At 38.8% G+C, this 72089-nt stretch overlaps 1 protein-coding gene across 1 annotated transcript; it reads left to right on the top strand.

Moving 5' to 3' along the window:
- Positions 1–14704: 14704 nt before the first annotated feature.
- HPGD (15-hydroxyprostaglandin dehydrogenase) lies at positions 14705–62856 on the top strand. Its single transcript, XM_043969476.1, has 7 exons — positions 14705–15094; positions 15705–15828; positions 20718–20824; positions 38409–38505; positions 54755–54831; positions 58833–58996; positions 59746–62856. The coding sequence occupies exons 1-7, from the start codon at positions 15002–15004 to the stop codon at positions 59882–59884; spliced, it is 801 nt and encodes a 266-aa protein (XP_043825411.1). The 5' UTR covers positions 14705–15001; the 3' UTR covers positions 59885–62856.
- The last annotated feature ends 9233 nt before the right edge of the window (positions 62857–72089 follow it).

Below are 72089 nucleotides of genomic sequence, written 5' to 3'. Positions count from 1 at the left end.
ACTAAGCAGGAATCATTTTTACATATCTTCAATTTCCCAGTTCTGCCATTCAGATTTACATTGGGGGTCTGTCATTTCCTGTTATAACAAGAGCACAAATCCAATTAAATAGCCTGTTTCCATGCCTGCTTACAAATAGTTGAACCATTTGCTTCACTTCACAACATTTTTCAGCCTTCCAGTTGACCTTTTATGCTCCCTTAGTATCTAGTCTGTTCATTGGCAGTTTATCTATACTGACATTTCTGCTCTGTAACCTACCCAGCATCTTTTGCCATGATAGAATGTCTTGAACACATTTTACTTTGATAAACTGTGGGTTTTTTCATTTCTAACATTGTCTCAATGAGAGATTTTGCACATAATTCTTTGTACTGCAACCTTCCATGCTATACTTTGGAAGAAGATACAAGGGAAAAGGCAAAAAGTACACAGAAACCAAGAGCCCCAGAGAACTGGGCTAGTTTACTATTTATAGACCATGAGGAAGAGCAACTGAGCCTTGATCAGTCAATCATTAGGTCTGATCAACTGTCTTCAAACAGAGGCCTACAAAGTATTCTCATCAGGTTGTTTGGGAAACTCCTCATTGGGATAAGGAACCTTAATCCACTATTCTACTCACCAATACATAAGAAAATCAAGGTAGGCCCAGAGAAGTTAAACAAATAGGTCATACAAGTAACTGGTGACAGAGATGAGATTGAGCCCAGGCTACTAACTCCAAATATATTATATGCCATTGACCACCATCTTGTTACTCTTTCCACCCTGTATTCTAAGGCTAGAGCGATGCAATTTTCTTGACATTTTTCTTTGAGTTTCTAGGTTACTTGGTCATGCTTGATAGTTGAAACCTACAGGAAAATATTTCAGTTATTTTTTAGTCATCTCCAACTCCTCATGACCCCATTTGAGGTTTTCTTGGCAAAGATATTAGAGTGGTTTGGAGTCCTTCTCCAGTTCATTTTACAGATGAAGAAACTGAGGCACTTGGGATTAAATGACTTGACCAGGGTCACACAGTAGTAAGTGTCTGAGGTCACATTTGAACTCAAGTCCTCCTGACTCCAGAGCTAGCAGTCTATCCACTGTGCCACCTAGTTGCCCCTACAGGAAAATATTACATCTCACAATTGGTAGAATTCTCTACATCCATTTGGGGAAATGATTTCTGTGAATAGCTTGTGGACTGATAGAAGGAGATAAATACTGAGATTTTCCAGGTAGTCTTTGGGGAAAAAATAGGAAAATTTAGTAATATCTTCTAAATCTAAGAGACCCAGTCATTTAATAGGTAAGAAATATTCTCTCCTAGTACTGATAATATACATCCATGCATTCTCCTCACAGGATCCATTTGAGCCTACACAAAAGGAAAAGAACCCACTATCAGAATAGGTTGAGTATTGGGAGAAGAGGTTTTCTATACCCACCTACCTATTTTTCTATTTATTGCCCCCTGGCCATTTGCAGTATATAGGATCACCTATTCTTCTTAGTCTCTCTATTTTTCTAACTACCAGGACCTAAAGTGAAATTCCCACTGTCAACATGGAGAGGAAGTATGTCAAAATGAATGAAGTGGGGCAGGTAGGTGGTACAGTGGATAAAGCAGCATCCCTGGATTCAGGAAGACCTGAGTTCAAAGCTGGCCTCAGACACTTGACACTTACTAGTTGTGTGACCCTGGACAAGTCACTTAACCCTCATTGCCCTGAAAAAAAAGAATGGAGCACTGGACTTGGAGTATGGAAGATGTGGATTCAAATCCCACCTTGGACACATACTAGCCATATGACTCTGGCAAGTTCTTTAACTTCCCTGGACATGTTTATCATATATAAAATGAGGATAAGAGAAACTACAGTACTTCACGGGATTATTGTGCAGTTCAAATGAGATATGTAAAATGTTTTACATCAGGCAACTATGGAATGCTGGGCCTGGAGTCTGGAAGACTCAAATTCCTCATCAGACTTCAGACACTTAGTAGTTGAATGACCCTGGAAAAAATCACTTACCCCTGTTTGCTTCAGTTCCACATCTGTAAAATGAACTGGAGAAGGAAATAGCAAACCACTCCAACCTCTTTGCCAAGAAAACCCCAAATGGGGTCACAAAGAGTCAGATATAACTGAAACTACAGAACAACAACAAAATTGTTTTATAAACGTTAACACATTGTGAAAGAAAAGGGAGTTGGACTTGACCTCTAAAGTTCGTTCCTTCTAGATCTAAATCTACGAATACCAGTGGGGAAAGGGGGAAAAAACACCAACACCACCTGAGGTTCTGAAACCCATGAAAGAATTTTACGATCTAGGAATTCAAGTACAACAGGAATTTCTTTATAAGAGCTTGTCCAAAGTCTGAAAGAGGTGACGCCTGGCCGAAGGTCAGAGTGCTTTTGTTGAGACTTTCCTGACACATATTAGCATATGTTTCTACACCTTGTCTTAAGTAATAGAGATCAGAGGGCTATCCTGCAATGACATCAGCAGCAGACAGGCACAGCAGGTTTCAGTATCAGTCATTAGCTCAAAGAAATTTTTAAGAGCAACAGTGACACATTAGCCACATGCAAATGACAAACATTTAAATATCTCAACCTCAGCAGACATTTCTATATAAACACACACCTGAGTAAAAACTCTGGATGGATGAGCCTGGCTTGACCCAATTCCAGAAGGCACCCCTTGTGAACCAAATAAATATGAATGGCATTTGAAAACCTGTGATCTGCATTTTGTTCAGTCAGAATGGCATGTGGGAGCATATAAATTTAAGGAAGCTTGGGTTGCACTTTCCCAATTACCACCTGTACTTTGACAAGAATTCTCCAACCTTTCTATTTTGGCAAGAACTACAGCTTTCCTTGTGCTATTTTTTCCCCTTGTTGGGGGAGTGGGAGGCTTATCCTGTGATTTCATTGGTGTAACCAATTCCCAGTCTGAAAACTCACTCACTTGTCTATGGTTCAGCAATTTATCTGCTTCTTGGGGTCTTAAAGAGTTGTACAAGGTGTTAAAAGTTTAATTGACTTAAGTAAGAATGTACTCATACTTGTCCAGGGCCATATAGCCAGACACAAAAAAGAGACACAATACTGTTGCAAAAAGATTGTTCAGGCAAAAATACTTAAACACCAGCAAATTACCTTTAAAATGGAGCAATGGAAAAAAAAATTTTAATGGGGCAACGGAACAATGTTACATATGTCTCATACTAAGAATTCCATTTTAAAAACCAAACCGATCAATCCTTACAGCCAGCTGTTTATTTCACTCATTATAAAGTACTTCATTGTTTAAATAAATAAATAAATAGATAGATAGATAGATAGATAGATAGATAAATAAATTGTATAAGCTAGAAACAAGTATATTTTATAAAAAGCACACTAAGGGGAAGGTCATATTTCAATTTTCCAGTGGGGGTGTTGGTTCCTCAATACTCAAATGGTTGTGTAACTTTGGTAGTTTCCTCCAAGAAGTCCATGCACAAATCACAACCCATTCATGCTGGTTCATCCGGGGAGATTCCTATCAAAGTTCTCCCACAAGTTGAGAAGGAAGCCTTCCGTTTTCTCTGAGGTATGGGTGGGTCACACTGTCTTCCTCCCCATGTGACAAGACCTATCATAGCTTCCTAATGACACAGTTTACCCCTGTTCTTTTTGTTCCTGAATATCCTGATTTGTTGGCTAACTATAACATAGGCATGCAGGACCAATGTGGCACTTGGCAAAGGAGAGTTTTACTGAAAATGGAAATAGAAAAGCTTATGTCTTTCAATCTCAAGACTGAGTTGATCATAGGGAGGATGTGCTCTAGAATCTAGCTTCTTAAATTGTGGAGTCTGTAAGTGAATGTGGGGGTCAAGAAAAATTTGCCACCAGTAAAAGATTTATAGCTATTTTACATACCTATAGACCTGGGGTCACATAAAAATTTCTTGGGTGAAAAGAGGTCTTGAGGGGAAAAAGTTGAAGAAGCCTTGCTTTAGACTTAGAAAATTTCAATATGGGCATCCCAGTTAAATATTTTGTCCTGACCCTCAAAAACTCTTCAGCATCACTAGATAAAGCATGAACTGAGGATTTTTAAGTGCCAGGCACCATGCTAAACACTGGGAATACAAATACAAGCAGAAAGAACAAAATGGACCTGAAGTGTGTGTGTATGTGTGTGTGTGTGTGTGTGTGTGTGTGTGTGTGTGTGTGTGTGTGTGTGTGTACTTGTGGGAAGGTGGGAGAGTGGGGCTGGGAGAGGAGGGGCAATGAGGAGCTGGAGCTGAGCCAGCTTTAGGAAGGTTTTATTTCTGTGCAATTGTGTCTGCCTCTTCATGACCCCATTTGTGGTTTTCTTGGCAAAGATACTAGAGTGATTTGCCCTTTCCTTCTCCAGTTCATTTTACAGATGAGGAAACTGAGGTAAACAGGGTCCAAGGTCACATAGCTAAGAAGAGTCCAAGGCCAAATTTTAAATCCAGGCAGAGCACTCTATCCACTGTGCCACCTAGCTGCCCCTCAAAAGGTTAGTGTGGGTATTTGCTCAAATGGTGATTCCAGTGATGAACTTTCAAACCAAAAGAAGCAGCAGAGATGGAGGCAGTGTGAGTGGTGAAAATGTAGTCCAGGGTGAACCAGATCTTAAGTAAATATGACTGCCATAGGGACTTCCTCAAATTGAGGGTCCCAGGGAGCATTTCTATTCAATAATTAAAGAGGCCATGGGCAGAGGCATTACTAGCAAGAGAAAACCATTTGCTGAAAGAGTTGATTTTGAAGTGTTAATTAATCCCTATTGCCAAGGAACAGGAAAGATTGTCTCAGCTAGGCCTAACAGAAAGCACCATAAGACCTGATGTCATCCTTCCTTCGATACTAGCCCTCTCTCACCTTTCTTCTACACTCCCCCAACTCTCCCATATTCCTCTAGAGGACAAATTAAACTGTACCTATTTCCTTCTCAAGCTACCTTACTAACTAGGATCCCACTTCACATTTCTCTAGTCTGTTTCTATTTTTTCAATAGCCTTGTCTGAGCAACAAATTTTAGATAATTGTAATTGATATTGATAATTTCAGTAAGCAATCAGATATGGGTTATACATGTATGATTATGTAAAACATTACCATTTTAGTAATTTTCTACAAGAGAACTTGAATAAAAGAAAAAAATGAAAGAAAGAGAAAAACAGCATGCTTCAATTTGTGTTCAATCAATACCAGTTCTTTCTTTGGAGGTAGATAGTATGTTTCATAAATTGTCCTTTGGGATCATCTTGGATCATTGCATTGTTGAGAATAGTCAAGTCATTCACAGTTCTTCATCAAACAATATCACTATCTCTGTGCACAATATTCTCTTGGTTCTGCACACTTCACTATACATCAGTTCATACAAGTCTTTCCAGGCCTTTCTGCAATCATCCTGCTTGTCATTTCTTATAGCACAATAATATTCTTTCAACATCATATATCACACCTTGTTTAGTCATTCCCCAACTGTTGGGCATTCCTTTGATTTCCAATTCTTAACCACCACAAAAAGAGCTGCTATAAATATTTTTGTACAAATAGGTCTCTTCTTCTTTTGGGGGATGTCTTTGGGATATAACCATAGCAGTGGTATTGTTGGATCAAAGGTTATTCACAGTTCTATAGCCCTTTGGGCATAGTTCCAAATTGCTCTGGCAGAATGGTTGGATCTTTTCACAACTCCACCAACAGTGGATTAGCATCCCAGCTTTCCCACATTTCCTCCAACATTCAATGTTTTCCAGTTTTGTTATATAGCAATTTACAATCTTAAGAGAATTACCTAGAGCAGGACTTCTTAAACTTTTTCCACTGGCAACCCCTTTGTGCCAGAGAATCTTTTATGGAACCCTGGTACATAAAATAGGTATACCATGGCATACATAACATCTTACTGTTGCCAAATTGTTCACAACCCCCAATTGTTATTCACCCCCATATGGGGTTGCAACTCACAGTCCAAGAAGCTAGGTCCTAGAGCAATGAGAGGTTAAGTGACTTGCCTGGGGTAACACGGCCAGTTTGTGCCAGAGTGGAAGCTTGAAACCAGACCTTCCTAGCTCTATCCACTAAGCTGTTGCCTCTCAATTCATATGTAATATTTAAGAGCATTTAAAATATGTAATATTTTAAAATATTTTACAAAAATGTTTTTTAAATTTAAATTGATATTTATCAAATATATACTCAAAAATTTCAATTTATTTGTGATTCCAATGATTTAAGCATTCCTTTCCTGAGTGAAGAAGACAACCATCCCATTCTTCCTCATCCCCTTAAATTTTTACCTGGGTTTTACCAAAAATCCTCTATAGAAGAAATAACCAACCCACTGTTGTTGGGTTTTTTAAATAATTTTGTCAGGATCAACACCCCTTTTGATGTCACTGCAGTGTAGTTAATAGTGAGTCACTATGAAGGAAAGACCTGCAGTTAAATGCAAAATAAATCTTTGCAAGTAGAAACAGTGAGATATGTATTCAAAGCATCTGGGTAGTAGATGGGTATATTTTTACTGGATGAGTAAGTTCTAACTTTTATTACTTTAGGCTACACAACATGTAAACCCCTATAGATATGTAACAAAAGTCAAATACTTTAGATTTTATTACCATAGAAGTGATATGAAAGAAGGATAGCATACTTTGGAGAGGAAAACACTTTAATATACCAATACTGAATTTCCCCAACTCTTATTGATTAAACAACTGGGCAACAATTGGAAACTATTCATTTGTAAAGGCAGCAAGGTAGAGAGGAAATAACATTGGACTTCAAAACAATAGAAATCAAAGTGTCATGCCCTCTACGACACTTGTGACCCCAAAGCACTGTAGGACCACAGATTTAGAGCCAGAATCACAATCTCTGTGAACCTCAGATTTCTCGCCTCTAAAATGCAAATAATCATATATGTACTTCCCTATTATACAAAACTGTGGTAAGAAGGGGGGGAAAAGCATTGTAAACCTTAAAACATTGGGGGTGGGGGGCGGCGGGGTAGAAGGTGGAGAGTTAGGTGTCACAGTGGCCATAGCACAGACATAGGTTCAAATCTGGCCTTAAATACTTACTAGTTATGTGACCATAGACAAATCACTTAACTCTTTTTGCCTCCTAAAAAATTATTTTTTTTTCTTTTTTAAAAGCCACTATGGTACTATGAACTGTCAATATCATTATTTTTTTAAAAATCATCCAAAATAAGGAATATCTCTCTTTGAATCTATCTGAGAAACTTCAGCAGTGAGAATAAATTCTCTACAGTCCCTGCCTCTCTGTGATCCTCCAGGCTTGGAGGAAAACATATCCTTTACTAGTTCTAGATTGCATTTATGAAAAAGCATCTTCTGACATCTTTGATGTTCAGTCACCATTTGTCTTTAATTGGTTTTATAAGTGGTCTTCTCTGTCTGAGAGAATAAACTAGAGAGGCTGTATTGTATAATGGGCAGAGGGAACCTCCGTTCAAAACCTTTTTTTTTCTTTTTTATCATAAAAGTATTGTAATATTTTCCAATTACATGTAAATATAGTTTTCAACATTTGTTCTTATAAGATTTGGGGTTCCAAATTTTTCTCCCTCTCTCCCTTCCCCCCCTCCCCAAGACAGAAAGCAATCTGACATAGGTTATATATGTACAATCACATTAAACATATTTCTGCATTAGTCATGTTGTGAAAGAAGAATCAGAACAAAAGGGAAAAAAAAAAAAAGAAAAAAAAGTAGAAACAGTATAGTTCAATCTGCATCCAGATTCCATAGTTCTTTTTTTCTGGATGTGGAGAGCATTTTCCATCATGAGTCCTTTGGAATTTTCTTGGATCATTGCACTTCTGAGAAGAGCTAAGTCTATCACAGTTGATCATCACACAAGGTTGTTGATACTGTGTACAATGTTCTCTTGGTTCTGCTCACTTCACTCAGCATCAGTCCACTTAAGTCTTTCCAGGTTTTTCTGAAATCTGCCTGCTCATCATTTCTAATAGAATAATAGTATTCCATTACATTCATATAACACAACTTGTCGAGCCATTCCCCAATTGATGGGCACTCCCTTGATTTCCAATTCTTTCCTACCACAAAGAGAGCTGCTATAAATACTTTTGTACCTGTGGGTCCTTTTCCCTTTTCTAGGATCTCTTTGGGATACAGACATAATAGTGGTATTATTGGGCCAAAGGGTATGCACAATCCCATAGCCCTTTAGGCATCCAAATTGCTTTCCAGAATAATTGGTTCCATTCACACCTCAGTTCAAATCTTACCACACACTCTTGCTGCCTTGGGCAAGTCACAACCTCTCAATGCTCTAGGCAATTTTTATTATCTCTAGTTGAAGAGGAAGATGCTGACCAGATTCAGTAGAGGCAGTTTCCTCATTTAGAAGTTCTTATAGCAATAAAACCTCAGATTTAGTCTGTACCTCTATCTTAAAATAACATTTCATCAACTACACATACTCTTATCAGTCCTTTACCCAAGTGGTCTATAGTCACAACTACCATTTTCATTTCATTATGAAAGACTCTGACTGGATAGAGTACTGGCCTTGGAATCAGAAAGACCCGAATAAGAATTCTACCTCAGGCACTCACTTGTTATATCACCCTCAGCAACACATTTAATCCCTCTAAATTTGAGTTTCCTCATCTTGTAAAAAGAATGAATTGGAATTGTTGACCTCTAAAGGTCAACAACAAGGTCTAGCCCTAAAGCAATGATTTTATAATTTTATAATTTTCTTTTTATTCTATCCTCAGTATTCTATAAAGGCTGCTCTCAAAAGTCACCAATAATTTAGCCATATCAGTGATGTTTTCTCTAAACTAATGCCCCTTGAACTCTGTGGTATCTGATATCATGGACCAGCCATACATTCTTTTTTTTTTTTTTTTGCGGGGCAATGGGGGTTGTGACTTGCCCAAGGTCACACAGCTAGTAAGTGTCAAGTGTCTGAGGCCGGATTTGAACTCAGGAACTCCTGAATCCAGGGCCAGTGCTTTATCCACTGCACCACCTAGCTGCCCCCTCAGCCATACATTCTTGAAACTGTCATCTCCTGTACCTCTCTTTGAGACTTTCCAGATAAGGGAGGGACTTCCCTAACTATTACATAGACTTAAAAGTACATATAAAATTTTTGCAAAACAGTTATTAACTCAGAGTGTGTTGGGCTAGGTGTTGTTACGAGTTATTGTTCTTGGAATTTTCTTACCCCAAGATTCTGGATGACTGACTTCTTTTCCTCGGCAGGTAGCGGTAAAGGGTTTTCTAGCAAGGCGTCACCAGTTTTCCCAAGAAGAAACCTTTAAGAGTTTTTTGGTGGTTCCCTGATAACACAAAACTCTTCTCTTGTTACTGGCACAGTGCCCAAAGAAAACTACCTTATTTTCTAGCTTTAAAAATGTGTGATTAGATTTTTCAGGGTTGGGGAAGGGATTTGAAGGAAGACAAGAAATCTTTAGGATTCACAATTAGAGATTTTACTCTACATTCATTTTTTTCACTAGTCTGCAAGGTATCATCAGATTGGAAAGATTCCTTCCTAGTTTAGGAGTGTGATGGAATCTTATCAATTACAAACAATCAAATAAACTTTCCTTCTAGACTCTGTGCATACAATTATAACTTTCAATAAGAAACTTAAACACACATAAGAGACAAACTGGACAGAGAGATAAGAGACACAGACAAATGAACTATGAGATAGGGCTACCAATATTAAAGGTTACTTCTTCCTGTCTACCTTACCAGAAATCTTCAGAGGGGCCATTCTGTTTAGCCGGCACAAATATACACAAATACATATAACCTGAGAGATTATTTTTTTCTTTTATCAGTCATATCCTAAATAATCTTTGCTTTCTAACCTATGATATTAGTGGGCAAATGCCATTTCAAAGTTTTTCTGAACAACACTGAAAGTTCTCATATTTGCCTAGGCTATAGATGCTAAAAATCCAGGCGTTTAATCATATTGCTGGCATTATCAAGGCACTTAACCCTTTTTCACAATAATGACAGCTATTACCCAAGGTCTACAGAACTTGGACCTTTTTTCCAAAATCAAGGAAGACAACCAGAGGGAAAGGTCCCTATGGGACCAGTTCCTCTTTCTCTTCACCCCCAAAGAAAAAGGGGGGAAGATAACCAGAGACCTACCACAAGGGGAAAAAATAATTTACCTGTCCTTCCTTACTAAAAGAAGGATGCCTAAGGCCTTATAACCAGTTCCTTGCTCAATAAAGGAGGGCTCAACTGAAAGAGACAAGAGTCAAGCTTGAAGTTGGGGTCCCAGCAGACCACCCTGCCAAGGCCATGCTGGAGATGGGATCAAGTTAGCTCCATTAGGTACCATGCTCTCCTCCATGCCTGAGACCATTGGGCACCTGGGCCTACAATCAAAACCCCATGGGTTTGGGTACCAAAATGTAAACTGAGGCAAACCCCTCTTAAATGGAATTTAGATCTCTCATTCCCCAAAGGGGAAGACCAGAGAACACAAAGGTCAGTTCTCGAGATTTAAATCCCCTGCTTCCCCAAAGGGAAGGAAAACCAGAGAAAGACAATACCTGTAAAATTAAAGAAAGGTTTTTATTAAGCAGGGTAAAAAATCTAACATAATCATGGGTGCTATTTAGCCTATTGCCAAATAGGACACCATGCAGTAGATTGCTAGGGTTTTATACAGTTTATTTTATTTTATTTATTTTACTTTTGCCCAGGGTCACACAGCTAGTAAATGTCAAGTGGTGGAGGCCAGATTTGAACTCAGGTCCTCCTGAATCCAGGGCCAGTGCTTTATCTTACTGCACCACCTAGCTGCCCCAGTTTTATACAGTTTAAACAAAAAAAGATTTTTTTGAAGGAAAGGTGGGCTTAGAAAGGTTCACTGCCAAAGGAAGTATAAGTGTATGAGGAATTCCAGGGCTGCAGGATATGGCCTTTGATACATAATCAGAAGTTCAATTCAAGGCTTGATTATGCAGACTTATTTATTTATTTATTTACTTACTTACTTACTTATTTACTTATTTGTTTGTTTATTTATTTATTTTTTCGGGGGCAATGAGGGTTAAGGCCTAGGGTCACACAGTTAGTAAGTGTCAAGTGTCTGAGGCTGGATTTGAACTCAGGTCCTCCTGAATCCAGGGCCAGTGCTTTATCCACTGTTCCACGTAGCTGCCCCATGCAGATTTCAATAAGAAAAGGATTATTCCAGAGTTAGACAACAGCTGAAGATAAGGTCACAAATCCTGCAATCTGATAAGTCTTTGATGAATATCCTGCAGTCAGATAAGTCTTTGATTGGTTTCAGGGTTACTGATTCCCTGCATGTCCAGCTAGGTTTACTCTTAGTCAGGCAAAGGGCAAAGGATTGTTAGTGAAGACAGTCATTCTGGTTACCTGTGTTATGGGTCCGGGGTACCTCAGAAGTTTTCTGGGGGTAAATCAAGGAACCTTCTCCTTGAGAAACTAAATCAAAGGACAGAAGCACCTAAAGAGATAAGCAGCACCAGATCAGGACTGAGATAACTCCAGCACCACCACCCTTCATTCCAGTCTCCCCCACCCCTTGAGGAAATAACCCTATTAGGTGTGGCTGCTGCCAAAGTGGCAAGAGGGGGACAGAAAAACCACTCCTCACCAGATGCTTCCAACCCACCACCCAACAAAGGAACTTTCCAGTCAGATGATCACCCTATCAGACCACCATCAGTCTTCCCTAAAAGTATCTGCCTGTCTCCTGTTCAGGGAGAAAGGTATCTCAGAGAGCCATGCCTCTGTGCCATGCCTTCTCTCCATGAGAAGTCCAAGGATTTCTCTCTTGGTTTCCTTTCCCTAGTGCCTAAATAAAATATTATTTCATTCTAATTGGATTTGTATGCAAGAGGGTATAATTCTTTAAAGAAGAATTCCTAGGAACCCCTACCCCAAACCCCCCATCAATTTCCCCCAAAACACATGGATAATTGGAGGGCTCAAGCAAATCAGGGTACCCATTTTCACACTGTTGAGGTAGAGGTCCTTTAATTTTTCTGGGTCTCAGTTTCCTTTTCTGTAAAAGAAGGTGATTAAAGTAAATGATCTCTATGTTCCATTTTGGCTCCAAATGTATTTCATCTTATCTATGGTCCCGTATTTCCAAAAGTTTTAATGTTCTGCTGCCATCTCAGATATGCCATCAACAGTTCCAAAATGAACTCCAACCTAAATCAACTACCCTTCCCAGTTTTGGACAACGGTTTCCAGTTACCCAGATCTGGAAACTGAAATCATCTTTCACTCTCTTACCTTCATTCCTGACATGGGGCTAAATTAGGATATTAGGATAAATTAGGACATTAGGATAACTCAGAAGTTTTCTTCCTGAGAAGCAAAACTAAAGAATGGACACAGAAGAAGTAAGGGGAGATAAATCCATTAGGCCTGACTACTGCTTGAGCAGCACCCAGGACAGAGATAACTCCAGAAGTCAGGAGCACCACTCCTCCTTCAAGTTTTTCCTCACTTCAGCCCCACTAAGGAACTTTCCATTGTCAGGTGGTCACCCTATCCATTCTCTATAAGAGTTTTTGCCTTCCTTCTGTTCTGAAGGAATATGTTTCTAGGCCATCTCTTCCCCTTGAGGCTGTCTTCCTCTTCCCTCTTGGTCACTTTCTCTAGTGCCAAATAAAAGACCATGACTGTGTGCAAGAGTTTAATTCTTTACAGAGGAATACCTAAGGACCTCCACCATCATTTTCCCCATAAAAGTTCCTACACTTAGTCAGTAATCAAATCCTGCCAGTCTTTCCTTCAATAAATCTTCCATTCCTCCCCTCCACACCACCATCATCCTAGGCCAGATTCCCACCACTTTATGAATGAACTACTGCACTAAGTTCCCAACTAACTTGCCTACATCCAGTCTTTTTCCTCTAATTCATTCTGTAGAAAACCACCAAATGAGCCTTCCTGGTAGAACTTACCTCATCTTCCTATTGTCAGCAGTTGTGACCAAATTCCTTAACCTAGTAATAAAGAGCTTCCTTAACCTGACTCCATCTTACCAACCCTGTCTTCCCCTAACAAAACTAACCTACCTACTCCAGTCAGTTCAATTATTTTACTGCCTGCTATGCTCTTTGAGGTTCAATGGAGCATCCTTTTTCCTCCAACTCAAGTGTCTGCATTGACTGAATCCTATTGACCTTTTAAAGAACAGTGTAAGCAAGCTCCTTGAGATCAGGTATTACTTAATTGCTTTGTTTTTGTAGCCCACAGAACCTTTCCTGACACACAGTAGGCAAGTGCCTGATGCACTCGTGTGTGTGTGTGTGTGTGTGTGTGTGTGTGTGTGTGTGTGTGTGTGTATTCCTAGCACTGTGCCTCCCAGATAACAGGTGCTTATTGAATTGAATGACTTCCCACTTCTTCCAATAAGCCAACGGTCCTTAATCTTTTTTGTATCATGAACCTCTCTGGTTGTCTAGAGAAATTTATGGACTTCTCAGAATAATGTTTTTAAATGCAGAAAATAAATACATAGGATTGCCAAGGAAACCAATTATATTAAAATACAGTTATCATGGGAGATACAGGGAGAAAGTTAGGGAATGTAAAAAACAAAGTATCAATATAGCTATTCAATATCAATATTGAAACTATCAATATAAAACTTTATTTTTTAAAATGGACAAAGGAAATAGTTATCAAAATATTAAACAAACAACAAAAAAAACCAGTTCAAAGGTCCGTTTCAGAATTCCTACAAAGCCATCCCAGTATGGGTGGGGAATAGTTTCAGCACCTAGTTAGTGCATAGCAGGTTCTTAATAAATGCCAGTGCACTAATTCATTGATTAAGCACACTATGTACTAATTGTTCCATTCATATCTTATCTCTCCAGCTGGAGGACAGGGACCTTGTCCAGTTCTTAATATTCCCTCCAGCTTAGGGAGGTTCAATAAATAAAAACTAAATTCCAAACAGCAACTTTTACAATTCTGGGTCCCTTCCAGGTGCTGTCCTTGTTTACAGATTGTATTCTCTCAGAGAGACCCCCTCAAGGTGGCACGCAACTGATAACATTTTGGATCGAGAATGACCACAGCCTTCCAACAGTGTTTTGGATCTAAGGGTTAGAGGAATGTGATTCCGAGTTACACAATTGGACCACACTTCACGCCTGGTTTTAAACCTCCGCAAAAGCATTGGCTAAAAGCAGAAACCCTTCCTTCTCAGTTAAAGGGAGCTATGTATGTACTTCACTGGCCAAGGAGTTGAAAAATGACCCAGTTAGTTGCCTAGTTCTACAAGAGAAGCATTGAAAGTGGAAATCCAACAAACGCGATCCCTTCTGGGAACAAGGAAACAGCAGGAGCACCCCAAAGATCCTTTTCTAGTGAATACTCCAAGTGCCCGGGGTTCCAGTTGGCCCTCCTTTTATTGGTGACGGTTATCAAGGTACAAAATGAAAAGCCTCTAGGCAGGCAGGCACGAGCGCGCGCGCACACACACACACACACACACACACACACACACACACACTCTCATTCCTCCTCCTCCTCCCCCTCCTCCTCCCCCTCCTCCTCCTCCTCTCCCCCTCCCTCTCTTTTTCTTCCCCCTCCTCCTCTTCTTCCTCCTCCCAGTCCAGCCTTCTCCTCTGTCAACCCTGCAGACAGCTGTGCACTTAGTCAGAGGCTAGACTGGCACACACACTAGCAAAGAACAAAGCAGGAAGAGGGGAGAGAATTCGCTGAAGTTACTTAGCCGTGTCCCAGCGCGCTCTAGGGCAGGTGACACTGATGCAGATTTCTCCAGGCATGGGGTTTGACAGTTTCATCCCCGCCCACTGGCTATAGAGCATAATAAAAAGCTCTGTAAACACAGAGAAGGGGAAGAAGATCCGGAGCTTGCCCACCGAGCGCAAACTCTCTCTGCCGCCTCTGCAGGGAAGCCAGGCACCATGCACGTGAATGGCAAAGTGGCGCTGGTGACGGGGGCAGCGCAGGGCATAGGGAAAGCTTTTGCTGAAGAGCTTCTGCACAAAGGCGCCAAGGTGAGCGGATCGAGAGGGGGCGAGGGGACTGTGATGGACAAGCTCAAAGAGGGGAGGGGAGTATGATGGGAAAAAAAATAAGGGGTCCGGCGAGGAGGCCACAGGGGAAACTGAAGATTTGGGGGCGGAGGGTGAGCTGTGGAAATTGATGGTGAAGGGGTACAGAGGAAGAAGGGGATCTGGGGAAACTGGAGGTCTGAGGTAGTGGAGAGATCCGGAGAGACAAGTCATATCCTTTTTTGGTGCTCATGGACAAGTACCGCCAAATCACACTGCCTCCCCTCATTCTTTGTCACATGGTTGTCCCAGGGTACAACTGAGAATGATTCTTTTCCAAAGCATTTTGCAAATTTAAAAGCGCTACCTTAATGATACCTATGAGTCTCAGGTAGGGGTTCCCTTGCTTTTGGCTGGAAGCTATAGTGTTTAGTCAGGGTAGAGAGCTTGCGAACACCTTCCAGAACTGAACTTCGAAGTTTGTGCCCCTGACGCCTTCCCTTCTACTGTTTATCTGTTTGCCTACACACACACACACACACACACACACACACACACACACACACACACACACACACACACACCCCTCATTGGCACTCTCGGTTGTCAACAGGTAGCCCTGGTGGATCTCAATCTGGAAGCAGGTGAAAAATGTAAAGCCTCCCTGGATGAGCTGTTCGAGCCCCAAAAAACGCTGTTTCTTCAGTGTGATGTAGCAGATCAGGAACAACTGAGAGGTAAAGGGAGGCTGGGGGCTGGGGGTGCGGTGCCGAGGGGAATGAATCTGTCAACAAGAAAGGCAATCATACTCAGCCAAAACCTGGAGCCAGCTAGGTGTTAGTGAGCCAACATGTGTGCAATTCAGCAGCCTCCTGGAGTTCAGCCCACTGCTGATCACCAGAAGATAAAGTTGCTTCGGAGCCTGTCTCTCCCACCAAGGAAGTTCTGATTGATAGCTGCATCACTTTGGAAAAGCAAAGAACATGGACGCGTCCTTTTTCTTTACTTTTAGGAACTTGTTGATTAAAGAATTTTGTGCGTGAGTCTCCAAGGACTAAAATCTCAGGTGGTGCTTCTTAAACTAGAGGAATCTAAAGGGGAAAATCATACTAATTTGTCAGGGAAAACTCCAAAACACAATGCAAATTAAGGCAGGGTGCGAGTGTTGTCCGCCCCCCTCCCCTTTATATGTTAAACCATGAGTTCAAGGATCATTGTCAGTTAGGTGTAATGTGCTTTAAACCAGATGTTCTCTGGCTCTTGTTGCATTTACATCATTTGTCTTTAGCTAATTAACTGCAAACTCGGTGCTGAAAAAAAAATTTTCTCTATCGGGCTTTCCTGTTTCCGCCAGCTCAACTTAAAATATGTCAATCTACTTATGAAAAGTCAATGGCAATATTGGATTGAAATACACCAAGCAGACATGAAGGCTTGGGAGGCCTGATAATTGGTGGCAAGTAAAACAATTATAAGGCAAGAGACAGAAATGATACTGTATAAATTTGCCACCATGCAAGGGGGAGAAGAGGGAAAGCATTGAAGGGACCCCAAAGCCTATCTACACCATTCTGCCCTACTCTATTTTACAGTTAAGGAATTCAGGGTCCCAGTCATTAAGTAACTTTCTCAAGGTCACACAGGTGTTGTCAGGCTACATTTGACACAAAAAATCCATCTCTGTGTGTGTGTGATTTCCCCCCACACACACACACCTTTTTTTTTTTTGCGGGGCAATGGGGGTTAAGTGACTTGCCCAGGGTCACACAGCTAGTAAGTGTCAAGTGTCTGAGGCCGCATTTGAACTCAGGTACTCCTGAATCCAGGGCCGGTGCTTTATCCACTGTGCCACCTAGCTGCCCGTGTGTGTGGTTTTTAAGAGAGCAGAATATGTAGATTATAACTTCTCCTACTGATTAAAAACCTGTGAAACATTTTGGAAATAACTTAGACAAACCTTTAAAAATAGAATTCAACTCATCATAAGTAGCTGGGAACAAATTTTGACTATGAAAGAGACTTTATGAAGATTCTTAAGGAGATGAGATCTGGAGGTGTAACCCTTTACACATTAGGGAGTCTGTACATCACACAATGGAAAGTAAGCACTTGTAGCTTGTTATCCCAAGAAGTTTTATGGGACACAGATAGAAACTTTGAGGATAACTTACATAAACCTCCAGCAGGGGTAGCCGTGTGCATCATTACTCTTAGCTGCTGACATTTTTATGGCACTTTACAATTCAAGGGAGGTACTCCTGTAAGCATGCTTTTAGGAGGTCCTTTACCTGCTTAAAAATCATCTCACCCACTGGCCAACCCACCATTCTATCTAAGCTAAAGCATTCTGTTATCCACAAGTAGGGATATGTTTAGCAAGCTAGGACATCAGCAAGGAGTTAGTCATCTATTTAAATAATCATCCAGGGGACTAAAAGGGATGAGGTGTAGAGATAAGGTTTTGTTTTTGTTTTTTTTGGGGTGGCAATGGGGGTTAAGTGACTTGCCCATGGTCACACAGTAAGTGTCAAGTGTCTGAGGCCAGATTTGAACTCAGATACTCCTGAATCCAGGGCCAGTGCTTTATCCACTGCACCACCTAGCCACCCCTTAGAGATAAGTTTTTAATGGAGGTGAGTTAAAGGCTCAGAACCAAATGCCTCATGGAGGGGACTGGGAGGAGGCCCCACAAGAGCCCAGGACTTGGTTAAGGAAAATAGATTGTATATGGAAAAGGAGTGGAGAGATTCCAAGATGAAAGATTTGAAAAACAAACTGTATTTGTCTTATGGTAGCATCAATTATAGTTCCATAATAGGTGGTGACAGAGAAGAAAGGGTTTTTTGGGGTGCTATTTGTCATGGAAGCAGCATGGTTCCTTTTCTTTGCTGTTGTCAAAATTCTGAGCTAGGCAGGTCAGTTGTCTGACAGTATAAAAATAGATGATATTCCATTCTATTATGAAAGGAGAAAAACTTGTGATAGAAATGAAAATGTCCACATGTTAAGGGGGAAGTGATTTTAAAGAAGTCCTGGAGTTGTATTCTGCAAATACTAAGAAGTTACACAATAAGGAACTAGGGATTGGATGAAGCACCAAGAAATTAGATGAATGCATAAGTCAAAAACAACACATTCATTTTAGGCATTGCATGATGCTGGTAGGCAATCGGCATCTCTGTATACTAGCATACAGTAAGTACAGTCATCATTGTGGTTAATCCAAAACCATTTGGCCTAACTTTAGAATGCATTACATTTTGACCTGACTTTCAAATACATATACAGTCTTGAACCTTTTCCTTGTATTTTGGTTTACCTGAGGCAATATTTAAAATTAGTTTACCAGTCCCAGGGCACAGGTTTTGGGTAGGGGAGGTAGAAGAAGGCAGTTATCCTGGGTGTGGGTAAGCTACATGTAAAATGTTTGAGAGTTGATGATACATCAACCTTTTATCTCTAAGGAAAACATTTCATGGAGTCTGCTTCTCCTCCCCCCCCCACTCCCTCCTCTCTAAAATGAACATTGGAAGAGCATAATATAAGGGGCTTTGTTTTGGTTTGGGGGGGGCAATGAGGGTTAAGTGATTTGCCCAGGGTCACATAGCTAGTAAGTGTCAAGTGACTGATTTGAATTCAGGTCCTCTTGAATCCAGGGCCAGTGCTTTATCCACTGCACCACCTAGCTGCACCTTTGTTTTGTTTTTAATGCTGCTCAGGACAGTTTATAAAGTGGCTACTTCCAACTTCATTGGAACCACAGGGCTTTAAAGCCAGACTTCGGAAATTATTTAGAAAAGTAATTTTATGTTACAAAGAAAGAAAACAAAACCCAAAGTTGTGATTTGTCCAAAGTCATGTAGCTAGTCAGTAGCCAAGAATCTGGCTCTGGAATCTCCCTCTCTTCCTTTCTTTCTCTGGGATTATAGACCTATAGATCCAGAATTAGAAGGAACCTCAGAGGTATTTAATCCAACCCCTTCATCTTACAGATGAGAAAACTGAGGCCCAAGGAATGTAAATAACTCACACAAGGTCACAGAGAATAAATGTCAGAGGCAGATTCAAACTTGGGTCCTGGATTATCTAAGTTCAGTATTTTTTCAATACCATTTTCATCCTTCTAAGGGATACCTCAGTTTCCGCATCTGTAAAATGAGGAAAATAATAGTGCCTACCGCCTAGAGTCATTGCGAAATTAAAATGAGATGATATTTGCAAAGTGCTTTGCAAGCCTAAGGTACTATATAAATGATAGCTATTGCTTGTGTTAAAACGAATGTATGAATCACCTGGATTTGATGGAGGTGCCTTATTATCCAAAAGTATTTTTATGAAACCCTAGATTAATAGGAGCAAAATGTCCTTCAGCTGAACTCCAAACTGAATGCGGGTAGCTAGCTGATAAAAATCCCTACCTGGTGACTTCTTTCCTCAGGATAGTAAGTCCCTATTTTATGGGGACATCTGAGCATCCTCATCTTTGCCAGACCCTTTTTTGGAATCCTGTAATCTTATCATGATGCTTCTGTATTTCCTTCATACTTGTTATAACTGAAATTGTTAAACTGCTTTTGTTTCTGGGTTGAATTTATCACACTATTGAAACTGTTAACACTTTGTAACCCGTGGACAAAAAATACCCTTATATACCCTAAGAAAGAGGAAGTCCCTGAGCTCCCTTCTTAGGAGGGGGTCTCTGGCATGGTCATGTTATATTTCTTCTTGGGACAAAAATAAATTGGTATTATGTTTTCCTGTCTGTCTCTGATCTGGTTTATCTTGTAGGAGATATTATGTTCTCTGATCTCCCACAGAACAAAACCAGATCAGATCCATTGGTTTTCTGTAAGAAAGGGAAGGTATTAGGATTTGAATGTCAGGTGACAAGAATAATTTTATTACTCTTCAAATTGCTTTCATAAATGAGGGCAGGGAGGGCAGTGTTGGAGTTCTTTTTGGTTACCTTGTTAAAATTTATAATGGTTATATTTGTCCCCTGTAAGATTAAGGAAGGCACAAAGGTCCCAGGTTTCAATCAATAATGTATTCACTAACACCTGTTAGGAATTGTTCCTTTGTTCCTATTAGCTGCCTCTCTCTCTCTTTCCTAAATATTTCTGATAGAGATCATTGACATCAGGTAGGAGAAAGGAAACATCAACTCTTAAGTTGACATAATCAAATTCTAGCATAGAAAACTGTCTGAGAATACCTGCTCTGACTTTGTTTACTAATATAGGTAGATATTATCAGAATGTCAATTTGAATGTGGCAGTTTTCCACCTGAATTACACAATAATTTTTTGGTTAATGTCATTCTTGATAAAGTGTTTTTTCAGCTGATAGTTAATAACATAATTACATAGTAATAGGTTCATGTTGTTCTAACCTAAGTTACAGGACCCTTGTAATTAATTCCTTGCTGATGTAGGAAGTTGTTGGAAAGCAGAAGCAGGCTAATGGTTATATTCTTCCTTTTTCTAGACTCTAGTATGTTGTGACAGAACCTGGAAAATAGCTTTTGCCAAAGTAATATAGGTCTGAAAATGTGTTTAACAACTATGTGTTTGGCATACAAGATAAGAAAATAGCTGAAATATATTCTTTTCCCCCTTATAATTAGATACATTTCGAAAAGTAGTTCAACATTTTGGAAGATTGGATATTTTGGTCAATAATGCTGGAGTGAATAATGAAAAACACTGGGAAAAAACTGTGCAGATTAATTTGGTAAGTATTATAAGAGTCTTCTACTTATCTCTCCAGTATGTTTAGCAAACTCTGTGGGGGAAGGGATGTGTTTGGTCTATTTTCTGCAAGAGCTTTCATTCAAATGAACACAAGAACTATGAATACAATATGTCTAGGAGGAAAAAAAGGAGGAAGTTACAGAATGCTAGAGAGAGGTATTTCTCTTTGAAAAACAGGAAGGCATTCTGGGCACTGAACAAGAGAGAAGACTGTCTTAAAATACCAAAAGGAAATATATATATATACACATATATATATATGTATATGTATGTATGTGCATATATATATATATATTTTTAAAGGTCATTTCACAGTAGGAAGCACAATTAAGCTGAAATTAGATGTTGGGATTTTGATATGAAGGTACTTTGTTATGAGTTATGCTTTTCCAATATGATTCTGTTACTCCCATTATGTAAATAAATTCTCCTTGGATTTGGAGTAAGAGTATCTGGGTTGAATTCTGACTCTGCCAGTTAATACCTTTGATCCTTTGAATAGGTAGGTTACTTAATCATTCTTGGCCTCATTTTCTTTACCTGTAAAAATGAGCGTATCTGACCAGATGACTTCAAAGTTTCCTTCCTCTCTAGATCAGTAAAGTATTATGATCCTTGAAGTTGTTCTCTTGACTTTTTATAGTTTTGCATGCCTATCATTTATAAATAGACTTATCAAAGGATATGAGATATTTCTGAAGTTGTGCCCAGACCTATGCTATGGAAGATATTATACTGCCTTGCTTTGGGCCACACCTTCTTGGGTGTGGTCACAGAGTTTGGCTAGAGACCCTCCCCCTGCTCCTGAGGCATTGCCTAGCTTAGCCAGCTCTAGAATGATGTCAATGAGGCCAGGTAAACAACACTGATTCATATAGAGACAAGTGAGCTTCAAACAGAAGAAAACTTCTTCTGTGTTCATTATTCTCTCTTTTGCCATCTGTCAGAATGGAAACCGGGTGAAAGAGTTTAGGTTAGGGGCAGCTAGGTGGCACAGTGGATAAAGCACCAGCCCTGGATTCAGGAGGACCTGAGTTCAGATCTAGCTCAAAAACTTGACTCTTACTAGCTGTGTGACCCTGAGCAAGTCACTTAGCCCTCATTGCCCCCCTCCCAAAAGAGTTTAGGTTAATCATCAGAATCAAGATACCACTGGATACTGTCCATGGACAAAGGGTCCATCCTTTCTTATCCCTATGAGAGATAAAGCTCAACACTGGATCATAAGAGGTTTTTTGTATTCCTTTTATTAACCCTTACTGTTTGGACTCCAGAGCTGCCACTTTTTCTGAGAATGTCACTGAGTGTTAAAATCAGTCATTCCTTTATTAAGAAACCAGATAGGGGTAAATGGAATGTATGACACCTGTAATTTCCCCTCTTTGTTTATGAAGGAATCCACAAACAAGCTCTGGCTCTGTAGTTCTCTTTTGGCATATAATCTTCCCCTCTCAATTAGCCCATTATAAACCCTACAAATGTAGTCTTGAAACACAAATCTCCCAAGCCCAGTTTTGAGTGATTCTCCTAAGTTTATATCCTTTGTCTATTTAATGCAATTACAAATCCTATAAGCCTTAAACCTTCTGGTCAGAGTTCAGCATTAGTTTTTGAACTCTGGCCCTGTGTTTATGCATCATAAAGAAATCTAGGTTTCACTTCCTAGTTCTCTAAATGTTGATAGTGTTGACTGGCCTCAATACCTATCAATGGACACGCTATGGGTGTTTCTATAACAGTTGATACCCAAGAATGATCTGGGCCCATCAAAAGATTTTTTTGTAAATTCTGTATTTAGTCTAATGGGTTTTTTTTTTTTAAAGGGTTTATTTAACTGGTACATATGGGCAGGATCAAAAGGTATTTAAGCTTCATACAGGGATTAGAGACAGGGATCTGTCATTTCATTGTTATGAAGAAATGCTATCTTAAAATGCTGGTCTTTACCTTATCCACAATTTATAGTCTTAGTATTGTCTAGAGCATTGAGAGGTTAAATGACTTGCCTAGTGTCACACAGTCCAGCATGTGTCTGAGGGAGGACCTGACCCAAATCTTTCTGGTTTTGAGGTCACCTCTCTATTTATTACACCATGCTGCCTCCAATTTAAGCTTTTTTTTTTTAATTTTAAACTTTTTATTTTTAGTGAGGCAATTGGGGTTAAGTGACTTGCCCAGGGTCACACAGCCAGTAAGTGTTAAGTGTCTGAGGTCGATTTTGAACTCAGGTACTCCTGACTCCAGGACCACTGTTCTATCCACTGCACCACCTAGCTGCCCCTTTTTTAATTTTTTTTTTCCATTTAAGCTTAACGGAGTGATACATTATGATTTTGTTAGGCTAATCACTCAAAGCTGGTATTGACAATAAGTAATTCTCATAATTTGCTGGGTGTATGTCATTATTAGAGACTTCAGCCAGTTGATGAATTTAGATAAACAATCCCTTTTAAAGAAGGAATAAGAATATTTCAAACTCCAAATATATGAGAGATTTGGTACTTCAGAGAAACTTCCATTACACTAAAGAATATGGTTTTACTTTCATCTTGTCTCTTATGGTTTAGGTTTTTAGTTTACTCTTTCTCTCATCTGTTTTCCCTAACTATGGCACCAAAGAACAGTTGGTTCAATGAGAAGTACAAACAGTTGGTACTGGGGAAGAACAGTCTAGCACAGGGCTTTGTACATTTATAGGCATTTAGGAGTATTTGAATGAAATGGTGCCTGTGCCTCAAAATGCTTTCCTTCTCAAAGATAACAGAAATATTTTAACTGGGCAAAGCTTTTTTTTTTTTTTGATTCCTAGTAGAAAATGAGAAGGGGAGAAAAGGTTTAAATTGGAACTACCCCTGGGGCAGCGGTAGGCAACATACTGAGCAGCTTCATCTTATAACATAAGTGAAAGATTCCTTATGCTTTCTGCTGAGTAAATTTTAATAGAGGAGATAGTGAAAAAATACAATGACATTTAAGAAGAGAGGGAATGGAAAAGTGAACATGGGAAGCCAATACAACCTTGATCCCAATTAGGATGTGCCACAACTCCAAATTAGCAGGAATCACATCATTTCTCAGAACCCTATTGGATTTTGATAATTTGGGTGGCTCTATTTTTATTTTCCTGACCTCCAACCAATGAATGATATCTTTTAGATTAAAAAAAAAAAACAAACCAAAACCAAAAACCAATCCCCCAAACAAGGGCCACTGCATAACATGGATGAGATTTCTGGACTGAACATTTTAGGCAAATATGTATATAACTAATAGTTCTACCCAGGACCAACCAGATCAAATAACTCATTTCTTTTTCTCCTTTCTGTTCTCAGAACCAACAAACCACCTGTATTTTTGCTTGGTTTGGTTTTTACCCCACAGAGTTGTGGAGATGACCACATAAGATAAGGGCAGAGAGTGATTTAAGGTGCTATAGAACAGGGCTTCTTAAACTTTTTCCACTCATGACCCCTTTTTGTCAGAGAAACTTTTACACAACCCCGAGGATATAGCTATATAAAATAGGTATACATAACCTGTTATAGTTATACTGTTGCCAAATTTTTCATGACCCCCACATTCAGTTACACGACCACATATGGGGTCAAGACCCACAGTTTAAGAAGCTTTGCTTTAGAAGAATCAGGCACTATTATCATGGCTTCTTCCCCCAAGCCCCCTCCCCATTATTAAAATCTAGTTTTAGGATTCCTCATTCACAGTAAGGCATAAATGGTAGATTCCATCTTAAAAGTATGGTTCTCTCCTAAGGATGTTGGTATTTTAACTGGGCTCAAAGCCTTAAGCTAGAAGGAAGAGAAGCTCTAGCATCAGAATTTTAGGCACTCACCAGCACCTGTGGAAACCCCTTAGAAGATGATGGCCTAGTTTCTTTGTTCTTCAAGCTACCCTGGTTCTTGCTTAGCTAAGTTAAAATGGTAGCGTATGGGCCAGAATGAATATGGAATGAAGAGAAATAGGTTCTAGTTCCAGTCTTGCCCTTAACTAGCTAGGGGACCTTGGGCAAGTCATTGAACCTCAAAAACAATCACAGAATGGAAACACTGGAAGGGATTCCAACAGCACTCATGCTATATAGCGTATGATTTCTTCTACAACACAACTAAGTGGTGGTGATGGTTGTTGATCAATCAACATATCTGACTCTTTACAACCCCATATAGGGTTTTCTTGGCAAAGAGACCAGAGTGGTTTGCCATTTCCTTCTCCAGCTTGCTTTACAGATGAGGAAACTGAAGCAAACAGAGTTCAGTAATTTTCCCAGGGTGCAACAAATACTGAGAATCTGAGGCCGAATTTGAATTCAGGTCTTGCTGACTCTAGGCCCAGTGCTCTAGCCAATGAGCTGCCTCCTGATAAGTGGTTGTACAATCTCTGTTTGAACACTTTTTTGTTTGTTTGTTTTAGTTTGGGTTTTGTTTTTTTTGGTGGGGCAATGAGGGTTAAGTGACTTGCCCAGGGTCACACAGCTAGTAAGTGTCAAGTGTCTGAGGTCAGATTTGAACTCAGGTCCTCCCAAATACAGGATCGGTGCTTTATCCACTGCGTCACCTAGCTGCCTCTGTTTGAACATTTTCAATCAAAGACAACACTAGCTCCTGGAGCAGTCCATTTTGCTTCTTGATAGCCCTCATTGTTAGGAAGCTTTTCTTGGCACCAAATCTAAAACCTCTCTGACCCTCGGTTTCCTCCTCTGTGAAATGAAAGGACTGGACTATATGACCTCTAAGATCTCTTCAAATTCTAATCTCCTGTAAGTACCTCTGTCAACCATGAGCAGAGAAGCTAGCAGGAAGTCTTAGAAAGTGTGTTGCTAAATATGCAGTTCTTTCCTGGACACCTTCTTTTAATTTTGTAGTAAACTTTAAGACTGTAACAAGTGCCAGGATATGGTGGTGACTAAAACAATAAAGCAATTAATGCCTGTTCTGTGTGGGTCTGGTTTTGCTTGTTTTGCCTATGTAATTATTTCTACGGTCAAGGTAAAACAGATTTTTTTTCACCAACCATAAAAACATGTCGTGTTTTCCCACATAGCATGAACAAATTACATAAACACCAGATGCTTAGTCTAGTAGACCACTGTGAATAAAGAGATTCAGGTGTACCTTTTTCACAAATGGAGTCCCTTTATACTGTAGGGCTTAGAAAACTAGGCTTAATATTAGTTCACAGAATCCTTGTGTGTAATCTCTCCCCTGATAAAGAGCACAGAAAGCTTTGTGATTTGCTATTGCCCAAAGCACATTTGTTGCCTGGTGGCCAACCTGCTGGTGATGAGTATCTCTGATGCTTGGCCAAGAGTCTGTCACCGGCTCTGTTCTTAGATTCTTTCCAACTTATTGGGGCTTGTCAGAGCTTGAGATTCACTCGTATAGCCTTGAAGAACTCAGGGTCATCACTAAGGTGAGGCACCAGAAGAACACCTCACCTCACTTGGTGGGGGAGGCTCAAAAACAGGACTGGAGCATGACTGATACTTTCATCTGACATTCCCCTCACTCCCCTCCCAGTGTTCTCATGAGCAGTCATTCACTGTATTGGGCTCTTTCCTCTCCCATCCTCTTTCCCTGGGTGTTGCCTGCTTCACTTGGTTGGATGGTCTAGGTGGGAGGGCTGAAAAGCATTTTCTACTCAAACTGAACTCACTGGCAGTTCATAGAGAATTATCTAAAGCAGTTGGTGGCCCTCAATTTCTAAATCTTCTGTGAGGGAGTAGCCAGGGAACAGCTGTGACCACAGAGACAGTCATGCTGCCAGCCAAGAGGAATAAGAAGTGGGGAGTTACACAGAGGAATAGTGCATCTAGCATAGTTGGCCATTCCAGCATAAAATAGTTCGTTACTGATAAGGAGGGCACCTACACGCATTTATGTGGCACAGTGAATGGAGTGCTGGGGAGGCCTAGAGTCAGGAAGACTCATCTTTCTGAATTAAAATCTGGCCTCAGACACTTACTAGTTAGTTGGGTGGCCCTGGGCAAGTAATTTAACCCTGTTTACCTCAGTTTCCTCATCTGTAAAATGAGCTGGAGAAGGAAATAGATTTGACTGAACAACAATAAAGAAGGAACCAGAGACCACTACTTTTAAGTAGTGGTAGCCAGCAGTATGCTGGGTCCTAAAAATCAAAGGAGATTCTTTATGTGGTTAACTTTCACTCTTAGCTGAAAGATTTACAAAGGTGTAGATGGAAATTAGATCATGATTTTCTGATTCTAATAAACTACCCACTCATTTTTTTGCTTGTTTGTTTGTTTTCCCTTGCTCAACATGAGATATTTCTCATGGGACTGAAAGCCTTCTATCCAGATTTCTTCTGCTTCTGTACTGAACTTATTCCCGATTCGAGTATTAAGTCATTTAAAGAAGCTGGTGGCCCTTGGTTTTAAATCACTCTGAGCCTGAAATGACAGAGTAGCAAGGCAAGAGCAGGGATAGAAGGGACAGTCATGCTGCCAGCTCAGCACTCTGTGGGAACTGTGCAAATGGGTTTCCATGGTCTTAAAGTGCTTCTTCATGGTGACACTGCAGCTCTTGGGAAGGGACTTTCCTCTACCCCCTTCCATAAGCTAGCAGAGGGAAGTTCAATGAAGATTACTGACAGTGATCCCTTTGGCAATATTTCTTTTCTCCCACAGAATAGAGAATTGGGTTTCCTTAGCCCATCTGGCTAAGCACACTGATGGTGTAAGATGTATGAGTGATGATGCCTCCAAGATGAATGAAGAACCAAATGCATTTATTTCTTGGTCAGTTAAATCTAGCCAATTCCATTTAAAAAATGTAGCCAAGTGAGCGTGGTAGGTCTGTACTTCTAAATTCTTGGATTCATTTTCTTTCCCTACTCTTACTACCTTAAAAAAATGACAGCATTGGAAATTCCAGCAGTCATAAAAGCCAGGAAAATATATTGCAAGGATTAACATTGAAAATGTAGAAGTCAGAATATCATTAACTACAGATGGTATGATAGTGTGTGTCTAGAAAATCCAAGTGCCTTAACCAAAAAGATGATGGTAGCTATGACTGGGGACAAGTCAAGTTAGAGGATTTGAGATTTACCCTTTGGACTCATTCTTCAATCACCTACAAAAGTGATTAACAGTGTAGGGAGTTTAGAAATCCACTTCTTAGTTGACATGGTCAAGAGCTCTGGTGGAAATTGCATGTTCTAAAAAATTTCATTGAGGGCAACAACTCAAGGCAGAATTGACTGGTAGCCAGAGCTGACCCAGGTGTAAATCCCACCTTTGCCAAAGAGTGGCAAGTCACTCAATTATTCCTCCCACCCTTCACAATTCTCTTAAAACTATAACCTGCAAAGCAGGAGTTGATTAATTGTAATAGAGTTTCTTCAGTGATGATTACCTGTAACAATAAAATCACAGGTCAGGACCAAATGATAACAATGACTTTGATTAGAAGGACCAGATCTTAAAGTTCTGTTCATGTTTAAAGCCTTATTATATGGGGCAGCTAGGTGGCGTAGTGGATAGAGAACTGGCACTGGATTCAGGAGGACCTGAGTTCAAATTTGACCACAGACACATGACACTGACTAGCTGTGTGACCGTAGGAAAGTCACTTAATCCTCATTGCCCTGCCCCCCCCAAAAAAAGCCTTATTTACTATGACACTGTTTTTATTTTAGTCTTTTTCTTTTTAATTTATTCTAATAAATATTTCCTGGTTACATCTAAAAAGCTTTTTTAACTTTCATCTTTTAAAATTTTGAGCTCCAAATTCAATCCTAACCTTCCAATCACCCCCCACCCATTGAGAAGGTTAGAAATATATCAGTTATACATGTGAAGTCATGCAAATAGTGAGACTGTTAATTTAAATTTTAAGATAGGCAAATGACTCTTTTGAAAATTTACCCATCTTCCTATGCTGTCTGACTATAAAACTTAAAATTTTCCTGCATAAAAAGCTAACAATTTGGCAGCATTGACTTGGATTTCTGATTCTTTTAAAACAGGGGATTCTTAACCTAGAATCTATAAACTTGTTTTAAAATTTTTGGACAACTATTTAATTTTTTTTGTATCGATGTATTTTGTTTTTACATTATAAACAACTACAGACTGCCTCTCCTCATCCCTTACTCTACTGAAAAAGAGAAAAAGAAAAATGAATTTCTGGAAACAAATATACATAGACAAGGAAAACAAATTCCCTTAATGGGTGTATGGAAAAATATCTCATTCTGAACCTTAATAACGCCATGTCTCTATAACTGGTTTCCTTTGTAATTCTATGCGTTTTCCTTTATAGATCATACCGAGAAAGGGGTCATAGGCTTTATCAGATTGCCAAAGGATTCTATGACACCAAACAGGTTCAAAAACCATCCCTTCCCACAGAGATTAGGAAAAACCCTGTGTATTTCGTTATTTTTTATTTATTTATTTTTTTTAGTGAGGCATTTGGGGTTAAGTGACTTGCCCAGGGTCACACAGCTAGTGTTAAGTGTCCGAGGCCAGATTTGAACTCAGGTCCTCCTGACTCCAGGGCCGGTGCTCTATCCAATGCGCCACCTAGCTGCCCCATATTTCGTTATTCTTAATACTTTTTTTTTTCAAATGCAAAAGTAAATAGGATTCTTCAGGCCCTTTCAGGAATAAGGTTTTATAAAGATAACAGCTTTCTCCTGAGCCACCTAAAATGAAGAGGATTTGAGTGAGGTTCACCAAGTAGAAGCACTGCTATCCAAAGAACCATAGGATTGTAGGAAGCCAGTCCCAGCCCCAGCCACATTTAAGATCTCTGATGCAATTCTTTGGAGGCTTCTCAGTTAATATCCACAGGTGCTTTTTAGATAGTTTAGTAACACAGAGGTTCATGGTGGTTAGTTACTAGATAAAATAACATGTTCATGCCCTCCAAAACTGTCAGGAGCTACAGTGACATGAGAACAGGAAATAGAAAACAGGGTTGAGATGATTACAGAGACTGATTAGGGTCTCAAATGCCCCTCTGTCCAGCAAAGAAGGCATGGTGGCTTAAAAAAATAATAATACTTGGTTGAATAAACACCTGCTCCCTGCAGGAAAGAACCTCAATAGGTTATCTGTAAATAGGAAACTCTGTAATAGCAAAGGGGATTTTCTGTATCTCCACTGGCCTCTGCCAACTGCCCTTCTCCTTCCTCACTAAAGCAAAGTTTTCCTTTATTTTTCTTAGGACCCTGCTGCTCTAGGCAACCTTGGCCAGACTGTACATAGGAATGAAAGCATTTGTTTAGTTTTGTGTAAAGGGAACAGGATGTGACCTTTCTTAGTCATAGATAACTTGAAAAGTTTGTTCAGTCCGTTCTTCCTTAGGACCACCAATAAGTACAGACCTCTGAGAGTCTGACGCCCATTCTCTTTTTCACTTGCTTCTTGCTATGACTGGAATGGAGGACTCTGGACTTGTGGGTATTATTTATAATAATTTGTTTTTTGAACTTCCTCCTCCTTCTGTCTTGTTTCATTTTGTAGTGGTATACAGGAACGTTGTGTTGTGCCATGTTGTTCTTGTTGTTGCTCCTGTTCCTGTTCTTGTTCTTGTTGTAGCGTTTCAGTCACGTGCAACTCTTTGTGACTCCATTTGGGGTTTTATTGGCAAAGACACCAGAGTGGTTTGCCATTTCCTCCTCCAGCTCTACCGTGCTAGTAATGCCCATCTGCGACTATACTCTCTTGGAGGGAAGAAGTTCTCTCAGATACACAGTTATGCACAGCACCAGCAGAAGTTAATACTGTACTATATTTAAATAGCTCTGAATCCTGATGATGTGGCAGATCCACAGCCATGATTCCTTCCTTCAGTCTACACACAGACTGTGCAGTCCTTTTATATTGTTGTTCTACATTTATGCTGTTAAGCTCAGCATGAATGATGAATGGCACCTAAACTTTTTATGGTGCAAAGGGCTCAGTAGTTAAAAAACAAAACAAAACAAAAACAAGCCTGCCTATTGGCTCTGTTCTGCCACACCTAGATCAGCTGTTTTACACCCCACCTCCTCCAGTTCAAATAGAGTAGGTTTTACTTGATTTATGTCAGGGCTAAACACCTGCCCCTTTACCAGAATCTCTTCAGGAGTAATCCCAGCAGAGGATATATAGACAACTTTACAGGGTTATAAAGTTTAGAGGCAGAGGGAATGATGATGATGTTAGTAACAACAACAATAATATTAATAGTGTTCCAAGGTATGAAAAGGTTTATGTAATTTCTCATTTGATCCTTATTTGAGTTAGGTACTAATATCCCAGTTTTACAAATGAGGAAACTGAGGCTTAGAAGTTAGGTGACTTGCGCAGGGTCATGGAGCTCATAAGTGTCTGAGGCAGCATTTGAACTCAGGTCCTCCTGAAGCCAAATGCAGTGCTCTATTCACTATACCATTTAATTGTTTCATGTTTCCTCTGGGAACCCCAGAGAACATCTAATACTCTCCCAAAACAATCATTCTATAGATATGGAAATCAGGACTGGGGATCCCCCAGGAGCTCCAGAATTAAATATGCTTCCTAGTGACTCTTTAAAATCCAAAGGGTCTCTCTCTCCTTCGTCCAATTCTTTTGGGGCTAGGCCTTGTGTCCCATGTCAGCCTCATGAAGGAAATGCTTCTTCAATTCAACCAGTATGCTAAGTCTCCTGGTGTCCAACATGATGCTCTTTTTTTTTTTCTTTTGGTGAGACAATTGGGGTTAAGTGACTTGCCCAGAGTCACACAGCTAGTAAGTGTCAAGTGTCTGAGGCTGGATTTGAATTCAGGTCCTCCTGAATCCAGGGCCAGTGCTCTATCTACTGCGCCACCTAGCTGCCCCAACATGATGCTCTCTTGATACCAGGAGGCAGTGAGGCATAGTGAAAGACTGGCTCTTCAGACAGAGGACCTGGGTTCAAATTCTCTCTGGTAGGACCTATGTGACTTTGGGGAAGGGCATTTAACTTCTCTGGACCTCAGTCTCCTCATCATTAAAATTGGGAGCTCAAACTAGATGGTCTCAAAGTCCCTTCCTGCTCTGATCCTATGATTGTTCCATAGCTGTAAGTAAATAATAAATTAAATTGGTCGAAGATGAGCCAGAAACTAGAATGATTCTGAGAATCCCATTAAGTGCGATGGGTCAGGAACTGATCTGGGAGAATTATAATCTACATATTGGGAAGATACTCAGCCAAATTAATCAGACACATAATTCAGGGCCACAAATATGAGTTGAATACAGCCGGCCCTCTCTTAGTTACTTAAAGTCAGATATTGGCATCTGGACTTAATTTTTAATATTGATAAAATGATTGTGAAAAGAATAAAAGAAAAAGACTAGACTTGTGGTTTCATTGGTATAGGGAATGCTGAGTGAGAAAACTCCTTCTATCAATGCAATCCACACCACAATGATTCAAAATCTTAGGAAAATGCTCAGAGCAGCCACCAAACTCAAATAGAAATGAATCCCCCAGGACATAATTTGACTTGAAAAAACACAAATTAATGCTATGTTGTATTGCCTTTTTATGTTGTATTTTTTTAAAACATTTTCGAATTACATTTTTTTTTTGATGGGGAAATGAGGGTTAAGTGACTTGCCCAGGGTCACACGGCTAGAAAGTGTCAAGTATCTGAGGCCATATCAGAATTAAGGTCCTCTTGAATCCAGGGCCGGTGCTTTATGCACTGCACCACCTAGCTGCCCCTCCAATTACATTTTAATCTTCTTGAGTTAGAAACTTCTAACTTAGAGAGGTTAAATGACTTGTAAGGGTTTGAATCTAGTTCTTTATCTACTCTTGCCATGCTATATCTGAAATGATCATGAGAAAGTATTTTTTTCATCTCCTCAAAAAGATAAAAAGGAACTTTTAGGGTATCTAATTCAGCCCAACATAGCAGCTAGGTGACCTCAGTCCTGGAATTGAGAAGACTTCTCTTCCTGAGTTCAAATCCAGCCTCATACCCTTACTAGCTGAGTGACCCAGGGAAAGTCACTTACACCTGTTTACCTCAGTTTCCTCATCTGTAAAATGAACCAGAAAAGGAAATGTTAAACCACTCCAGAATCGTTGCCAAGAAAGCCCCTAATGGGGTCATGAAGAGTCAGACAATAATAAATTCAGCCCAATAATTTTACATATAAGAAAATTAAATATGTCAGAACTGATTCTTTTTTTTTTTTTAGCAAGGCAATTGGGGTTAAGTGATTTGCCCAGGGTCACACAGCTAGTAAGTGTTAAGTGTCTGAGGCCAGATTTGAACTCAGGTCCTTCCTGACTCCAGGGCCAGTGCTCTGTCCATTGTACCACCTAGCTGCCCCTCAGACCTGATTCTTGAACTCTCCTTTTTTTTTTTTTTTTTTTTTTTTTTTGGTGAGGCAATTGGGGTTAAGTGACTTGCCCAGGGTCACATAGCTAGTAAGTGTCAAGTGTCTGAGGCTGGATTTGAACTCAGGGACTCCTGAATCCAGGGCCAGTGCTCTATCCACTGTGCCACCTAGCTGCCCCTTGAACTCTCCTTTTTGACGCCCAGTTCAGTGTTCTGTTTCAACCTGTCATCACGTTAATAAACCAAAGCAGCAGTCAGCTCCATCCCTGTATGAAAATTTGAGTAAAGAGTCAACAGGAATTCTTTTCTATCTGCTACACTAAATTCAAAGTGCAAACATGAAATTGTTGCTAGTAAGGACTTACAAGGAAAGAAATTACTAAGAGCCAGCCTGAGATACCTACACCTACCCAATTAGAAAGACAGTTTGATATAGTAACCAGAGAAGTGGAGAACCAGCCCAAGTAGGTAATGGAGTAGGCCAGATCAAGTGTCTGTTGGCAAGCCATCAGCACTGGATTGGGTGCGTGAGTGACCCCTGTACTTCCAGCCTGGGCAAGATAGGGTGACCTGAGCCATAATTATGAAATATATCTATTGCACACATGGGATAATTGTTCCCCATAGGAAGGACAATGAGAGAAATAGAGGCTTCATAATAGAAAGTTTCATTGAGATCTGGGCCAGGTCTTTCTATCTTTCTATCTATCTGGCTCAGGCTAGAAGTGCAGGAGCCACTGAGGGTTCCAATGCATGGCTGAACAACACTCCATTTCTAAGATGAGCTGGTTGTCTTCTCCTTAGGCAGTCTTGTGGTCTTCTTCTCTTAGGAACTCACCATACCTGTGCCTGATCAGCTTTAGCCATATTTCAGCTTAGAACTCCAAAGCTCAAGTATCCATTAGCCTTCCAGTAGGAGAGACTATGGGTCTGTGCCACCATGACCCAATTTAAAAACAAAACCCTTTTGGCCTCAGTTTCCTCATCTCTAAAATGAACATGTTGGAGTCAATGACCTTTAAGATTTCTTCTAGCTCTAAATGTAGGACTCTGTAAAATCACATGCCTCTTTGTCCCTTTGTCCACCAAATAGTTGCTTTACCCCAAGTGTGCCACCCAACAAAGGAAATTGATCAACAAATAGCTCATTGATAATGCACTTTTCAATTTCACCAAGCATCTTTCTCACAATCGTGTAAGGTAGGTGGGTACAACAAGCATTGTCCCCATTACACAGATGAGAAAACACAATCATGCCTCTTGACTTCAGCTGGTGAGTGGTAGTACCAGTACTGAAACCCAAATCTCTTTTACTACCCCTTCATTTTTTCCCTTTTTATTTCCTCCATTGTACCATGCTACAAAAAAGCTACATAAGCTCTCCTGAATGTCACCAGTATAGTCTAAATGCCTTCCATGAAGATACAATAGCATTTCCTGTGTATATAGTCCAAGGAACTATCAGGAGCCTGTGTGAGGTCAAGGTGACCCACCAACTTATAGGGCAGCTCCAGGCAAAAAGTGTACCATGCAGAGGGATGCTATGAACTATAATGAGAAGTTAAGCATGGAAAACAAGAAAGGGAAAAAGGAAGCAGGGGAAGATACATGTCTGAATAAAAGCATTTTCAAGAACTGAGAAGATAAGAAAAGGCAAGAAAGTTGGGAAATAAGGTCATACAGTTTGTGTGATATAAAAGAAAATATGTTGGTAAATATTTATTGTGCTTATAAAGGATGACCCAAAGGGGAAGATGGAGATAAGTAAAAGGACAAATTGGGAGATTATAGTGGTGGATAAACTATTGTGGATAAGAAAAAAGAGGTAAGAGTGTGTTGGAGTCTGCTTGTACCAACTCAGGAGAGCAATTGTGAAATTTTCAGTGTGAACTTTTACACCTCTTGGAAATCAGTAAACTTTACAAAGCTCAATTTATTATTTTGTTGAGATGGATGGAATAGATGGAAATGGATGGAGAAAAAGTGACTAATGCACATAATTCTTAAATGTGTCATTCATAATCCCTAACCCCTAGCCTTCTGTTAAATATTTAACAGCACATCCCTTTGGAGAGGTGAAGGTTTTCAAGTTGAAAAGAAAATCTATGGGGGCAGCTAGGTGGCACGGTGGTCCTGGATTCAGAAGGATCTGAGTTCAAATTTGGCCTAAGACACTTGACACTAGTGGTGTGACCCTGGGCAAGTCATTTAACACTCATTGCCCCACCCCCAAAAAATCTAATTCAAATAGAGATAGCTAAGGGTGGGCTTTAGAGGAAGATAGATTTTAGCTCACTGTAGGAGAAGAAAATTCTTTTTTTTCTTTTTATTCTGAACTTAAACACCACCACCCCTAAAGAATATTTTCATAAACTCTAAAAAGAAACTTCTCAACCTTTAGAATTAAAAAAAAAATTAATTGAAATAAATAGTCTCAAGATAATATTGGGGGGGGGCTGCTAGGTGGTGCAGTGGATAAAGCACTGGCCCTGGATTCAGGAGGACCTGAGTTCAAATCCGACCTCAGACACTTGACACTAGCTGTGTGACTTTGGGCAAGTCACTTAACCCTCATTGCCCCACAAACAAAAAAACAAAACAAAACAAAAAAAGATAATATTTGGGACTCTGTGCTAGATGTTTTCAAGCAGAGGTTAACCACCTATTAGCATATTGGAAGGAGATGCCTAGTTTAGGCAGTATGTCAGAGAGAATGGCGTCTGAGGTTTCTTCTAAGACTGAAATGTTAGGCATTCTATGGAGAGTATTCATTTATCTTATGACATATATTGCAGAATTGCTCACCCCAGGCAGAACAATGAGAGGAAGAGAGAGATTATAATAGAAAGTTTAATAGATTAAAAAGTGGCTCCAGGAAATATCTTAAACCAAATTTTAATGCTCTGCATGTAAGGCTTTTCAAACTTATTCATGTCTAAAATAGTCTGCATGACTCCAAAATATAGGGCTAGATGAAGAAGAAGATGAAACTTAGAAGAGGTTAAGTGACTTAGTCACGGTCACATAGTATCATCAGAGGCAGGCCCCTCTGACTCCAAGACCAAAATTCTATTAAATTCACTAGAGAGGGTTCCAGTTAGTCAAATTAAACCAAATGTTCATTTTGAAATGACTTTGAAATGTCTTTGCTTAGGCAGCTGGCTGGTGCAGTAGATAGAGTGCCAGGTCTGGGGTTAGAAAGACGGGAGTTCAAATTTGGCCTGAGACATTTACTAGCTGTGTGAGTCTGGGCAAGTCATTTAACCCTGTTTGCCTCAGGTTCCTCATCTCCAGAATGCGCCAGAGAAGAAAATAGCAAGCTACTGCAGTTTTTTTGCCAAGAAAACTCCAAATGGAGTCATGAAGAAAGACTTAAAAGAGTTGGACACAACCTTGTTGTTTGAACAACAACAACAAAAGGATTCTTATGGGGCAGAGGCAGCATGAAATGGTAGATGGAAAGACCTTGATCCTGAAGCCAGAAAGACTTGGGTTCAAGTCCCACCTCTGACACATCCTGAATATATATGTGTGTGCCCATGTGTATTGAAAATATGGAAACTGTAAACCAAGATGTTAATCCATGAGAAGAAGCAAAGTGCTAATACATATGATACCTAGATGTTGTTTGGGCATGCAAGAGACTTGGGCAGAAACTGACAGAATATAATAGACTTTGGTAATTCTATCCTTCCATATTTTTTTTTCTTTCCTCTTATATAAACAATTAAGTTGTGTGTTTTGGCTTAGGGTAGTGGGGAGAGGGAAGGGCCCTCTGGGTTTGTTCATTTACCCTACAGTCAGCTTAATGTCAAATTGACATATGGCTCAAATGAATAGGATTGTAATTTAATTTTGTGTTGCAAAACTACTACTGTGCAAGATAAGCCTCTCTGAGTGTTTGTTTGGGAAACCCAAAGAGGTTTTCAAACATGGGTTATATCAGATAGGAAAGCAAGTACTCACCTCTTCAGACTCATTAAAGTACAGTTCCCTCTTCATTCAGTCCTTGAAAGCCAGATAAATGTAAGTAGGAATCATGAAACCTCAGACAAGTTTTTGTCCTCTAAAACCGAGTCACAGGTGTGAGGAAGCCCCAAACAGAGAGGGGAAAGAATGACATTTCAGGCATAATTTTACTTCACAAATTGTTTCTGGCTTTAGAGAAATCTCAAATTCAAGGCATGGATCAGAAAAAGTACAGGGGGGGGGGGCGGCGGCTAGATAGCACAGTGGATAAAAAGCACCAGCCCTGGATTCAGGAGTACCTGAGTTCAAATCCGGCCTCAGACACTTGACACTTACTAGCTGTGTGATTCTGGGCAAGTCACTTAACCCCCATTGCCCCACAAAAAAAAAAAAAAAAAGAAAGAAAAGAAAAAAAAGAAAAAGTACAGTGACCTGAAGATGAGCAAATGAATGAGTGGGTGGTTCTTGGTTAGTAGATAAGGAACATAAAAATAATGGAACATTAGGAGTAGTCAGGAGGTGTAAGTATAATGATATCGGAATATGGGTGCAGAATGTTAAGAGGCAACAATGAAATTTATGTAAAAAAAACATATGAGGCCATTTGATAATTCTTGGTCTGTGGGCTTTCTAGGTGATTCTCAAACTAAGCCTGACTTAAAATCCATTGCAGTAACTGGTCTATTCCCTGGTAAGGTTAAATAAAATTCAATCGTATTTCCAGGGAAAACAAGTATTTTAGGTGATATTTTATAGAGAAACAACATAGGACAGGAGAGTGCTAGATTTGGGGTCAGAGGTCCTGAGTTCAACTCTCAGGACTGCCACCATGTAACCTTGGCCAAGCCACTTACCCTCTTTGTTTTAGTTTTCTCTTCTGCAAAATAAGTGCCAAACTGAATGATGAAAATAATTAATAGCTAGCTAGCATTTATATGGTATTTGGGGGCTTCCAAATACTTTATAAATGATATTAGTTTTAATAAATTAATAAAATATGAATGACATCTGAGGGGCTTTTCAGCTCTAAATCTATGATCCCAAGTTTTACAATCACATGGTAGGTAGTGTAATTATTTGGCAGACTTAAATTTCGGGTTCAAAAATGATTGATTTTATTTTTCTTCTATGAATGTTCAAAGGGACCTTGAAATATGAAGGTGCGTTAGCTACTCCACTGGCTCTGCCTAAAAAAAAACAACTGGCAAAATCCACCCACACAATGATTTCTCCTTTTTTCTATCTATCAGGTGTCTGTGATCAGCGGAACATATCTTGGACTGGACTACATGAGTAAACAAAATGGAGGCGATGGAGGAGTTATTATCAACATGTCATCTCTGGCAGGTAAGAAAAGCCACAAAAGGAAATGTAATTTTTTTCTTCTTCCTGGTTAGTATATTGAAATGTTGTTGTTTGTTTGTTTGTTTTTCCAAAAAAATTAGCCCTTGTCTTCTTTTATTTGCATTTCCAAAAGACAGCCATCTGTTTGAAAAAAGACAACAAAAATTTGCATTTGTATTTTCCTACTGGTCTTGTGCATTTATGTATTTGCATTTTGGACTGTACTTCTGTTTTTCTGACTTAAGCTTGTGCCACCATCTCTGGTTGTGAGCACATAGAATGTAGCTTGATCTAGTCTAGAGCAGGAGTTCTTGACTATGCCCATGTCAGGGTTCCTAGTAGTCCATGCAAATCTGTAGACTCCTCCTCCAAAAGAATGTTTTGCCTATATTCCTATTTCAAGGAGAGGTGAAATTTCTATTAGAGGTTAGTGAAAATAAAGCTGTGATTTTTTTTCCTCATCTAAGTTCACAGATCTACTGAAATCTATCCATAGATCCCAGGTCAAGAGTCCTTGCTACAGATTCTTTTCAAGGGTTATTGTGAGTCCTGTGAAATAATATGTCTTTGAAAAATAGAAAGCTTGGGGGCAGCTAGGTGGTGCAGTGGAAAAAGCACCAGCCCTGGATTCAGGAATACCTGAGTTCAAATCTGGCCTCAGACACTTGACACTTACTAGCTGTGTGACCCTGGGCAAGTCACTTAACCCTCATTGCCACACCAAAAAAAGAAAGAAAAGAAAAATAGAAAGCTTAATGAAATGCTTGGTGGGTTAACAAATCCTCAAGATTTCCATATAAAGTTAAGAGTTGACATATGAAGTTAGAATCAGCCTATAATCCTAGCTATGTGATTGTATAGAATAGTAATCTCCAAACTTTTTTGATTGTGTACCCCTTCTGGTATATGTTTAATAATCTGTTCTCTGGAAAAAAGAAAAGGAAAAGGATGTATACACGACACACTTTTAAGTTTAGTTTTTATTGTTAGCATTTTCTCCAATTTTTTTTTTTTTAGTGAGGCAATTGGGGTTAAGTGACTTGCCCAGGGTCACACAGCTAGTAAGTGTTAAGTGTCTGAGGCCGGATTTGAACTCAGGTACTCCTGACTCCAGGGCCGGTGCTCTATCCACTGTGCCACCTAGCTGCCCTTCCATTATTTTAAGTCTAGAAATCAACAATAAATCAAGCCCCAATTTGTAGCACTTGCTTATATCCAAAGTGTGAATCCTTACCCTGAAAATTTAATAATCAGCTCTTTAGAGTCAGTTAGGACAGGCTCCAGCATACTCTGCTTATCAGCAAAAACATATTTGAGCACAAACCCCAAATATTTGTATATTTACCTAGTTTTAAGTTATATTTATACTACTGTACTAATGTACAGTATGGAACAAAGGCAAATAAATAGAAATGTAGGATGAGATAAAGATGAAATTATATTTAACCTTAGTGTTAACAAGAGTGCCACTGGAGTTTATGGAATAGAGGGTACAAAAATCACTTTGGCAGTTGTGTGAAGGATGGATAGGACTGGGGTGAGATTTAGGAATTTTTCATGTTGTTCTGTTTTGCCTGACTCTATGACCCCATTTGGGGTTTTCTTGGCAGAGATCCTGGAGTGGTTTGCCATTTCCTTCCTCAGTTCATTTTATAGATGAGGAAACTGAGGCAAAATGGTTCATTGACTTGCCATGGGTCACACACACATCTAGGGAATGTCTGAGGCCAGATTTGAACTCAGGACGATGAGTTTTCCTGACTTCATGGCCCGGCACTGTATCCACTGTATCACCTTGCTGCCCCAAGATTTAGGAATAGGGAGGCCAATTACAAGACTATTGCAGTAATCAAGGTTAGAAGTGATAAAAGGTAAGAAGTGGTGAGGGTCTGAATTAGAGTGATACATGTATAAATAGAGAGTAGGGAACACATAGACAAGACAGAAGAGAAGCCAGATTTTGTTGTCATAGTTGTGAGTGCCCAGGCTTGGATGAGTCTGAGACTTCTAAGTCAAAAAGAAAGCAGTCACATGGGAGGCCAATGATGAGAGGTAAGCCACAGACCACTACTTCTACAGTCCCCAATTTGAAGACTATTCACCCAGCACAAATTTTTTTCTGGTGTGATGATTCTTTCTATGGTAAAAAAAAAAAATTGCAAATCTCTCTACATGAAAGCAGTCAAACAATCATTATCTATTGATTTAAAAAAGAAATATATAGAATCCTAACAAAAAAGCTCTATTGCTCCAGCAGCATTTTAAAATGAATTGATATTTCATTGTTCACAATACCATTTATAGATAACCCGCCTCCCCCCCCAAAAAAGGTTATGGTGTGTGGCAGATAGTTAGCCCTGGAGTCAAAAAGACCTAGGGTTCAAGTGCAACCTCTGAGATGTAATGACTATGTGACCTGGGGCAAGTCACTTAATCCCTTACTGTACTAAACAACTCTCTAAGACTCTACATTGCAGAGCAGGTATTCAGGTACATTGGTAAGGAAATGTTTTATCTCCATCCTCATACATACGTGTTTGTAAGAGATTAGTCAGTCCACAGAAGGTATGTTTGCTGATTTATTGCACTGAGTCATGGTGCATATTTTGTTAAAGCTACATAAAGATCAACAGGAAAATTCTTGCTTGGCTTATGGATTCTTGAATCATCTTTTCCTCAAGTTCATGGGGTGGGAACCACTGGCCTAACAGTGGGTGGGTTTCTACTTGATCAATCCATAGCAATTATGAACTTCTGGTGGGAATTATTGAGTCAAAAAGTGATCTTATGTAACTTCATCATATGGATGTAGTGTGATGCAGGAGAAGGTGTCCTATGGACTCAGAATGTCTCGTTTCAAATGCTACCTCGATGCTTTCTATCTGTTTAACCTGGGGGAATCACTTAGCCTTCCAGGGCTTCTTCATCTTTAAAAACAAGGGAGGTGAACTCCATGGCCTTTTGGGGGTCCCTTTTAGTTCTAGATAGAAGATCTTATGTGGCTACATTTGTCAATGTGAAATTGAGAGATGAATGATTATTCTAGACAGCCAATCTAGAAAATTCAAGCTCCCAAATACTATTTGTGCTAAAATATTTTTCTAAAAAATTCAATTTTGTTGAGTAGTAGAAGGAAGGTGGCACTTTCTTTAATTATTTGGATGGCTCCCTTAAATACTATTTCAATTTACCTATATATGTCCAGTCATTATGTTAGACTTCTCAGGTGATTAACATCCCTGTTAGGTGGAGACTTAAACACCTTCTAGGAGCTGAGGCAAAAATCAGCTTCAACTGCCAAGTCTTTCCCAGTCCCTGTAGCTTATCATAGAATCATGAAATCATTTCCCAAAACTATAATCTATCACTAAAAGAGGCTGCTATATAGGCCGCCATATTCTTTTGAGGTCATTAAGAGCTGACTAGGTTCTTATATGTCTTCCCCCACCCCCCTATCCCCATGGCACAATGGAAAGATCGTACCTGGCCTTGGAGTCAAACATCTACTCTCACCCCCTTTGTAAGATCATTAACCCCTATAGGACTCAATTTTCTTGTCTACAAAACAAGGGGTTAATTAAACCCAAGTCAGATGCTCTCAAAGGCTATGCCACAGTGCACTAATATGCCACAAATTTCAAAAAGGTGTGCTGGGAAATTTGCATATGTTATTGCAGCTTTAAAAATTATATATGATTTTTCAATTAATAAAAATTTTACCCAGTATACATAGTATGGAAAGAACAGTACTTGTGAAAATCAGCAACTCTTGCCTCCTACACATAACCCTAATCTTAAAACACATCAGACTCTGAATCCTACAGGGACCTCCACAAAATGCCTACCCTTCACAATGGGAGAGAGTGCATTGAAAATCTCCTGAATCTCCACAGGCATTGACAACTTAAATAAATAGTCAATGTTTGCAACTCATCCAACCAAAAAACATTGTGCTGTAAGGAAGAAACAGTTTCAGAACCACTGGTCCAGATAGTCTCCAAGGTCTCTTTCAGCTTTGATGTTAAAAGTTTCAATTAATCAGAAATGTGTTCTGGTCTATTACACTGCCTGCTGATATCTCCATCTGGAAGTCAATGAAAATGGATTCCAGGTGCATATTTAATAATACAAAGAAATTTGGGCACAGGGCTTTGTGGGACTTATTCCCAAAGGTAAGGTATCTTTTGACAAAGCTCCAGTGAAATATTTAGGTGACAACTAGCCCTGTATTATATAACTGTGCTGAAGCACAGGAAACATTTGATTGTTTTTGCCTACAGTCAAATATCAGGATAGGCACTTACATATAACAATGTGGAAGTTAAGAATATTTGCAGTTCTTTCTTTTTTTTGTTTGTTTGTTGTTTTTTTTTGTTTTTAAACGGGGCAATAGGGTTAAGTGACTTGCCCAGGGTCACACAGCTAGTAAGTGTCAAGTGTCTGAGGCCGGATTTGAACTCAAGAACTCCTGAATCCAGGGCCGGTGCTTTATCCACTGCGCCACCTAGCTGCCCCCTGCAGTTCTTTCTTAAGATTTAATCATAGGGGCAGCTAGGTGGTGCAGTGGATAAAGCACCGGCCTTGGATTCAGGAGGATCCGAGTTCAAATCTGGTCTCAGACACTTGACACTAGCCATGTGACCCTGGGCAAGTCACTTAACCCGCATTGCCCCACCCCCCCAAAAACCAATCACAGAGCTGTGTGATGTGTACATACATGTGTATGTATATACACATGAAGGTATATAGGGTTATAAAGCATAATATCACATTTAATATATGGGATAACATGATAATATGGCATTAATAATATATAGTATTGTTAGCATATAAAAGATTATTTCACAGATATATAGATATTATATATGCATACTTACAAAGATACATATATATGCATATGTGTGTACATATACATATCCATATAATATATATTACAGTTACTACAGTTATCCCAGATTTCATCAAGGTAAGTACTCCCTTGAGCAATATAGGTACCAACACTTTAGCAAATTAGCCTTCATTAGTTGCTGTGACCAAAACCAATCACCTATCTCACATTCCCTAACTTTTTGGTATTGATGATTTCCTCACCCATATTTGGCCAAGCTGGTCCCCAGATGACCAGGCATGGCCAGATCATATATTTCACTATCCTTGAGAATTTATAAACTCTGAGCCAACATCAAACCACAGTGGTGCATAATTTATTGAAGATACTACTTAAATACATACACATATGTTTATTTATCATCTATCTACCTACCTATCTATATCTACTTACCTATGACATATCTATCTATCTATCTATCTATCTATCTACTTACATATCCACCTACCTATATCCATATATGTTTTGTTGTTTAGTAATTTCAGTTGTGTCCAACCCTTAATGATCCCATTTGGGGTTTTCTTGACAAAGATACTGGAGTGTTTTACCATTTCTTTTTTCAATTCATCTTACTTATGAAGAAACTGAGGCAAACATGGTTAAGTTACTTGCCCAGGGTCACACAGCTAGTAAGAGTCTGAGAACAAATTTGAACTCAGAAAGATGAGTCTTTCTGACTCCAGGCCCAGCACTTTAGCCACTGTACCACCCAGCTGCCCCATCATATATATGTTTACCTATATCTTTATATGTATTTAGGTGTGCTTGTGTATGTATACACACAGTACAGTGGGAAAATAATCAGAATGACTTTAGTAAAGAAGATCCTGCTTAGATACACACCAGTTTAGTTATGTGGGTCTATGTGCATGCTTATGTTTTTACACATAGGATTGAGAGTCAGAAGATGTGGGTTAGGGGGCGGCTAGGTGGCGCAGTGGATAAAGCACCAGCCCTGGATTCAGGAGTACCTGAGTTCAAATCCGGCCTCAGACACTTGACACTTACTAGATGTGTGACCCTGGGCAAGTCACTTAACCCCCACTGCCCCGCAAAAAAACAAAACAAACAAAAAACAAAACAGAAGATGTGGGTTAAAATCCTGTCTCTCCCACTACTAGATGGATATATAACCTTGGACAAATCACTTCATCTCTAGGCTCCAGTATCTCCCCCGCAAAATGAGAAGGTCAGACTAAATGATCTCTCTAAGTGTTCATCTACCTCTAAGTCAATGCTCCTTTCTGCACATGTTTATTACAACCCCCAAATAATAAAGCATTTTTCTCCCTTACCAATCTATATCTTTCCTCTACCAATATCAATACAATAATAATCAATATAATAATAATTAAATGAATAATGACAATAATAAATATAAGTTTATGTATACTTTATGGGTATGTGTGTGAGGCAATCAGGGTTAAGTGACTTGCCCAGGGTCACAGAGCTAGTAAGTGTCAAGTGTCTGAGGTCAGATTTGAACTCAGGTCCTCATGACTCCAAGGCCAGGGCTCTATCTACTATGCCACCTAGCTGCCCCTATACTTTTTTTTTTTAAACTGGCCCTGTGATTTGTTCAGCCTAAAGAACCCACAATGAGTTTCCTCTCACAATGTAGATCAGCAGAGTTCTACAGATTATCATGTTAAGACAATTGCCTTGAGTCCTGAGAGAGCTGATGACCCGCAGAGCCATACAAGCAGTATGTGTCACAGGATAACTCTTGAATTATAAAGTACTCTTCTTCCATGCCAAAGATTCAGTCTCTTAAAAGCATGTGCAGCCGGGTGGCGCAGTGGATAGAGCACCGGCCCTGGAGTCAGGAGGACCCGAGTTCAAATCCGACAGACACTTAACACTTACTAGCTATGTGACCCTGGGCAAGTCACTTAACCCCAATTGCCTCACACACACACACACAAAAGCATGTGTGGAAGGAGCTTTCACAAATAATGCATAACATTTGAAATTCGACATTCACTTCAAAATTGTGTTGTTTTCTTTTGAGGAGCTTTTTTTAAAAAATTGCTTCTTGATTAGATATCAATTATGACTCACAAGATGGGCCACAGTTAAACTGAAAAGTGGGCCAGGTTAGTAATCTTCTGTTTCTCTTTTGGGGCCCATTGCCTTTTGGGGACCTCAATTCCACCTCACCTGATACTTTCATTCTGTCCCTTGCAGGCCCACGGCTCCTACGGGGCTCTTGGTACTTAGCACCCCATGATCCTTCCTCCTCTGGTTAAACAACATCCTTGGCACACTCCAGTGAAATTTAGCAGTCCTCTATCTTATGGACAAATCTAATGGACAAATCCAGGAGAATGAAATAACAGGAGAAAGCTAGGTAGCTCTCACACACTCTCTCTCCCCAAACCTGTCCTTGCCTAGACCCTCTCCCTTATATGAATTTTAGCAATAGCTTTCTGTATACATTCCTCTGCTCCTCCCTCACCCCTCCCATCCCCATAAAGCAAAGCAATGGTTTTGATGACTGTGATTTCAGACTATTAAGAAGAAAAAGAACATGCCATAAAAGGAAAGGTCATAGACTTTTTTTTTAAGTGAGGCAATTGGGGTCAAGTGACTTGCCCAGGGTCACACAGCTAGCAAGTGTTAAGTGTTTGAGGCCGAATTTGAACTAAGGTTCTCCTGACTCCAGGGCCGGTGCTCTATCCACTGCGCCACCTAGCTGCCTCGGTTATAGACTTTTTATAATACAGAGTCACAGGACCTTGATGAGCCCTATAAATTACAATTTGTAGATAGTAGCAGCCTTATCTCCCTCTGCTAGGGTGTTCTTGCTGACATGAACTCAAAAGAGCCCTTTGGAGATTTTTAGAAATCTTTTCATTTACTCTCATTTTTTTTTCCTTTTGATTTGATTGTCACGGAATACCCGTGGCTGTCTTCAGCTCTGCCAGAGTCTATCTTAATTATTCCTTGTACATAGCAGAGTCCTTTAGTGTTCCAGTTAAAAGCTTGGTTGAGACAGCTGGGTTGGGCTGGAAGATTAATGAGTAATGGTCAGTGACGTAGAGAGAGTACTACCAAATGCAATTAAAGAGCTTAACCAACAGGGGAGTAGCTATAGGGGTTGAGTGGTTGGTTACTCAGCATGCAGAGGGAAGGGTGTGCTCAGGTCTGCAAACCTGGAAATCATACTGATAATTTGCCAAACACAAAAACTCTTCCACACAGACTTCTTGTCAAAAATAAATGATATGAACATTCATTCTCTTGGCCATTTAGTTTTTGATTCTCTGATGGAAACAGGGTGGAGTAAGAGCATAGAATCCTGAACATGGAGTCAATAAGACAGGCTCACATCTCACCTGTGACACTGATTAAGCTGTGTGTTAAGGAATGAAGGGAGAGAGGGAGGAGGAAGGGAGAGAGGGAAGAAGTGAGGAAGGAAGGAAAGGTAAAGAAGGAGGAAGGGAGGGAGAGAGGGAGGAAGAAAGAAAGAAAGGAAAGGAAAGGAAGGAGGGAGGAAGAGAGGAAATAAGTACTTATTAGGCACCTACTGTGTTCTCAGCACAGTGCTAGGTGCTTTACAAATAATATCTTATTTGAGTCTCATCACAATCGTGGAAGACAGGTGCCATTATTATCATCATTTTACAGTTGAAGAAACTGAGGCAGACAAAGGTTAAGTGCCAGACAGAGGTTAAAAGCCCAGGGTCATACAGTCAGAGAGTGTTTGAGACTGGGTTTGGACTCAAGTCTACCTAATGCCAGGCCCCGATCTCTTTGCCACTAAGCTTGATATGAGCATTCTACTTAATGGGTTACAGCCTAAGGATTTCTCATAAACAAAATGAGGATAACATTTGTAGTTCCAGCTCCACTGGGTTGCTGTGAGACTCAAATGAGGTCTCTATATAAAGTATATAAAATGCTTTGCAAACTTGCAATCCCTCTGCATGTCTGTTATCATGAAGAAAGAACTGGATTGGGTGACATGGGGATGACTCCCCCTTATGGTATCTTCTGCACCACAGGGAGGGAAAGAGGCACATTACCCATTGTTTGGTATTGATAGAAAGGTACAAAGGACAATTGTTTGAGAAAGATGAATCCAATTCATCCCACTTCTGTAATGTCCCCTACATACTAAGTGCTTAACATTCATAGGAGTAATTCCTATACTATTTAATTGAAGATGTATTTATTAGGCAACTGTCATATTCCAGGAAGTGTTAGGGATACAGACAAAAGCCAGGTAATGTTGCCTTAAATACACTACATATTTAAAGTAATTTCAGTGAGGGAAGGCACTAGCAGCCAAGGGTGGGACAGTGGGGTCAGACCAGGCCTCATGGAGGAGGTAGCACATGAGATGAGGTTGAAAGGAAGGTCCTCCTTGAGACCTCTCCTGATTCTGTGAATATGGAAGGAGAAAGGGGTGCTGCTTTCCATGCATGGAGAACAGCACATACAAGACATAAGTGTCTGAAGCAGTATTTTTTTTTTTTAATCACAAAAGTATTTTATTATTTTCTATTATTTTCTAGTTACATGTAGTAATAGTTTTCAATATTTGTTTTTATAAGATTTCTAGTTTCAAATTTTTCTCCGCCCCTCCCAGCAAGCAAACTGATATAGGTTATATATGTACAATCACATTAAACATATTTCTGCATTAGTCATGTTGTGAAAGAATAATCGGAGCAAAAGGGAAAAGCCTCAAAAAAGAAAAGCAAAAAAAAGTAGAAATAGTATGGTTCAATCTGCATCTAGATTCAACAGTTCTTTTTTTTCTGGATTTGGAGAGCATTTTCCATCATGAGTCCTTTGGAACTATCTTGCACCATTGTATTGCTGAGAAGAGTCAAGTCTATCACAGTTGATCAACACTCAATGTTGTTGATACTGTGTACAATGTTCTCCTGGTTCTGCTCATCTCACTCATCATCATTTCATGCAAGTCCTTCCAAATTTCTCTGAAATTCTCCTGCTCATTGTTTCTTACAGCACAATAGAATTCCATTACATTTATATACCACAATTTGTTCAGCCATTCCCCAATTGATGAGTAACCCCTCAATTTCCAATTCCTTGCCACCACAAAAATAACAGCTATAGAAATTTTTGTACATATGGGTCCTTTTTCTCTTTTTTATGATCTATTTGGTAAAAAGACCTAAGAGTGGTATTACTGAGTCAAAAGGCATGAACAGTTTTATAGCCCTTTGGGCATAGTTCCTAATTGCTCTCCAGAATGGTTGGATCAGTTCACACACAGCTCCACCAACAATGCCTTAGGGTTCCAATTTTTCCATAGATTCTCCAACATTTATTATTTTCCCTTTTTGTCTCATTAGCCAATCTGGTAGGTGTCAGGTGGTACCTCAGAGTTGTTTTAATTTTCATCTCTCTAATCAATAGTGATTTAGAGCATTTTTTCATATGGCAATAGATAATTTTGATTTCTTCATCAGAAAACCACCTCTTCATATCCTTTGACCATTTCTCAATTGGGGAATGACTTGGATTCCTATAAATTTGATTTCATTCCCCATATATTTAAGAAATGAGGCCTTTATCAGAAATACTGGCTATATAAATTGTTTCCCAGCTTTCTGCCTTCCTTCTAATTTTGGATGCATTGCTTCTGTTTGAAGCAGGATTTAAACTCGACTCTAACCCCCTCACTGTGCAGGTATACAGAAATATAGTTATTTAAGAAAAAACAAACAAGTTTGTGGACTCCAGCATTAAGAACCCCTGAATTAAGGTCAAGAAACACAAAGAATTAAGTTTTCATTTTTATCTTTTTACATAAAACATCTTTTGAGTCAGAATCCTTTGAGTATTGATGATTACCTATTTTTTTTTTAACAACAGTTTTTTACAACATCAAAAGACTCTGGCCATTTCATTGATTTGGCAGTGCCTTTACTAAGGTAGTAGGTTGCCACCCCCAGCATGCCTTAACAAGCAGTTCATTAACTTCTGTGGCTATCATATCTTCACCAACTTTTAGTCAAGAGTCTCCTGCAACATGCTTTGGCTGACTCCTCAGGTAGACTGTAAGACCCTGGGCCCACTTGAAATCTTTCTAGTCTTGTAAGACCTACAAAAGCTGTGTTCCTGCTGGCATGCCCTTTGACGACCTATAGTCATAACCTCTTGGGACTTCAGAATAGCATTTTACTGAAGGGCCTCACTAAACTGCTCCTTTAACAGATTTTAATCTTGTTAAGAAGGAAAAAAAAAACCTCAAAACTCAAAACACTTAGAATAATGCTGCTGTTGTTACACTGAACTGTGTTGGTTTAACGGCCAAATCTCCCCATCTAGATTTTACTGGGAGTTTTGCCTATGTAAAGATTACAGGACCAGACCTGTAAGTTCATCTCAGAAATGAATTTGGATTTTCTAAAACCCCTGCAATTTTGTTAATTCCTGTAAAAATGGGGAGATTATCTTAGCTTACTACTGAAAATGAAAAGCTTTACCAAAAAGGGATGGGGAAAAAAGCCCCAAAGGATATTCCTAATTAAAGGGCATATTCTATTTTAGAAAACGGCAATGTCCTTAACATTATTAGCAGCCTTTTTATTTGCATAGAAGAAGTAAAAAACTTTGAAGTTTAAATCATATCAAGAAGCATTGTGGGTTCATGTTCTCAAAGAACTGTGCTAGATGCTAGCCTGTGTTACTGAGCCTAATGGTACTGAATTTCCCATGTGTCCCCTTTCAACTTTTCATCAAATGTTCAAAGGCCAAAAAGAGTCAGTAAGGCTTGTTATCAGTTAGGACTATAAATTCAGGACTTTTTTATTTAATAAAAAATAGAGGGAGAAAAACAAAATCAATCAACAAGTATTTGTTGAAGTGAAATATTCACCTCCTCTTGGCTGTCCCACAAACAAGATCCTCCACCTCTCAGCTCTGGGCACTTTCTCTGGCTGTCCCTTTGTACCTGGAACACCCTTTCTCCTGCCCCCTATTCCAACTACTGCTCCCTACCTATCCAGGTATAATGAAATATAGTAATCAAAATTTTTTTTTAATTCATAGATCCCAAGTTAAGAACTCTTGAATTAGGGGCAGCTAGGTGGCACAGTGGATAGAGCACCAGCCCTGGAGTCAGGAGGACTGGAATTCAAATCTGGCCTCAGACACTTAACATGTACTAGCTGTGTGACCCTGGGCAAGTCACTTAACCCCAATTGCCTCACCAACATAAAAAGAAAAGAAAAAAGAAAAAATTTTAAAAAGAACTCCTGAATCAGGTTCAGAAAACACTAAAAAATAACTTTATATTTTTACCTCTTTACATAAAACATCTTTTGAGCTAACATCTTTTAAGTATAGATGATTAGCTTTTTTTTTTTTTTTTAATTTGACAGTTGTTGAAAATTTCCCCACGGTGCTTTACAACAGTAGTCCTTTGCTGATTACTTGACAAACAGTTGTCCAACCTCTCTCAGAAGATCGCAGATGTAAGGGAAACCAGTATTTTCCAAAGCAGCACATTCCACTTTGGGCTAATTTTAATTATTCAGAAATATTACCTACAATTAGTCCTCATCTTGCTTCTTTACAGCTTTTGCCCATTGCTATTGTTTCTGTTCTTTGAGGCCAGGCAGGGTAACTCCATCTCTACATCAGAGCCCATGCTCATTGACAATCTGAGGAGTGTCCAGAGGGAGACAATGTCCTTCCTAAACTGTGGCTCCCAGAACTGAACATAATAGCCTAGCTATGGTCTGACCATACACTCATGAAAATGATCTCAGCAGCTGGACTCCTCTTAGCACAGGTCCAGATCACATTAACTTTCTTTGGCTGCTCTATTACAGTTGCCTCATACAATCCACTAAAACCCCACATTTCGCCATGAATCCTTCATCTTGTTAAAGAGATGAATTAAAACTGTGGCACGATGGAAGGAGCCATGAACCCAAAGTCAAGAGATGAGGGTGATTCCTGACTCTGCCAGGTAGTAGCAGCTTGAGTAGGATCAGTTTCAGAGCTGGAAGGAAGCTCAAAGGTAACAATTCAACAGTGACTTCCCCAAGATCACACAGTCAACACCATTCTGGGCCTTAGTTCTCTTCGTTGGACAAAATGACCTTCGAGGTCCCTTCCAGCTCTGTCCTTCTGTCTACTCATACCTCATCATATTTAGAATAAATAAAATCCTCCAGCAGTTTAAAACAGTTCCTGAAGAACCTGGAATGCCTTCAGAATTTTATCACATGAAGAAATGAGATTGTCTCTAGCCTCCTGAGAAAGAGCCAATAAAACTTGTCTTTGAAATACTTTTTTTCATTCACGACATACTTAAATATTGAGTGAGGTAAATTCAGAAGTGCAGCTTTATGACAGTATAAATTAATTCCAAATTGCCCTTTGAAAGACATTTTTGCCAGTCTATAGATTTCTTTCTTTTTCAGCTGGGAAAACAGTCTGATTTATTGTATATTTTGTGGCTGTGTCAACTAGTTTATCTCTGTGTAAATTCGTCTCTGCATTTCCTGGGGTAATGGCAGTTCCCAGACCTGAAAAGATTACCACAGAGAAGGTGGATAAAGCCACTGGATTAAATAGAAGGCCCTATGTTTTCTTATTCTGGAGAAGCACTGAATAAATATGTAACTCACTGGACAGAGAAGTGGTGTTGGAGCTCCAAAACCTGGGTATAAAATGGATCATTTCAATTACATTGATTTAAAAAGGTTTTGTACAAATAAAACAAATGTCACCAGGATCAGAAGGAAAGCAGAAAATTGGGAGAGGGGAATTTTTGATCTTTGATCTTGAGATAATAGTGAATCAGTTTGGGGTTTTGTTACCATCATATCAAAGAGGCTAGCTGAAGTTTCTAGATCTGGCTTCTAGAGATCATACATACAGTCTTGGAAAGATGTTTTAAAACTATTTTATTGAGACAACTTAAAATCTTCCATTTCTTAATCTGATCTCTAAGAAACCTACTAATTCTAAAATCCTATAAGCCTCAAACTCCTATCGCATTTTTCTGCTCCATTGAAGGTATAATAAATAGCTGTTGAATCTTGAACCCAGGGACCAGATGATAAAACTAAGACACTTCTCTCAGAAGAAAGGCAGGGGATTATAGAAATGTAATATTACATACACTATTGGGTGTTTACTTACATCAGAAAGCATTTGAAGTTCTTACTTTGTGCTGGGCACAGTGGAAATCACAGGACACAAAGAAAGCAAAAGCAGTCCCTGTCCTCAACAACTTGACAATCTAATAGGGAAGACAACATGCAAATGGCTGTGTCTAAACAAGATGAATATAGGGTAACTTGGAGGGAATCTCAGAGGAAAAGCACTAAGATTAAGGAGTACTGCGAAAGGCTTCTTGAAGAAAGCGGGACATTAGCTGAGACTTGAAGGAAGCCAGAGAGGCTAGGAGGAAGAGATGAGGTGGAAAAGCATTCCAGCTATGGGGGGTTGGTCATAGTCTCCCTAAGGGGACTGACTGCCCTTAGCTTCCTGCTACTGGTAATGGACAGAGCTGGTGAAAGGGAAAGGGCAATGGGGGAGAGCCTAGAGGAAGTTAGGAGGCTCCTGACTGCACCCAAAATAGGGCTTCCCTTTTCTCTGTCTTTATTGTAAGTAAAGTTTCAATGGATGTATAGAATATTATGGGTAATAATGTATTAAAAAACTTAACTGTTGAAGAATACTGACATAATGCATTTACGTGTATTTTTCCAACTTAAAAATGAATTCAAACAAAAAGAGTACTAAAATGTTATGGTTCTTTGATTTTCAGAGTGGACATTGTCTTACCTATGAATTATTCTTCTGAGGATTTAAATATAGCTCCCAAGTAAAACTGCTTTCTGAGTTGAAACTTGACATGCATCTTGGGAGTGGTTAAATTCTATATTGATATCTAAATTTTGGCATGGCACACTCAACTTATTTGGTGGTATTCTGAAACTGACTAGCTGAGTGGAGATTACTTCATTTTATTAGCCAGGCATTTAGTATCATAACCATACTTATCAGTCAATGGATCATTGGTTCCCTGTTCAGAGAAATCATGATTAAGAAAGGGGCTAGGGGAAAGAGCTATATTGCTGAAAGATGATGGAACATCTAGAAATATATATACACACACACACATACATATTTGACTTGAAGAAATAATAGAAATTGAAAAAAAGAGAGGGAGGAAAAGTCACAAGTGTGAGAGTTAATCAGCCACCAAATTGGCAGGTATTTCAGGGAAATAAGCTTGAAAATAATGCATACTACATTATGAAGAAATCCTTTGAAAAAACCATACTGGATGTTAAAATGGTTGGAGTTGGTCAGGTTGCTAGACATGATGGCTGTTGATGAGAACCAGATCCAAATTAGGCTTTTGTTTGAGACAGTGGTGCTGAAGCTTTTCTTGGCTCTACTTTCCAGGAATAACACTCAAACATTCCTTGAAAAGAGGATGGGGAGGAGGATTTGCAGAATAATAAACTGATGCTTTGATTTTGGTTCTGTAAGGGCTAAAATTCTAGCTATGCTGTCTAAAATATCCAATGAGTGGTCGCCAATAAATTATAAGCTTTAGCAAGAGTTAGACTTTTAAGCATTTATTAAGGAGAATAAGAATTTGGTAAAAGGAGAGAGAAAGGCCTGATTCATCTATCTATTAAAGGGAGAGAACATTACTAGCTCTGCTCTCCGCCAGAGTCCACACGAAGGAGAGAGAGTCAGAGCGCCAGCCTCCCCCTTCTTCCTCCCACAAGCAAACGTCACTTCCTGACGCCAAAGAAAAGACGAATGGTCTTGCCCTCAGAGACTTTCACCTCATGGCGGAGATTTTCTACAGTAAGTCTCCAGCAGGTGGCGTCATTCCAATCATTACAGTTCATAAAATGATTCACAGGGTTTCTTAAATAGGAATTTCCTCCATGAACTATACTCTATTTACAGATCATCTTCAACTTGCCTAGCTTAGAGGCAGAGAAAAATAACAATTCATTTATATAGTAGCCTTATAGCTTACTAAGGATTTTCCTCATCACCATAGATCAGGCAAATATTATTATCCTCATTTTGTCAGTGAACAAACTTGAGCTTCACCTTTCACTAAGCCTCTTGGGAATTTAATTAGACCTATAGGCTGCACCAGACCCTGGCCAGTAGAATGTGGTATTTGGAGGGGGGGGAGTTAGTAAATTTATCAAAATTGCCTGGGGGCTAAGTGGATTTTTTTTTTAATTTAAAATATTTACCCCCCCAAATTCTCTTTTTGCTATAGCTAGCACAAATTTGTTGGATTTGATAGTTGTTTAGCGAAACCTAGTCTATTTAAGTTTTCCTTGCTTATTTAATTTTTCCTCACTCATCTTTTCTTTTTTAAAGGACTTATGCCTGCTGCACACCAACCAGTATACTGTGCTTCCAAGCATGGAATAATTGGATTCACACGTTCTGCTGCTGTGAGTAAATATATAGCTGCCCCCAAACTCACCACATACCTTTTATGTAGCATTTCTTTGTCTCTCCCTCCCCCCTTTCCCTCTTCCTCTCCCTTTCTTCCTCCCTCCCTCTCTCTCTCTCTCTCTCTCTCTCTCTCTCTCTCTCTCTCTCTCTCTTTCTCTCTGTCTCTCTGAATTTTAGATATCTATAATAATTAAATAAAGTTACATTGGGGAAAAATGGTACCTAAGAGGCATAATAGATAACATCCTGGCCTTGGAGTTAGGAAGACCTGATTGTGAATTGTGCCTCAGACACTTACTAATTGTATGACCCTGAGTAAATCCCTTTACTCTTCCTGCCTGTGTTTTCTTATCTGTTGTAAATTCAAGGTAGTAATAGCATCCACTTTTGTTTCTAAACCTTCACCGGTATACGGTGGTTTAAGTTTAGTAGTGAGTGGAGGCTTTGGGAGAAGCAAATGAGATAATCAAAAGCATGTTGCAAATTTTAAAGGAAGGCTAGCTATCCTTAATAATATCATTACTAAATGCAATATTCCACAGATCATGAGAGAACAGAGAAAAGTGATGTTCTGTTTGACATAAGAATGTCAAGGATCTGCAGTTTCATCAGTACAAATACTCAACACAGCTAACAAATTTCTCTAACTTAATAGATGACCTTTGACAGTTGCTGTGGCCAAAAATTTCATCCCCTTTCAGCCAATTCAGTGATGATCTTCTCCAAACATGGTGAGATTAGTTCTGGATGGCAAATATATGGTTAGTCCATCACTGGATTTTTTCAAGTTTTTTTTTTTTTCCATCTTGGTAGATATTGACAGAGCTTGTGCTCTGCTGACTAAGCTTTCAAGAACTAGGGTCATCTCTCCATTCCAAGATAAGGTAACAGAGTAGGACTTGGAGACTTCATTCTGAACTCTTAAGAGGAAAAAATGTTTCACATTGGTGACCTTTGACAATTAAAAATAAAATCCTTCTTCCCTTTAAAAAAAATCTGAACCAAATAATCTGTTTTGATAGGTATCAATTCTATTGTAACTTAAATAACTGGGGAAAAACACACAAAAAATCATTATGACACAGAAACTTTAAAACAATGATGTTTTTCTGAAGAGCTCAAAGCTAGTGCAATTAATATATTTTGCAAATGATTGGAAATAGTACTCTATAAACCTACGGTTTTACAGAGTGCAATTCCCTCCCCTAAAACAACAGGATTAGACTATGGTGTTTTAAAAAAAAGCCACTGACATTTTATCTTTGGGCATTTACCATGTTGCCCTTCCTATGAAGAGTTAATGCTGCTGCCAGGCCATCAATAGGACATGTGATTTGAGTAATTTTTCCAATATGACTATTAGTGTGGATGACTCAGTCAAATCATTATCATTTCCCCCAATGACCAATGAGTGGTCCATGAAGGGTGTAGTCTGCTATCATAAAACAGATTTTTTTTTTTTTCCCTATGCAAAGCTATACAAAGTTGTAACTGGGCCAGGAATCAAACCCTACAAAATGGGCCTCATGAGAACTTTGTTTTATTCAGCTCAACAAACTAATCTATATCAACACTAAATGGAACCATCCTTCCTCACCCCTTATGTTAGGTATAGCTTCTAATAAGACAGAAGACTGGCTTCGTAAGCAAGAAGGGATTAGTGACCTAAGTCAAGTCAGCCTTATTGGAGAGCAAAATTTAAGCATTTTTTTCTAGATATAACTAATATATCCAAATGTCTCTCCAAAAAGTCAGGGAAATAAAAGATCATAAGATAAACGTCAGAGACAAATCTAATCCCAGAGTTTTTAGCATGTTTTTCTTAATATTTTGATAACCATTTCAATATAATTGGTTCACTTTAATTCTATGTAATGTTGACTATATAATTCTACATCTTTATTTTTTTATTTTTTTTGTGGTGAGACAATTGGGGTTAAGTGACTTGCCCAGGGTCACACAGCTAGTAAGTTGTCAAGTGTCTGAGGCTGTCTACATCTTTATTTTATATATTTTTAAAAATCCTTCTGAGAAAGGGTCCATAGGCTTCACTAGACTGCTGAAGATTCCTTGACATACAAAAAAGTTATTACTCCATGACTTAATCCAACCTTCTCATTATACAGGTGAGAAACCTAAAACCCTGTTAGTTATTGCAACCACCTTTGGGCTATTTGAATTACTTTCGTTGAAAGAGCATAAAAACTATGGCAGACTATCTTACTGTTCTCCTCTTGGGGATCTGGAGGACTCTTGGCTAGTTCTCCCATTGGCAAACAGAGCCCTTTTCTCATACTTTAAAACTTTTGTTAATTAGCATGCATTTATTAAACACCTACTATGTGCCATATGGCCTCTAGGGATACAAATACAAAAATGAGATAGCCCTTGCCATCAAAGAACTTACCTCCTGCCTGGGGGTTTGGGAAGAGATAGTGCTTCACAAATTAATTAAACATACACAACATAAATATAACATGATGAAGAAGAAAACACTTAACCATGGGAGGAATTATGAAAGGTTTTTTGAAAGAGGTAGCACTAGCTTGACAGCCTGGTTGGAGCTAGAGTACTGTCACCAGTCCGGAAAGATAGGCTGGAATATGATTTTGAAGGTCTTGAAGGCAGGAACTCTTTTGTTTTGTCTTTGTGTCTTTGGCACTTAGTACAGCACCTTTCTTTTCTTTTTCTTTCTTTTTCTTTTTTCATTGGTAATAAACATTTTTACTTAAAGTTTTGAGCTCCAAATTCTCTCCCTCCTTCCCTCCTTCCCCTCCCCCCTCCCTGAGGTAGCAATCAGATATAGGTTATACATGTGCAATTATGTAAAACATCACCTTGTTAGTCATTTCATATTAAAAAAAAACTTGAAAGAGTAAAAAATAGAATAACTCAGTCTGTATTCATTGAATATCAGTTCTTTCTTTGGAGGTGTATTGTATGCTTCATCATTAGTCCTTCGGGATTGTCTTGAATGATTGTATTGCTGATAATAGTCAATTCATCCACAGTTCTTCATTGAACAATATTTCTGTCACTGTGCACAATGTTCTCTTGGTTCTGCTCAGTTCACTTATACATCAGTTCATACAAGTCTTTCCAGGCCTTTCTGAAATCATCCTGCTTGTTATTTCTTATAGCACTATAATATTCCACTACCTTCATCTACCACAGCTTTTTAGCCATTCCCCAAGTGATGGGCATTCTTTTGCTTTCCACTTCTTAGCCACTAGAAAAAGAGTTGCTATATTTTTGTAAAAATAGGTCTTTTTTCTCTTTTTAGGGATGTCTTCGGGATACAAACCTAGCAGTGGTATTGCTAGATCAAAGGATATGCACAGTTTGATAGTTCTTTGGGCAAAGTTCTAAATTGTTCTCCAGAATGGTTGAATCCATTCACAACTCCACCAACAATGGATTAGCAACCAAGTTTTCCCTTATCCCCTCCAGCATCCAACCTTTTCCTTTTATGTTATATTTACCACTCTTATAGGTGTGAGGTCTCAGAGTTGTTTTAATTTCTGATAAATAGAGATTTTGAACATTTTTTCCATATAACCATAGATAACTTTGATTTTTATTTTATTTTATTTTATTTTTGGTCTGAAAACTGCATGTTCAATATGCTTTGACTATCAATTGGGGAATGACATATTTTTATATAAATTTGACTCAGTTATCTATAGATTTGAAAAAAGAAGGCTTTTATTGGAGATACCTATTGCAAACATTCTTTCCCAGTTTCCTGCTTTCCTTATAATTTTGGTTGCACAGCACCTTTCATATGATTAACATTGCAGAGAAGTTAAGTAATTTCCCCAGGGTCCAATAGCCAGTATATAGAAAAGACAGGATCTGAACTCTGAAGCCAGCTCACCCTGTATGATACTATGTTGTCTCTTGCTATATTTTGCAAACATTATTGTGTACAGATGCTATTCAAAGCTATAGTAGTTTTGGAAATCATTTACATTAACACTTTTTTCTTCTTTTATAGATGGCAGCTCACAATATGAATACCGGTGTGAGATTAAATGTCATTTGCCCAGGTTTTGTTAACACACCAATCCTTGAGTCCATTGATAAAGAAGAGAACATGGGACAATATTATGAATACAAAGATAGTATCAAAGATATGATGAAATTTTATGGAATATTAGAGTAAGTAGACATATTAATCTTTTCTCTCCTAAGTTATCTAATAATACATGTGAGCAGATAATTCAGGACCCAAATGACTTTCTTTTGCTATAACTATGAAGCCAGAGATGACATTGGGGTTTTTGAACATCAAAATTTTATATGAGAGAAAAAAGCCTGCTATCTTACAAAATGGCATCTTACCTGGTAATCACATATCAAAAGATAATGTCCTTAGCATATTGATATTAAAATATAACTTTGTGAAAGTTCATGGGTTCTTAACCTACATTCTCCTTTCTACCATGGCTAAACAACAGAATGTCACATTAACATAAGGAAACAGGAGTACCCAATGACTTAATAGAATCATTAATAGGTTGTAATACACTAGAGATATGGTTTTTTTGCTTTTACATTTGACATTTTCTCGCTGGTGGGCATCAAGTTGAGAATATGAAATAGGGTGGGGAAAGACTCATCTGAGGATAGTCAATAGCAAATATGAATAATCAAGGCCCAAAGCAACCAATGTGTAATATGTTCCCTCACTACTAGTTATTATCTAAGTCTTCTGAAATCTGATTTAACTAAGAGTAATTGGGAATAACAATACCTTTATTATAAACTTACTCTTCTGTTATTATATATTAAAGTCCCAAAGGCTAGAGGTAAATATATACTTTAGAAATTACTAAAAAAATAAGAAAAGATGTAATACCAGTCATCCCTAACTTTTAAAATTCATATGCCTTATTCCTATTTTTTAGTCCATCAATCATTGCCAAAGGATTGACAACCATCATAGAAGATGACACTTTAAATGGTGCAGTTATGAAGATCACAACATCTCAGGGAATTCACTTTCAAAACTATGATGCAATTCCATATCAGTCTAAAATTCAGTAAACATTTCATGAATTGACAACATCTGAATAGAAGTACCATGGATGTACTCATGTATTTCTGGACTTGAGTCATAATATAGAAGCTATCTGTTTTAAAGATATTTTACAGCATAAGTCTTTTCATGAGAAAACCTACAATGAAGAATTGTGTTTGAGTGGGAAAAGGTTAATGTGTTATTAACATTTTTTCCTTGTGGTCTATTAAGAACGTGATTAATAGTTATAATAATTCTGATACACAGAATGGACATGGAAACTTAAGCTATGAGGAATACAGAAGGGTGTTGAAATACTAATATGCATTTTAAAAATCTAATTAAGTAGGGCGGCTAGGTGGCACAGTGGATAAAGCACCGGCCCTGAATTCAGGAGTACCTGAGTTCAAATCCAGCCTCAGACACTTGATACTTACTAGCTGTGTGACCCTGGGCAAGTCACTTAACCCCCATTGCCCTGCAAAAAAAACAAAACAAAACAAACAAACAAACAAAAAAATCTAATTAAGTCATTGGTGCACAAATGATATTATTTTTTCAGAACCATCATGTCTTGTTTGATTTTTGTTAAATACTTGAATTATTCTTTCAAGGCTGATAGAAATATGTTATAAATAATTGTATTTCTGTGCATCACTGGTTTAAATGAGTTAAGCTATATGACATGGCAAATGCTCAGTAATAATACCTTTAATACTTACTGTCTATTCTTTGATCTGAGCAACTCCCATTCTTAACATTTTGTTGTTGTTGTTGTTTACTGGGCAATGAGAGTTAAGTGACCTGCCCAGGGTCACACAGCTAAGTAAGTGCCAAGTGCCTGAGGTCAGATTTGAACTCAGGTTCTCCTGATTCCCAGGCTGGTGCTTTATCCACTGTGCCACCTAGCTGTCCCTATTCTTAACATTTTTAACTAAGCATATTTATCGTGCCTTCCTTTGAAGGAATTGAAGGAATCAATTACAGGTGATATCCTTACCACAGAGGGGAAGAAAATCATTAACTAAGAATAGAATTTGGGACTATTGATTTCACAGTACAGATTCCTGTCTTAGAAGGCAGTGTTTGCCTTTCCATTTTTTAGTCACAGCTTTTTGTTTCTGATTGATTGGTCTACTTAATCAGCTATCTCTGAATTCAGAATTCTGAACTATAACTTCAAAAACTTTAATATTAGACTTTAGGGGCAGTATATGTTGTATTTGTAATTCAAGTTTTAGAAGTGTCATGAAGAAAGAAAAGGAAAAGTCACCCCCCCAAATAAAATTTAGATACTATTTTATGAAAAAAAATGCAACTGGAATGTGTATTTCAAACTCAATTTTCCTTTTAGCCAATTTGCATGGATTTCAAAATCACCAGGCTTTCACTAAAATCATTGGATTCAAATCTCTAAAATATTACTTAGTACTCTCAAATTGGATGAGAATCCATCTCTTTCACTACTCAGGAACTGATTTGGCAATAGCTGTGGCAAAAAGCCACAAAACACAATAATAAAAATATCCATGAAATATTGCCCTTTTGCCACTAGCATAATTACACACTCTAGGGCCAGTAAGTTCTATGGATATGTGGCAAATGGAAGATCTGGCTACCTTACCTGGGGTGTACAAAAATATTTTTGCTGCACCAAGTTAAAGTAACCTGTACTCCAATAGGTGCTGCAACCACTCAATGGTGAAGGCTCAAGATTCTTAACTTAGTCACTGCATCCTGGAGATCAGTGAATCTACTCTGCCTGCTGAATCATAGGCTTCCTAATTTGAGTCAAGTCCTCTGGGCTGAGCAACAAGTAACTAATGTATTTCTCTCTCTCTCTTTTTTTTTTTTTTTTAGTGAGGCAATTGGGATTAAGTGACTTGCCCAGGGTCACACAGCTAGTAAGTGTTAAGTGTCTGAGGCCGGATTTGAACTCAGGTACTCCAGACTCCAGGGCCGGTGCTCTATCCACTGCGCCACCTAGCCGCCCCTAATGTATCTCTTAAAGGAGAGAAGATAGATGTTGAGAGGGTTTTCATACATATGATCCAATATGTGTTAATGACTAAAATTCTGTGGTATTAACAAGGTGTGACTCACTGCTGGCTATTTCCTGGAGCTCACTAAGGAAGCTTTTGGGACAGTTAGACTCAACAAGGCAGACTCCAATGGAAGAAGATTCACTTGCCCTTTGATGGAGATAAGTTGGGAATAGGCTATGTCACATCCAGGTATAGAACTCTCCACAAACATACAGTGAGCACCCATGCATTGAATGTCACTACTATAAGCCGTATTTTTTTTTTGGGGGGGGGGGCTTTTTTCCTTTTCTCTCTACGACATGAAGTCATACTTTGAAATGTGTGTACAGTAATTTTGTAGACCTATCCTGCATCCTGGCAGCTCTCATCAAGTACATTCTGTGATGGAAATATTCTTTTTCAAGAACTATCCATAGCAGACATTGAAAAGCAATAGCTGAGCAGCACCAAATAAAAATGTGAGTGTATATATTAAAAAAGTCTGTTCACCTTTTAAAAAATTGTGTAAATAGTGTTCATAATTCTGCAATATGATATACTACATTAGCTTATGAGTAGGGGAAAGAAATCACTTCCTATGTTGGAAAAATCCCAGCTTGGTGTGTATATTCTAAACATAGTTACCTCTTATTTTTATATCACCAGTGATTATTCCAGTGGAGAGAAAGTGCTTCCCCAGTTTCTATTTTTCTTTTGTGAATACAGAACTTTCTTCCTTAGATCCTCTTCCTGCTTCCAAGGCACACAATAATTGACACTTAGTTACAAAGGATACAAGCAACTTATTTTTTCTCTGTGTAACTAACCTGACCGTCTAGGTTGGACTGGGAGAAGATGGAAAATGTTGATTTGTCTTACGTATTTAGAATTTCTCCTTTGTGGCTGAATGAATATTGAAAACTGAAGGGGATCAAAGATGTAAATTTTAAATAAAATTTAATGTATTTAATGTACCATATCTGGTTCCAAGAGATTTTTTTCCCCATAAATAAGAAATTAAAAGGAAACCGCCCCTGACTTGCTCTCCTTTCCTCCATCCCCATCTCTCCAAATTTCTCATGGCATACTGCCAGGACATCTGGACATGTCCTTTATACTTCCTCCTCTACTCAGTATCCTCATTATTTGTGAATTTGTCCCTACCGCCACATTTGCTTCTCTCTCATTTTGTTTGAAAATTCCTTTAGAACAGCGTCTAGACCAGGTGAGTCTTTGCATTCCTATCTTGCAGCATTGGGCTTTACACAAAGGTAAAGTTAATGTTTATCAAATATATTGAATGAATAAGTTAATGGCACCTAAAAAAAGAAAACCAGAAATAGAGTGTAACAGGGAAAGACAGTATTTGGTGGTGACCAGATCTCTGGCCCAGGGGTAAGAACTAGAGCTGATCCTTCCTATGTGTGTGATTTTGAGAAAATCACAAACTCTATGGTCCTCAGTTTATTAATTTGAAAAAGGAGAGCATTAGAGCACGTCACAGATTCTAGATCTGGAAAGTCCCTTAAAAGTCAAGTCTACAACCCTAACCCCTTATTTTACATATAAGGAAACTGAGGCTGAGAAAGGTCAAGTGATTTGCTGAGGCTAAGATAGCTATAAGTAGTAAGCATCTGAGGAAGGATTTGAACCATTTTCCAATTGTACAGTGCAATGTTCTTTGCACCATGTGGCCTCTTAAAAGTACAGGGTTTCCCAAAAGTCTTGGTGCAGTTTCCTAAAACCGTACTAAAACAAACCTAATCTGCATTTCTAAACCCTGGTTTTAACAGCCTTTTAAATAAAATCCAATCATTTAGTATATCCACTAAAGATAATGAAATGGCCTTGCACAATTTGGGAGACAACTAGGGAATTTGAATTCTAAATATTTTAGTCTATCCCAGGGGTAGATGTCAAAATGAAGTAATTAAGTTCTTAGCTAAGGACACAGGAAAAGATGACCAGTCTCTATGGATCTTGGGTGAGTTTATCGCATGGGGTAAAACTCACCTATAACTACAAATTAGATAGCCAATGAGTGTGGAACCATAGTCACCAAATGTTCATTTTTAGCCATCCCCCAGAAATCACCTCCAACTCACCATGGGCCCCAGGCACTGAGATGGTCTGCAGCCCACACATGAAGGAGGAAGAACTAAGAATCAAGTATTAAGAGACTTTGGGGGGGGGGGGCAGCTAGGTGGCGCAGTGGATAAAGCACCAGCCCTGGATTCAGGAGTACATGAGTTCAAATCTGGCTTCAAACACTTGACACTTACTAGCTGTGTGACCCTGGGCAAGTCACTTAACCCCCATTGCCCCGCAAAAAAAAAAAAAAGAGAGAGACTCTTATGGGCCAGAAACTATATTAGGCACTGTAAATACAAGTACAAAGAAGTAATTCATTCCTACTTTACATTCTAATGAGGGAGACAATAAATATAGATGTAAAATATCAAACAAATTGGAAAATACAAATACACACAATGTGGATAAATATTAGGCAGTTTGGGAAGGAGGGTGCTAGCCATCTGGGTAAACAGGAAAGGCTTCATGCAGAAAATGTTACCTGAACTTCATCTTAATGAAAAAGAACTGAGACTGAGGTGAGGAAGCATATTCCAGACCTAGACAATGGCAGTGCATGGGGGATGTCCCATGATGGGAGATGGAGTGAGGAAACAGGTCAGTTTGACTAGATCACAGACTGCAGGAGGGGAGTAATAACCAATGAGACTGGGAAATTAGTCAGACCATTAAGGGCAAAAGGTAATGAAGAAGTTGATGGTATTGCCTAGCTAATGACTCAAATATGGCCTACAGACATTGTTGCTTTGCAATCTCTGGTCCCACTATCAGATCAAGATTTCCATTCTGTATTGTTGGATTGAACTAAATTGAATTAAACCAAAATGGTATCATTTCTGAATCTTTCAGATCAACGTGAACTCCAAGATAATACAGCATCAGCATCCTCAATTCACTATCAAGGACAAGCTGTGCTTGTGAAACATCTTTTAAACTCTCCAGTAGAGTATTTTCAGCTTCAGTACATAACACACGTACAAAGTCATTTATGATTTTTTGAAGCTAGCCTCAGATTACAATGGGGGAGGGGGGAGTGTGTATGGTTTATTATTTTTTTAACCTAGTTTCCATATCAACCACTCCCTTCCTAATTGGGATTCATATAGGGAGGTAAACATGTAAAGATTATGTTTGTGTATATATTTGCACATGGGCAGTTTCTCTTTAGATTAATTGTATGATCACATAGGTATAGGGAGCTCCCGAGGAGCACCTTTCACCATGAATATAGGACAGCACCTCTCTGCAGTTTTAAGAATTTTAGAGACCTGCTTGGGATGCAAAGAAATTAAGGCACCTGACCAGGGCACCAGAGGGCAGGACTTGAACCCAGGTCTTCTTGATGCCATGGCCAACAACTCTACCAATTAGACCATTCTGCTGCATTGGCCGTGCCTTGACTCTAAGAATACTTTATATTTTTATATAGTTGCTTTCAGGTTGTCTCACCACTAGAACATGAATTCCTTGGGAGCAAAGACTAAGTTTTTGCCTTCTTGGGTTGTTTTTCCTTCATTCAAGGCCAATGACATTAGGAAGGTGATGTGTTGACTTGCAAGTGAATTGGATTTAAGTGAGGAAAAGCTGTGCAAAGTCATCAGCCTCACTCTCTCCTCCAGTGGCAAGATAAAGATCAGAATGACTGGAGATGGCCCATGATGTAGTAGGAAACCTTTGTCTTTTTAAGATAAGGTCTTTCCCAGATCTCAGTCTAGCTGAGGTTGCACCCATTCAGTGATTAAGACTAGGTAATACATGAGGCAAAAGCACACCATGCAGACCCAGTCCTAGCCCCAGAGAATCAGGCCTCCAGAGCCTTGGAATCAGATGAGGCAGTGGCTACTTCTGGAACTCAACTCACGGATCAGTAAAGCAGTCTGGTGGTTGGACAGGGGGAGATTGCAGGAGTCTCTGCTGAAAATGAGGCAGAATTCTGTTGTGTTGCCCATGCTCAGAACCAGGAAGCAGTCTTGAGTGGCAGCAGCCCAGGTAGGGTAGGAGCACAAGCACACAAGAGCTTTCAACCACAGTGAAACAGAATTCTCTTCCCAGTTAAAGAGCAAGCAGGCCTGTGGTTACTTACACACCAGAGGACAGGGCAGGTGAGTGTAAAACATGCCTATCCTTAAATTGTACCACCTGGGACCCCCTGAAGCTTGGGACAGTGTGCCCTAGAAGCAGTGCCCCACTTTTAGAAGGAGTTAAAAGTCAAGAAATAGGCTAGCAAAATGAGCAGACAGAAAAAAATACGGACACGAGAAAGTTTCTTTGGTGACAAGGAAGATCAAAATACACTCTCAGAAGAAGATAACAACATCAAAGCTCCTATATCTAAAGCTTCCAAGAAAAATATGAATTGTTCTCAGGTCATGGAAGAGCTCAAAAAAGACTTTGATAATAAAGTAAAAGAGGTAGAGGTAAAAATGGAAAGAGAAATGAAAGAGATGTAGAAAAGACATGAAAAAAGTCAACAGCTTGAAAAGACAAATAGAAAAAGAGATACAAAAGCTCTCTGAAGAATGTAATTGTTTAAGAATTAGGATTGAGCAAATGGAAGCTAATGACTTTGTGAGAAATCAAGATACAATAAAGCAAATCCAAATGAATGAAAAAATGGAGGGCCTTCTCTATGAGTGGTTAATTTTTTTTTCTAGCAAACATTTATTTGATAATTTTCATACCATTTTCCTAGCCAAATTTCCATGGTAATATGTTGCACCCCATTCACATCCACCATGTTCCTCTTCCTTGCCCTTTGGGTGGACTGATATTCTATGAATTACACATTAGTATATCTGGATGACTCTAAAGATGGCTGAAAATAATCTAACATGCATTCTATGAAGTTAGTTACACCCTCCAAAGAATAATGAGTCTAATTTCCCTCAAATCTATACTTGGAGAAGTAGCTAAATGTCAAAATGAAGATAAACAATAAACAGATTTGGCCAACTTCCACAAAGAAGGGCAGATTATCTCCCACACTGCCTTATTCTCCTTTATGCATAGTTTTCCCCCATTAAAATATAAGCTCTTGAGGACAAAGATTCTTATTTCTTGTAAGAGTATCTGTAGCACTTATCATTTGCCTGGTACACAGTAAGTGCTTAATAAAAGCTATCTCTTTCCACCCATCTATCTATCTATCTATCTATCTATCTATCTATCTATCTATCTATCTATCTATCTATCTATCTATCTATCTATCTATCTATCTGTTTGTCTGTCTGTCTATTTATCTACCCTGTATAAAATAGGGATAATAAAAGGATCTACCTCATAGAGTTGTTGTGAGGAGCTAATGATATAACATGGGTACAATACTGCCCTATAGAAATGCTAGCTATTACAGTTATTAAACCTAGTTGTTCTCTGAAACAGAATATCTTACTCTAGTGTGATTTTGAAGTGGCAAGAGGAGAATGCTTCAAGAGCTCAAAATGGAACAGTAGCAACATTTGCTTAATAGCTGTAGCAATGGGTGTAAAGCAATTTTTCCAGTCAGATAGCTATGCCTGGGTTAATGTGCTCCTGATCCCTGAGCAGATAGCAACATGACGCACTGCCATGCTTTATTAAAATGACTCAAGGATTAGCTAGGATGCAGAAGCCCTAAGAGGAATTGACTAATACCACCACCCTCTTTCCAGTAAGTAGAAACATAAGGGCTAGGAAGACTCAGGAAGGGAGAGTTGGATGGAGACTATTTGGGAGATGATTGAACTGTTCAAAAGGAAATTTACTTTTCATTTGAAAACCTAGTGTCAGATTTAGAGTTCATTCCTGAAGTATTAGAGTACAGAAGACTTATTTTTTTTTAAATCAATTCTGATAAATTCTGTATTTCATTTTCTTCTTACAGCTGGGTCCAGAACAAGCACTGTGGACCCAGACTTTCAGTCAAACTGTGAATACCTTCTTCAAATTATATTCACATTCTCAAGGAATTTCTTCTTTTGAGTTCTTGACAGGGCTCACCCTAAACCAAAGATTCTTAGTCTGTTTTGTTTTGCATCATGAACTCTTTTGTCAGTTTGTTGAAGACCATGGATTCTTTCTCAGAATCATGTTTCTAAATGCATGAAACAGAATACATAGGATTGCAAAGGAAAACAATTCTATGTAATTATGTGTAGAGAGACAGTTATCTATTTTTTAAGTTCTCAGATCCCCAGTTAAGAACTCCTTCCTTAAATAATTGAATGACATGATTAAGTCTGCCAAATCACATCCTGCCCACCACCTTTACACTCCTCCTATTATGACTTTCAGAACTAACCAGGCGTTCTCTTATCAGTCCTGTTCTCATAGCAGCTCCATTACCTTTTCAAAGATGCTGTCGTGCTGATCTAGGGGGAAACTGCATTAGGAAGCTAGGCTTTAACCCTGCTTTCCACTTCTTGCAGATTCCATGGTCAGAGCCTGACAAACAAGAGCATGCTGGGTTACTAGCATGTGAGTGATGCATGTCCTAAACAGTACCCTTTAGAAAAATGTTGCTTCCTTTAAGAGTTTCCTTTTCATTGGTGTCTTTGGACCTCAAAATCTCCAGTTTTCAAACTAAAAGTTTCTCTAAACAGGTTCACAAGATTGAAAGCAAGATGTGACCATAGGAACAATCTCTTCCAAGGCCTTCATTTTACTGATGAGGAAACATATCCAAAAGTATTAAGTGGCTTGCCCAATATCATAGAGCTAATAAGAAGCAGAGCCAAAATTCAAACCTAGGTCCTCTCAATCCAAATCCACGAATACCAGGCTTTCAAAAGAAGAGCTTGAAGACAGCCAAGAAAACAATATTCATAATGCCCATAAGAACATAAAAGGGAAAAAACAACCACAAAACTACCAAAATTGAACATAGGGAAATTATCATAACCAAGCTTGGCCCTCAAAGAAGAGACAGAAAGAGACATTTTTCCACCTCTCCATTAGAGGAGTGAGGGTTCATGAGGGGTGAAACATTCATTGAAATTTCAGATTTTTTTCAATGTAGTGACTGGTTTTATTGATTTTTCTTCTTTCTTCCTCTTCTTAAAAAAATCTGTTCCATAAGATAGTTCTTTGGGAGGGGAGATGTAAAGAAGAAAGTAGGTGATATAAAAACAAAAGATATCACTAAAATTTACTTTTAAAAAGTATTCCAGTGATTAATAATAAATAAATCATGCATTTATAATAGTATATATCATCAATACAGATCTATTAATATAATATATATTATAATTAATAAATCTATTACAATTCAGTAAATTGTAAATTCCTTGAGGTGAAGGATTATCTTTTGTCTTTTTCAGTATCCCCTAGCACTTAGCACAGTGCCTTGTACATGATAGGGCTTAATAAATATTGATTTATTGATTGACTTCTTACTGACTGAGGTACCATGAAGAAACAGAAAGCTTTTTGGGCTTAGAGGTAGGAAAGCCTGGGTTCAAATCTTACCTCTCAACAAGTATTTATTAATCCCTTACTAGGACAACTAGGTAGCTTGGTGGATAGAGTGTCTAGCCTAGAGTCAGGAAGACAACTTCCTGAGTTCAAATCTGGCCTTAAACATTTACTAGCTGTGTGACTCTGGGCAAGCCTCTTAACACTGCCTAAATTTCCTTATCTGTAAGATAAGTTGAAAAAGGAGATGGCAAAACGACTTTAGTATCTTTGCCAATAAAACCTCAAACAGGGTCACAAAAAATCAGACACAACTGAAAATGACTGAATGGCAAAAAATGTGCCATGAACTGTGCTAAGCCCTGGAAATACAAATAAAAGAAGAAAGAAGGACAATTCCTGATCTCCCTTAAGAAGCTTAAATTCTAATACAGGAAGACAACACAGGACTATTATGTTGTAAGAAATGAAGAGCAGGCAAATTTCAGAAAACCTAGCAAGACTTACATTAATTGATGCTGAGTGAAATAAGCAGAACCAGGAAAACATGGTACACAGTAATAGCAATGTTGTGTGATGATCAATTGTGACAGATTTAGCTTTTCTCAGCAATACAATAATCCAAGACAATTGCAAAAGACTCATGATGGAAAATGCTCTCTACATCCAGAAAAAAAATCATGGAATCTGAATGCAGATCAAAGCATATTATTTTCACTTTTGTTGTTTTTATTTTGTTTCTTCTTTCTTCTGGTTTTTCCCTTTTGTTCTGATTCTTCTTTCACAACATGACTAATGTAAAATATGTTCAACATGATTATACTGTATAACTTATATTGGATTGCTTTTTGTCTTTGGGAGGGGGGATAGAAGGGAGAGAGGGAAAAAATTTGGAATTCAAAATTTTACAAAAATAAATGTTGAAAACTTTAAATGTAATTGGAAAAAATAAAGTAAAATGCTATTTTTTAAAAAAAGACATGCCCTTTGATCCAGCAATACCACTACTAGGTTTATATCCCAAAAGGCATCCCCAAAAAGAGAAAAAGACCTATTTGTACAAAAATATTTATAGCAGCTCTTTTTGTAGTGGCTAAGAACTGGAAATCAAAGGAATGCCCATCAATTGAAGAATGTCTAAATAAACTGTGGTATATGATGGTGATGGAATATCATTTTGCTATAAGAAATGACAAACAGGATAATTTCAGAAAGGTTCAGAAAGACTTATATGAACTGATATATAGTGAAGTGAGCAGAACCAAGAAAATGTTGTACTGTGAATGACTTAACTATTCTCAGCAATACAATGATCCAAGACAATTCCAAAGGACTATTGATACCTACTATCCACCTCCAAAGAAAGAATTGATATTGATGGAACAGACTGAAGCAGGCTATTTTTCACTTTCTTTCGTTTTTTCCTTTAATCAAGTTTTCTTGTACAAAATGACAAATATGGTAATGTTCTACATAATCATACATGTATAACCCATGCCTCAGGGAGGGGAGAGAGGAGGAAGGAAAAGAGGGATAAAAATTGGAACCCCAAATTATAAATAAAAATGTTTATTATTTTTAAAAAATAAAAAAGGCAACATAGAAAACTGAAAGGGGTCAGAGCAAGAATAGAGAGAAAGGTAACAAGCTCAAAGATAAGGCAGAGAGAGTCCAGAGTACAGCAGTTTGGTGAAGAAAGACATATCTGACCTTGAACAGTAAAAGTGTTGTGTGTTGAATGCAGTTGAATTGAAAGAGCAAATAGATCAACTGACAAATGATACAAACCCTAGTCCTGCTTTGTCTCAACAAGCTGGGTAACCTGAAGCATGTTTTTTCACCTGATCTAGTTCTCATTTCCTACAGCTGTTATAAAAGAAAACCTAAAGTTTCTGCCAGATCTAACATTCTGTTCATCTATCTATCAAATTCAATTCAATTCATTAAAAAAGAGAATATATATATATGTATATATATATATATATATATTTAATTTCACAGTATTGCATTAGCATTAGTATTGTGATTTATATTGTGATTATTGGCTCCAAGAAGCTGTAGCATACAGTGGCAACACCTGAGGGAAACACTTTCAGCAGATGGGCTAAACCAGGCTGAGGGTAACTGACAGGCCTCAAACCTGTCAGTGAGTTGGGGGCGGGGGTGTCTCTCTCAAACTTGTGAAGACTTCCCCTAGCAGAATGAATGGATGAGGATAAAATTCCCCCCTCCCTCCCCCCAACAGCCATGAAGTCAGCTCAAGCAGGCACTTCTGAAGACTTCTTAGAATTTGGTCAGATATGGAAGACACCAAGGTCATTCATTGCATCTGTCTTACCAGTGGACTTCTATGACTCAGGAAGAGGGAGTGAGGCTTATGACTTTAGGCAACTCTGCCTCACTTAAATCCAATTCACATGAGTCAAGACATCACCCCATGAACAACAACATTTACATAAACTCAGTTATCTCTCAGGACTGGTACCCCAAGGTTCAACAATTACTGTGAGTTCCAATCATAACTTCAAATGCTTATCATATTAGTCTACTCCTCTTGAGTTAATTTTATGTGGCATTTTAACACTTTTACTCTTGGATAAGGGCCAGATAAGCAATTTAGTTCATCTGGATTTGGGAATCTCTTAAGTGTTTGAGTATATTTATCCATTTCTAGGATATGCATAAAGATTTAGTGAAGAGGGCAAAAGGGAGACTTCCTTTGCCA

This window comes from Dromiciops gliroides, chromosome 6 (genome assembly GCF_019393635.1).
Source record: "Dromiciops gliroides isolate mDroGli1 chromosome 6, mDroGli1.pri, whole genome shotgun sequence".
NCBI lineage: Eukaryota > Metazoa > Chordata > Mammalia > Microbiotheria > Microbiotheriidae > Dromiciops > Dromiciops gliroides.
The sequence above is the reverse complement of the archived record's forward strand: the minus strand, read 5'-3'. Positions and strand labels throughout refer to the sequence as shown.

Bases quoted from the DNA above. Each gene is read 5' to 3' on its own strand.
- HPGD (XM_043969476.1), top strand. From the start codon at position 15,002: ATGCACGTGAATGGCAAAGTGGCGCTGGTGACGGGGGCAGCGCAGGGC. The intron at 15,829-20,717 runs GTAAAGGGAGGC...CCTTATAATTAG, and splicing joins AGATCAGGAACAACTGAGAG to ATACATTTCGAAAAGTAGTT. The intron at 20,825-38,408 runs GTAAGTATTATA...TCTATCTATCAG, and splicing joins AAACTGTGCAGATTAATTTG to GTGTCTGTGATCAGCGGAAC.